This window comes from Solanum tuberosum, unplaced genomic scaffold, assembly GCF_000226075.1.
Source record: "Solanum tuberosum cultivar DM 1-3 516 R44 unplaced genomic scaffold, SolTub_3.0 scf00126, whole genome shotgun sequence".
Taxonomy (NCBI): Eukaryota; Viridiplantae; Streptophyta; class Magnoliopsida; order Solanales; family Solanaceae; genus Solanum; species Solanum tuberosum.
In genome coordinates this window covers 1080186-1138718 of record NW_006239051.1, presented here as the reverse complement: position 1 = coordinate 1138718, position 58533 = coordinate 1080186, and the positions used below count along the sequence as shown (strand labels likewise).

At 32.4% G+C, this 58533-nt stretch overlaps 6 protein-coding genes across 9 annotated transcripts in view; 2 read left to right on the top strand and 4 right to left on the bottom strand.

Annotated features, from left to right (window-relative positions):
• Positions 1-4250: 4250 nt before the first annotated feature.
• LOC102589896 (cytochrome c oxidase assembly protein COX16, mitochondrial) lies at positions 4251-8300 on the top strand. Of its 2 annotated transcripts, XM_006350534.2 has the most exons (5): positions 4251-4582; positions 5398-5510; positions 6296-6505; positions 7693-7819; positions 7904-8300. In XM_006350534.2, exons 3-5 carry the CDS (start codon positions 6309-6311, stop codon positions 7973-7975), a joined length of 396 nt encoding a protein of 131 aa, XP_006350596.1. In that variant the 5' UTR covers positions 4251-4582; positions 5398-5510; positions 6296-6308; the 3' UTR covers positions 7976-8300. The 2 variants fall into 2 exon arrangements, with proteins under 2 accessions (XP_006350596.1, XP_006350593.1); XM_006350531.2 differs by lacking the exon at positions 5398-5510 and having other exon boundaries at positions 4252-4582.
• A 507-nt stretch (positions 8301-8807) lies between these two features.
• On the bottom strand, positions 8808-14191 carry LOC102590890 (plastid division protein PDV1). Its single transcript, XM_006350535.2, has 2 exons — positions 13767-14191; positions 8808-9642 (listed from the first exon to the last, which is right to left on the bottom strand). The coding sequence occupies exons 1-2, from the start codon at positions 14088-14090 to the stop codon at positions 9127-9129; spliced, it is 840 nt and encodes a 279-aa protein (XP_006350597.1). The 5' UTR covers positions 14091-14191; the 3' UTR covers positions 8808-9126.
• Positions 14192-21684: 7493 nt separating this feature from the next.
• LOC102589129 (mitochondrial carrier protein MTM1) lies at positions 21685-29833 on the top strand. Of its 2 annotated transcripts, XM_006350529.2 has the most exons (12): positions 21685-21846; positions 22431-22720; positions 22902-22991; positions 25909-26037; positions 26179-26238; positions 26365-26535; positions 26752-26848; positions 27363-27454; positions 27542-27691; positions 28519-28577; positions 29226-29363; positions 29429-29741. In XM_006350529.2, the coding sequence occupies exons 2-11, from the start codon at positions 22451-22453 to the stop codon at positions 29356-29358; spliced, it is 1251 nt and encodes a 416-aa protein (XP_006350591.1). In that variant the 5' UTR covers positions 21685-21846; positions 22431-22450; the 3' UTR covers positions 29359-29363; positions 29429-29741. The 2 variants fall into 2 exon arrangements, with proteins under 2 accessions (XP_006350591.1, XP_006350590.1); XM_006350528.2 differs by having other exon boundaries at positions 29226-29833.
• Positions 29834-32087: 2254 nt separating this feature from the next.
• LOC102588801 (uncharacterized) lies at positions 32088-37189 on the bottom strand. The gene is made up of 3 exons (XM_006350527.2): positions 36320-37189; positions 34430-35486; positions 32088-32445 (listed from the first exon to the last, which is right to left on the bottom strand). The coding sequence occupies exons 1-3, from the start codon at positions 36942-36944 to the stop codon at positions 32259-32261; spliced, it is 1869 nt and encodes a 622-aa protein (XP_006350589.1). The 5' UTR covers positions 36945-37189; the 3' UTR covers positions 32088-32258.
• Positions 37190-44182: 6993 nt separating this feature from the next.
• On the bottom strand, positions 44183-47056 carry LOC102604858 (transcription factor SPEECHLESS). Its single transcript, XM_006350576.2, has 3 exons — positions 46493-47056; positions 45269-45820; positions 44183-44499 (listed from the first exon to the last, which is right to left on the bottom strand). The coding sequence occupies exons 1-3, from the start codon at positions 46940-46942 to the stop codon at positions 44434-44436; spliced, it is 1068 nt and encodes a 355-aa protein (XP_006350638.1). The 5' UTR covers positions 46943-47056; the 3' UTR covers positions 44183-44433.
• Positions 47057-54181: 7125 nt separating this feature from the next.
• Positions 54182-58533, bottom strand: part of LOC102587608 (pentatricopeptide repeat-containing protein At5g40400) — a 13838-nt gene continuing 9486 nt past the window's right edge. Inside the window, exon 5 of one of the 2 annotated variants that reach the window (XR_001473877.1) lies at positions 54182-54296. The gene's annotated coding sequence lies outside the window, so the exon portion shown is untranslated. Of the gene's footprint in view, positions 54297-54697; positions 55339-58533 lie in introns of those variants that run through there. The other variant, XR_001473878.1, reaches the window with a different exon arrangement.

Below are 58533 nucleotides of genomic sequence, written 5' to 3'. Positions count from 1 at the left end.
TATATATATGTGTACTATTTACATGTAATTGACAATGCATATATGTACGTACATTGATTTTTGGCTGCTTGATCCATCTTTTAATAAAACACATGCTATAATTCATTCTCTGGTTGGTCGATTTCATGGCCGTGCATAACAACTTGTCTTCTGTACCTATAATGCAGCTGTCTAATTAATTAAAGACAAAAATCTTTTACCTTGCGAGTGGTCAATATAACGTAATTTTGATATTTTTCTAAAAGTGTAAGTTATAAACATAGTTAGGTAAATCCTTTATGGTTTCAATTGAACCCGTAGCTATAATGTTACTGACGACTCTATGTTTTAGTAGGTATACTCTTAGTGATTTTTGAAGTTTGTGGGCCTGACTGCGGAGTTGGAGGACACACTAAGAAACTCTAGAGGGTTTTTCACATAAAATTTTATGTTCTTTCAAATGTTTATAATACTTTCATAAATTATTACTTAAAACTCTAGAGGATTTTCCACGTAAAATTGTGTGTTCTTTCAAATGTTCATTATTACTTGTTACTTATTCAAACAACAAATATGTAGTCAGTCATCACGCGTATAAATATTTCATTTAGATAGGTGTATTATAACTGCTTTTTTTGGCACATGAGAAACTTTTAAGTTTATAATGCAACGGAGTAATTAAATTACATGCATCCTCACGATGGAGAAATCTCTAGGGGAAGTTACAAGAAGCTCTTGGAAATTCCACTTGAACTTGTACAACTAGAATCATTGTCGGTATATAATTAACGGCAATAGCTTAATTCCCACTAAATACATATTTTTGATGGCCAGCAATTAACACTCTTTGTAAATGTCTATAAAGCTTATAGCGACATTAGATTTAATGTCGATTAACTTATGTCCGTATATGTTTTAGCGCTTTTTTTTAAGTATATATTTATTGCCACTAAAGTTATTTTTGTTATCGTGAATTTGAAAAGTAACCAACTCTAGTACTCCACCATGTAATTCTAATTTCTAACTACCCTAAATCTTCAACGGTTGTCATTAATAAAGACTACTCTTTGATATGATTTGCCAAGTGTACAGTGTCCTTGCCACAAAAAGGCAATGACGCTTTTTCAAAACATAGAATAATAATTAAAAATTTAACTACTTTTGTACTCCGACCCCATCTGTATAACTTTCATAGCTACGGATATAATTTAGCTCGGGATTTAAATTTAATGAATTCAATATACCGTTATTAATTACCACTAATCTCAATATGTTCCAAAATTTAATACTCACGTATATATTGATACTCTGTCCAAAATATTAGATTCAGAATTCTGATATGAAATACTATATATGTGTGTATAGAGACACATACTTTGAAAATTGTGTTTATGAATGTTTGATTATTATTTTTTCTCTTTGTTTTGTGATGTTGAATATTGTAAAAAACATAATGAAGGAAGGGAACGTGAAATGTTTATGGGTAGTGGGCTCTGTAAAAAACTTTAGTTTATATAATGATGAAGAGTCAATAAAATAGTATTATGAGTCACGTGGTTTGAGTCAGTTTTATTTGTGAAGAGCGTCTGCTCCAAGTGGGTAAAAGCCCTGTACTAAATGGGCCCATTTTACTCAACTATTTACCCACCGACAACACGTTGATGGGCCCGGATTATAGGTTGCACGTTAAATCTGGGTCGGGTCCGGTCATTTTTTCTTCAAACCGACCCCTACTTTTCCCACAAAATGGATCTTGCCAACTTGTCATATGATCAAAATTGAGATTTGTGCAAAAATAGTACCCCCTCTACTCTAATCACATAGTTAAAAGAGAAAGAAGGGTAGATCAAATGTTAAAATGCCGGAAAATCTCAATAGCTCAGTTGGTTGATTATTTCAATTTTGATTTGATATTCCCTAGCTTGTAATTCACTTGTAATAGATCAGTGGTTGACGACGAATTGATTTCCTAGATTGTAATTCATACAAAAGTATCGACATTAAATGATATGTACTTGTGCATGATCATACACAACGTAAGAATCACACTTTGAAAAGATGGATAATTAGTTAGAAAATATTGGGTGCAAATTTTATAATACAATCACATTTATGTTCGAGGATCAATCAAGATAATTCTCATTGCAATAATGTCATTATTTATTGATCAACATTAAAGACATTCGAAATTTCATTTATGATAACTAGATGGAGAGAGTATATTTAGCTTATTAATTTCCATTTTTAATAAAATAAGTGAAATGATGCTACAAATTAGCTCAACCTAAATGGAATATTAGAGTTTGATGACCAACAAGTAATTAAAAGTCATTATAATTAACTTTTAAATAATCATGTAAAACTTGAGCAAGTTATTGAGACCTTTGTCTAACTATTAAAGTCTCAACAACCTTAAAATCACAAACTCAAATTATTGTAACATAAATAAGGTACTTAATACTCTCAAATCGTTAAAATTATATCAATCAAAAGTTGTTTCATGAAAAAGAAATTGAGTACTTTTGTTCACATACTCAACAGACAAGATATCTAATATTCTCAAATAGTTAAAATTACATAATATATTTGTATATCAGGATCTACAATTTGATTTAAAAAAAAATAAAAAATAGAAAGAAAAGTGAACATTTTGAAAAAGACATGAAAAAGAACACTTCATGATTTATTAGTCTAGCTCTAGCAACTTTTGATTGAGATCTTATTAATTTACAATATTAGATGCATGTAATAATATACGATATATGTCTCAACGTACTATAAAGATGAACTCATGATTGTATCATAAATACATCACCCTTTTGGGGTTGACCTATAAATTTAAATACAAAAAAAGAAATATTATTTGAGAGTCTACATAGCCAATTGCCGAAAGCACACAAATATTGCACGCCTAAATTCGTTAATTAAAAGATTACCTTAGAAAAGAAGGAAAAGGTAGACAAAAAAACAGGAGAATGTTTTTCTGTTCTTTTTTGTCTTATAGACATATTGGCCCTTCAAATATGGAATGCTATGTTATAATATGATTCTAGTGAGAACTCAAACAAAAATCTAAAAAAAAAAGTTAGAATATATCGATAACTTATTAGATATACCTGAATTAAGCACTTGAATACGTGATGAAGTGTTTTTCTGACTCAAATTTTGATTTTCTATATAATATATCATTTGATTGTCGATATATATATATATATATATACATATATACATATATATTATTCGTAACCCCTTCCTCTAGGAGTTCCTGCCTTTTTACTCCCTTGATGACTTGAACTCACAACCTTTGGATGAGAGGTGTTTACCATCCGAGCAACTTCTTCTTGTAAAAAAAAAAAAAAAAAAAGATATTTGAATACATGTATAACGTGGAAATGCCACCATCAATCCATTCCCCACTATTATTTTATTAAAGTGTCGCCAGCCAAAAAGATATGTATTAGTAAAAGTAGTAGAGATTTGAAAGGGGCCATTCCAAATCCCATGCAATTACAAAATTCTCCTACTTTATTAAAAAAAGATTACTGACTTTCCAAGTTTTCTTTAGATGGGCCATTTCTTAATAACAACTTTTCTTATAAGTATAGGTAGCATGCTTATCTGATTAATCAGGATTATCCAGGAGGACCATTTCATTTGTAGCTAGGTCCCACTCAAATATCATTTGACCATCTAGTTTACAAAATAATGTATATAGTATATAGATAATACATATTTTATACTAATATACATATACCTATATATAACATATACAATCAAAGTATATACTTCAATAATAATGTTGGTAAACTAAATGGCGAAAGGATATATTTACGTAAGTTTCCCAATAATCTTTATCTTGAGTAAATCGTACGTGTTCACAAATATATATATATGATGAAGAAGATATATCGTGGCTCAGTTTATGGTGGACTTTAGTATGGGACATTTGGGCTTTCATGTGAACCGATCAAAAGACACTTACAATGACTTACATAGCATGAAATAGAAGCCCAATAATTTATATTTATATTTATATTTTTGAGTTAGTTTATAATTAAGCTAATTATTTTATTTCGTTAATATTAATAAGTTCGTTAATTAATTATATTAATTTCAATTCGTTTTATTTAAGTTTTAGCCGTTAAATTCTTAACTCCAATGGGTTATAATTGCAATCCTTGGGCCCTTAAACCTTTTTGGGGTAATTTTCATACACAATTCCAAAAGACCCAATTCTTCAGCCCAGCCAACATTAACCCATCAGCAGCCCACAAAAACGACCCGTATTCGTCTTCCTCTTTGCAACGACGCCCAAACCCAGCAGCTCTTCGTTGTACCAAGAACCTTGTCGAATCAGTACAGGTTGTTGCTTCTGTCTTTTGCTTTGAAATCAAACGGCTCTCATTAGAAATCTGTTGCATTTTGTACCAATTTCTTGCTGGCCAACCAAGGAATTTGAATTCGAATACAAATCTCCTAAATTGGAGAGGCGGCTGGTGGGATACGAAAATAGGTGAAGCTGGAAATTTAATCTAAATATAGTATTGTGGCCACGAAGGTTCGGGAGGAGAATTCCCTTAGGCTTTGCGTTCATTTCAAAAAGGTGACAACTTCATCCTTATCTCCTTTCTTTCTTTTCGAATGATATGCGTCTTGTACTGATTCGATCCTCCCTTAGCATGAACTAGTTGTTGTTTTCTTTGTATGTTTAACTCTTCTGTTTTAGTCCATATAATGGTTGGCTTGATTCTTAACTGCATGAGATGTTTAAATGTTAGGATTTTGATTGACTATTGATTATGAATCGGTGATGTAGCTGATTAATTCATTCAAATAACGCTCTTTGTTTGAAACTTTCTGATTTCTCTCTGTTAAGTGCCCTATATATTTCAAAATGCTACCACTGTTTAGTCTCACTATGTTGTTTCTAGATTGTAGCTCAGTTTTGAGTCTTGATTTGCTATCTTTTCTTATTTGATTCTGCACTAGTGTTTGGGCTTATTTAATGCTAGTTTCAGCATATTAACATGATTTGAATTCATTTTCTCTCAAGCTTAAAGTCGTATTGGAGTCATGGACAAAAGTTCATCGTTTATGAGTCATTTGCTAGTTTGAGATGATGTATTCTGGTGTGTTCTTGCCCTTGACTTGAGTTGGATGTCTAGTTGTTTTAGCTTAAGGCAGTTCTATCAAATATGCTAGCTTCACCTCTTGGTCCATGGAAGATTGCGACTCCAAAGGTCACTCACCGTCTCATTTTGGGTGTCCATAATCTTGCAGAGGCCAAAGTTAGAAGTGTTGCAGCCTTTGGTGGTGGTTTTGCCTTGTTGTTGCATCTCTAGAACCTGCTTTGTTTCAAGTTGTCTACTAGCTTTAAAATTTACTTTAGCATCTTCTGATCTATTCCTGTGGACACAGTTGCAGACAAAAAACTTCTTGTTGAACAAAGAATTAGGTTTATCTATTCGGTAAACTGAACAAGATCAGTCCAAGCCAGTTACCAAATGACTGTCCATCCTTTCCACTCCTAGGTTTTCTTCCATTTTATTGCTAACTATACTATCTTTATCAAATTTTATAAGCAGTTCAAATTCAATTACTAATACCTGATGTCATTTTTTTAGAATTTGTGTTAAGATTTAAATGTTTGCTCCGCCTCTAATTAGTAAGCACAAAAAAATTGTAACATCTCTAAGGTCACAAGTTTCATATCTTATATAACTATGTAAATATTATAACACGTTTAAAATAACTTATTTCAAATTTTTATTTATTTGACAATTATATCAATCCAAATCATAAATCGAGACAGAAGATTTTTTTTCTTGGTACTCCTTCTGCTTTAATTTACTCGTCTTTTTTTAATTTGACATAAAATTCTAAAAAATATATAATAATTTTTAAATTTTGTGATTTTAGGATAAACATATTAAATATATATCGAAATATATAACTTTATCATTTAAACATGTCAGGTTGAATATTAGTATTAAAGAGTTATCAAAGAGTAGAAATTTATAGAGCTCATTATCATTTTTTTAAAATGAAAAAACACATGAAACACTCGTCACAATATGTCTGGAAATAAAAATTAATAATAATATGTTTGAAAATATGTATTTTTCTGTTGAGCTTTAGTAAATAGTTGGACTTTATAAATTCTCAATTATGAGTAGAAAAGGATGTCTTAGAAGATTGGACTTTTAATTTTGTGAATGGAGAAGGTTCATCTTTTGATTAGGAAATAGTGTAATTATTTGATCGACTGCTTATTGTTGTCACCCCACTTCTTGATTAGTTTTAGATTGTGAAGCAGGTGACCTGACTCCATGATAACTACCCAGACTACAATGAGTCAGCCTAATAAAGCTAATGAACGAGCAGCCTCCTCTACTGCCAGCGTTCAAAACCCAGCTTCCTCATTCAAAAGATTGGGCAGGAAATCACCATTTATGAGATATGGACTTCCTATGATCTCACTAACAGTGCTTGGATCTATTGGTCTTAGCCAACTTCTGCAAGGCAGGTTAGTTATACTTAATGTCAAATTACCCAACTGATGGTCGTTTAACACTTACAAACTGACGAATCTATTCCAAATTTTGCATTTCCGGCCTTTTTGTTGGCACAGCTCCCAAAATCCTAGCGCTAATAATTGTTAACCTTTCCCTAGTTTTATCAATTTTATGTAATTGTCCTTGTTTACACTTAGTCCTTATATAACTATCTGGTATTGTGAGCTCGGAACTCGATCTTAGTTTGGTTCTGATTTACTTGTCATTGTGTATATTAGTTAAGTTATTCTTTGATGTTCCTTTTGATGCATTTTTCTGGCTTTTCAAAGCTTTCATAGTTGCTGCTTCCTCAGTTGTAACTAATACGTAGTATTTTCTTTTATTTTGAATAGTTAATAGTAAGTTTTAGACATCTGAGTCCATATGTTGAGGAAGTCAGCGAGGGAAGACATTTACATGCTAATCGATAATGGGTTTTGGATACCTCAGGCTCCTATGTAGCAGTCAAGTCCTTGTAAGAGATGTCAAGATACTGTTTTTTGTTTTTCACTACTGTAAATATGGCACAACCTTTGTTCTGTTGATATTTATAATATTGTTACTTTTTGGCAAAAAAAAAAATGATAAATGCCAAAATAAAGTGTATTCAAGGCAATTCAAGGCTAAAGATATTAATAGCTCAAGAAAAGTAAGAATAAGTCAGGAGGAGATTTTCATTTACCTTCTTGTTACCTAATTGTCATTTATCTCTTCTTGTTTTAGACCATTGTGCTTTTGACTTCTCATACCCTGATGTTATATTGACTCATATCTTTTCGGATCATCATAGGTAAAGTGATACTTATATGTGTATTGGTAATGCTACTAACTATTGGCATCCTGCTAAAGTTGAATTTCGGTAGCTGAAGTGAAAGCCATAAAAATTTTATGGGCTATTTCAGTCGGCCTGAGTCTACTGTCAATATGAGGGCTAGGCATTAAAATATGCCATCTCTTACCCCCTCTGGGTGTATTTATGTGGTTCATGCCCACTCCTAAGCAGTGTAGCTTCTAGATAGACAAAGTTTTGACATTTTTGGTCATCTCCCTGTTTTTTGGGGACAGTTTTCTCCTGCCATAGATTGTGTGCGGTTTTCAGACATTGTCCTTTTTTTCCCCCTTGGCTTAAGACTAAGTGGTGCAAAATTTTGTAGTTCAGCAAGGATATAGCTAAAGTAAAGGATGATCAAGAGTGGGAAATCATCGAAACAAGAAAAGCTCTTTCCCGGTTTGGACCTGTCAATGCATATAACCCCAAAAAAATGAACTTGGAGGAAGAACTAAAGGTACAAATAGTCATCTTTTGTATGTATGCGTGTGTCGAATTCCTTTCTAAAGCTTACTTTGATGCCTATTTAATTCCTTTGCAGGCTTTGCAAGAGAAGGTTGATATTAATGATTATGAATATAAGAAAATCCCTAAGCCCAAGGAAAGCGAATAAAATAATGTTAGTGGGACTCTCTTGTGCAATAATTTTGCAGCTCGTTGGCTTCTCTTTTGGACTGTCATTTCACTGATTTCTCTGCCAGGCAGCTCTTCCATCCACGAGTTACGTGCTACCGTTGGAAGTAGTTTTTACAGAGTTTGTGAATGCTTTTAGCTGTGTATGCAGGCTGAGTATGTAACTCTTAGTCAAGTTTTAAGTTTCTGCATTCCATGTTTGAAATAATGTGGGCTATTCTTCCTTAGATCTTATTAATTAACTTCTATATAAGAAACTGCTACCAGTTCCTTCTGGCTTGCTCGCGTGACTTGTTTCTCTTGAAGTTTGCCCAGTATACTCTATTAATTCCCCCTTCTAGTTTAGATTAGCAAATAATACTTGTCAAAAAAGGCTTCATTTTCTATTTTAATTTTCTTATTTCTTAGTCATGTTCGATTCATTTCTCATTATGAACTTATAATGCAGTTTAGGTAGAACCATGTATTCAACTTCCAATTTTATTATCCTAAAATTAGTTTGCATTTTACATGCGTTATGTATATAAACAACTCGACCCATGGCCTTTGGCGTGCATGAATTGTGCTATGGTTTCTTTTACACACTAGTTTGATTCTTTGGCAAAAAAAAATACACATTATTCTGGTTCTGGACCTGTAAATATAGCACCTTTTTTTAACCACGTCATCCGTTTTCTTCACATTGACAATGAGCATTCGCTTGTCCGTGCATGTTTTATAATCTTCTAAATGCTAATACACAACACTCTGCGTATTACCTTTAGATGAAGAATGACACGGTTATTGGCAACAATTAGTCGAGATTTGTTGAATTTCACGCTGAATCATACATATAGACTATAGTATAAAATTGCTCATATGCTCTAACGAAATGCAGCTGTCACTCTTTACAACATCATAGATAGCAAAAACGCAGTTGGTCGATACGTCCCCTCCTTTAACACTGTTGTCTACCATAGGAAACTTGGTTTTCCCACCTCAGAAAATTTTGACTACAATACGAACCATGCGCAATTGGGGCAAAAATCAAACATTTTGTTAAAACTTTTTCAGAGAGATAAACAAATTTCTACTCCAAAAAGACAGTAACATAATACCCTTTCTCCCCAATTCTCACCATAATTTTACATTTCAGCCCCTGGCTGACAACACATCCAAATTTAGACCGGAAGATGATCCCTCGGGCTGAGAGAGTTTTCTGATATTTCTGTTGTAGTCAACATCTTGTCCTAATGGTAGGTCCAAAAGGTATTTTTCCTTGCTACCAACTTGCTGCAGATGCATCAGTGCAAGCATGCTGATTGCAACCAAGGCTGCATTCCCCAAAATTCCACCCACTTCATCCACTCTAAGAGACTTCCTAAAAAAATTAAAACTAGAAAAGAATACATTGAATAGAGCATTTGATCTCTTCCTTATCTGCGTCGTTAAATTTTCACCTGTGGCGCTTGTAGCAGGACCATACAGATTTTCAGGAGAAACAAACTGACTGGCATTACGAACATCTCCCACCAAAGATTGAGCTTCTTCAATGAATTTATATTTCTTACCCGGATGTTCAGCCAATCGCATTGCAAGTACAATTCGGCTTTGCTCTAAGCGAGCAAGAGCAGCATCCCTTTCTGCACGTTGCTGATTCTGTACGGTCTGGTTCAAGTGCACCCAAAAAGAAGAAAAAAAAGTAAGTAGGAAGTTAATATCTATTGTACATAATATAATATTAAAGTCAATTCAAACTGCGCAGTCATACTTCTTAAATAAAAAACAGACTAAGATATCACTATGTGAATGCTTCTAGTACATATTCAGCAATAAAGAAGAGGATCTCAGAAAGAGTTTAGGATCTATCCATTTACATCTTCATAAATCGAACTTGAAGTTCTTCTACTTTAAACATACTCTAATCAATGTAAACAGCTCAAACCAACTACTTGTCTTCACCAACCACATCTCTGTACCAATTTGTAACTGATTCTGTTACGCATTAGCAGCACCTGCCCAAACACCCCACAACTCCAGAAAGAAGAAAGAAAATGCTCTCACACATCATGAACCACTTCAAGTAATGCAATTGAAGAACAAGATATAGATTGCATTTACTACAATTACTCCAATGCCTTCAAAGTTGACTAGCAAGATACCACGACTCCCCAGATGAACAAGATATAGATTGCATTTACTACAATTACTCCAATGCCTTCAAAGTTGACTAGCAAGATACCACGACTCCCCAGATGAACAAGATATAGATTGCATTTACTACAATTACTCCAAGTCTTCAATGCCTTCAAAGCTGACTAGAAAGAAAAGTTAGTCTTATGCATAGGGTACCACGGCTTCCCAGATGGACCAATGAAATACACTAACCAGCGCAGTTGTCACTGGTAAAACTCCCTAAGTTTACCTGTGTTGAACAGAAATGGCTGAGAGATTCAACCCGAAAATTGGCAGTCTCTAGGTTCAGATGTATATTTAGCACATTGACAGTGGATAAGCGGGATTATTTTCTCATGGTGAAATTTATGAACATTTTGGAGTAGCCAGTTAAAATAAATCTCTGAGTTTATAAATGGTAGAGTTGTCATGAATCATTATTCCATACCAAAAAAATTCGAGACAGCGAAAAACTTGCGCTGAAAGTGAACATACTTCTTAAAGTGACAACTAATACAAGGGTAATATTCTTGATTTTGTTGAAATCCTAGAATTACTCATTGATGATGTATTTAATGTTTTGTTTGGATAAGTTGATTACAGATTTAGTATTAGAATTGGTTGGCTCTTTTCACCATTATACCTTCTTTTTTTATGACTGTGGTGTCCATTACTATACTTTGATCTTTTTCAGTCTTTTTTTGTGGATAATGGTGATGTTCGAACCAGCTTGTGCACACCTCGACTATTCCAGGTACCCACCAGCGCAAGTACCAAGTAACTGTGCTGGAATTTGAACTCTTCTTTCAAAGGTTTGCACCCACTTCATTTGACGTTGGCCACATCCTTAGGTGTTGCACTATGCTCTTTTGTTTCCTCGAAGCCTTCTCAATAGTTTTTGTGTTTTTTTTCCCTTACTTGGGTCGTTAGTCATGTTTGGATTATGCTTGAATAATGAACAAACTTCTAACACTTCGGCATATGTATGTAATTACGGCCAACCGCCAACCAAAATATCAATAAATCCATTTTTTCCTAGTACTTTTCATTTGGATACTTTGGGGTAAAACTTGGTTTGGAACTTCAATTGCTTCAACCTTTCGTTGAGGTCTCAGTAATGCAAGGGTGTGACCTAGCAGTCAAATGAAGTGGGAAGAAAACCATGAGGTGGTTCAAATCAGAGACAAAAGCATCACTGGATGATTTCTGCCTAAACTTTGGCAAGAAAATTTATCCAATATTGATGGGAGTCGGTAGGTATCCGGTGGAATAGTTGAGGTGTGTACAAGCTCGCCCGGACAATCTTCATCCCAAAAAAGAACCAATAACTCTTAAGTACCAAAAAGCTATACTACAGAAATATATGCAAAACATATCCTAAAAGGGTACTTCTTGCAAGTTGTGGAGGCTAAGACACTAGAGCTCTCACATTCTCTTTCTTAGTTCTATCAAATATGCTAGTTTCACCTCTTGGTCCATGGAAGATTGCGACTCCAAAGGTCACTCGCCGTCTCATGTTGGGTGTCCATAAACTTGCAGAGGCCAAAGTTTTTTTGTTTTTTTTTTTAATTGAAATTTTATATCTATCATTGCCACTGAGAAACACAGAGGCCAAAGTTAGAAGTGTTGCAGCCTTTGGTGGTGGTTTTGCCTTATTGTTGTATCTCTAGAACCTGCTTTGTTTCAAGCTGTCTACTAGTGTTAAAATTTACTTTAGCATCTACTGATCTATTCATGTGGACACAGTTGCAGACAAAAAGCTTCTTGTTGAACAAAGAACTAGGTTTGTCTATTCGGTAAACCGAACGAGATCAGTCCAAGCCAGTTACCAAATGATTGTCCATCCTTTCCACTCCTAGTTGTTCTTCCATTTTATTGCTAACTATACTATCTTTATCAAAAAAATTATAAGCAGTTCACACAGCCATTAATGTTGGATACAACTTTTTAATGCACATGTACGCCTTAATATTTTTTTCACTGGACATCAAAAGAATAATTGATACCGGTCTCAAAGAACACAATTGATAGCAACCTCACTGAACGTACGCCATCAGAGATGCATACAGTAAATCCAGAAAAGTCATGAACATCATAGTTCATTTGAATCGAACAACATAGTTCTTGTCATTATTCTTTTCAGAGAAAAGCTATGAACATACAAGCTTGCGCAGAGGAAAAGGAACAAGAGTGATTCGTAATTAAGTAAGAAAAAGAGGTGAAGTAAACTTTAATGTCAAACTCAGATTGTCATTAAAACAGATCTCTTCCTACCTTAACAGCACGCAGATCAATTGGGTTTCGAACACGAGAGACATTGTGTTTTTGAGTCCTCGGTAACTTAACAACTTATCTCATATTACCTTCCTAATTAGATAAAAGTTCAAACATTAGTTGGACTGTTGGGTAGTCAAGAATCTGAAGGTAAGAGTAAATTGTGTGTTTATGGGTTACTGTTTCTAATGCTTGAACTTTGATAATGGTGAGACTTTCAATTTTGAGGAAGATGGAAAACAGGGCAGTGGTATGTGGATGCGTTAATGAGTCCAAATTCTGATATTACAGCGGCCTATTCTTTGAATTTTGGGGTTCTGATAGTAAACAGAAATGGTGATAGCAATAGTTGTGGTCTTGGTGTGATTACTGTGATAAGAAGGAATAACGAGAAAGAAAACAAACCTAAAAAAAATATATCTTAAATGTTAAGTTGAAATAAATATATAATCTCCAATTGGAAACCGACACATGGACTATTTAATTCAATTTTAGCAATCATAGCTTCATTCGTTCAATCCTTACACGCTTACAAGAGGTGTAGTCAACTTCTTGGACAGGTCAACATTTAAGGGTTACAAAATTCCAAAAATAAAAGGTTCAAGGGGGTAATAGAACCCAGTATGGAATAAGTGTATAGTTTAGTAAAATGACAATATGTTGGGAGGGCCTTTTACCATTTTCTCAACAAAAATACTACCTAGTCTTCACCGCAACTTGTATCAAACTTTTCTCTATGAGCACCAAATAAAAACCAAGCTGTCAAAGTCCTGTTTCTATGAAAATTTTGGCAAGTGATAGTGTAGCATACAATCATACCCATGCTAAAATTGCATGTTACAGTATCAAATAACCACAAGGTTTTTGCAGTAATTGCTCTACAGTGGACAAGATGGAATTTCAGCACTAATTTGATAACAGCAATATTAGTATGATAAATACAGTGCTTACAACTCGAAGCATGAAAACAAAACAAATACACAGGTTTAGTGTTTTCTTTCTTTTCACATCCATTCCTCCTCCTCCTCCTCTTGCAATTACTCATTTTTGCGTGAGGGCTGACCCAATATAAGATGTACTAACATATAAGCAATAATATGCTGGAAACATGCTAAGCAGCTACTCGGATAGTCAGATTATATCATGACATTTCATTTTGATCGAACTTCACAAGCCACATTAATTGCAGCATAGCATCACAAAACATCAAATCTAACGCATGACACAACAGTAGACAATTTCAAACAACGCCGGCTAATTCCATTCAGTCAGATAATGAAAAGCGAATAGATTATATCAATAGACGAATAAAACAAAAAAAAAGGATAGAAATGAGAAGTTACATGGAAGAACTCGAGCTGGTCCTCAAGGTGTTCAAGTGCGGTCCGGATAGCATTGAGACTCTTAGCCTCATGAACAGCGGATTCATCATCATCAACACGGAACTCCTTAACGAAAACGTAACCATGCTTTACCTGATCTCCATTGTTATCGTTTCTCTTGTTAAAACGGTGACCGTAAAAGTCATCGGACTTAGAGCGAGACTTGACGGAATTGAGGAATTGAGCTCGAGAAACAGAGTGAATAGCATCGCTAAGCTTATCATGTAAATCCCAAATTTTCTCAAGCACAGCTTCGATTTCATACACCTCCATTTCCCATTTCATGGAGGAAACCACAGTCTGGAGGGAAAGTATATTGAAATTCGGTAAAAGCAAAAAGGGAAAGAGAAAGAGAAAGAGAGTATTCTGGCTAGGGTTTGTAGATTTTATTTATTTATTTTATTTAATTTTGTGTATTTGTATTTCCCTCTTCTTCTTTATTTGGATTTATTTAGCGCTTCTTTCGCACTAACCAACGCATATTTTGGTGGGTGATGACCTGGCAGTCCTCTACCGTTACACCGTGGAAACGTGAGGCTCACTAGTCAGGTGTATTTTCATCATCATTCTCAGTTCTGGGATGGTGGTCCCCCACAATGAACAGGTTCATTTTTAAAAAATCTCTATTTACTCCACAATTTAAGACGTGAAATTGAATGCGTCCCCATATTTTAAAAAAATAATCATATATGCCACAATTTAAGACGCAATGTGGTATCAGACATCGGATGAGAAATTAAAAAGAAATTGAATATACAGTAAAACCTCATTAAATTAATACTCGATAAATTAATAATCTCTCTAAGATAATATTTTCATCTGGTCCCGGCTTGGGCCAATAGAAAAAATTACTTATTTCGATAAGATAATATATTTTCAAAAGACTCCTATATAAATATATGGTCCCATTAATATTATATAAATTAAGAATTCTTTAAAATTGCAAATATATCTATGACAATTTAGTGAAATATGATTCTATTATTTTTGTTTTTCGTTAAAATTTAAATCTAGTTGAAGCTCATATCTAACTTTTCTTATTGCATCCTAAAGTTCTAGTGTTGTCTTTTCAAACTGCACCATAAAATTGCAAAGATTTCAAGACCTGATATGTGTTGCCTTACGCGTAACTGGTTCAAAAGGTATTGTATCATCTTCAACTTCATCTTCAACTTTATTTTTTTCCAGATGAAATTATTTCTTCTAAACTCGGGACCTCTAAACATGAATCTCAAAACATTCTTTTAATTAATAAATATCAATTTATTGATTAAATAATACATCTACAAAATAATAATATTTCAGGATCCCAACTATATTAATTTAGTGAGGTTTTACTGTAAATTCAGATATCATATTAAGATTTAAATATTAATAATTAATTATTTTTTTTGAGCATTTAAATGTATAAAATTTGTTTTTATTAATAAATTTCAATAAAATTCTAAGGTAATATGGTACTATTTATTAATTTCTTTACTCATGAAATTATATTTGATATGTTGTTATTTATATCAACAAAAAAAGTTATAAAGTTATTTGGTGATAGTTATATTGGCTATTGTAGCGATGGTGGTTATGGATATTGATCAAGGATGGTGTTGTGGTGTAGGTAGTAGCTACTAGTAGGTGACTGGTGATTGTTTATAATTTGGTATATAATGCGGTGATTGATGATGGTGATTTGAGGGTAATTGTGGTAATATCGATGGGTGATAACAGTTGTAAATTAAATAGATTGGTGGTTAGTGATAATAGTAACAAATTAATAATGATGGTAATTGTCGATAGTGATAATGGGCGATAGTAGTTGATAACAATGAACAAATATAATGATGATGAACAATGAAGATAGTGGTGAATAAATAGAAATAGAATAGATAAATTTCTATTTTATAAAGATGATATTTCAATAGCATATCTTACATAGCTTAATCATTTAAAACACGGACCCATTAAATGAAAGATGTGAAGAAAAAATGTAATTAGTTGTTAAGATTCAGACTTAAAAATAAATTCACTTAATTATGAGATTTAAATCATTATAATTAAAATTATTATTAAATACATTAAATGAAACCTGAGTTAATTAGGTACATTTTAAAACGTAGAGCTGGAGTTCACCTCAAGGCTCCTCTAGGTATAATATTTCCTCAAGTTTTCTTTTCAGGAATACTATTCTGATCAATAAAGTCACATAGTGCATTAATTTAGTGTATAAGTGTATTATACAAGTCTTTAAATATTGCTTCAACACTTGGTGATTTTTTTTTATATATAACTAACAAAATATTAGGTTCGATTTTTTTTTCTCTAGGGTTTAGATCTAATTTCTAAATGTGTTATTTTATAGAGTATAAGTTTAGTTAGTCGATGGTTTATTCGTCCAATCTATTTTATGTTGATTATTTAACAAAATAAATATTGTTTAGTTATTTTAAACAATATAACCATGAAATTGTTAAACACCTCAAGTTAATAAATAATTTTATTTTGAATATGTGAAGATATTTATTTTTTAATATTGATCTAGGATATCTGCAATTTGCATAAAATGAAAAAGGAATTATATTTATCCTTAATAAATATTTATTTAAATTTTGATCCTATTTTTTTTTTTTTGGAAACCAACAAAATTGTATTAATCACCAAAGTGTATCCATTACATAACCAATAGCAAAGTCATGACCCAACTTGCTATTCTAAAAAAAAACAAAGACAACGAGAACAGTAAAAAACTAACCTAGCAATCTAAAATGCAAATTGATGAATGACTTGCATAGTTTTCTGGCTGGCTTGATCCTAATTTTTAGAAGTTACATTTTTTCAAGTCCAATTTGTTAATGTGATAAGTGTTGAAATTACAGCACTTAAATCCTATTTTTTTAGAAGGTATATTTTTCAAATCTATTTTGTTAGTAGTTTAGGTCTTGAACCTCATTTATTAGAAGGTACATTTTTCTAAGTCTATATACTTTTTTAGTATTTTAGGTCTTAAAATGACGAGCATACACTCTATTATTAAAAGAGACATTTTTGTGTGTCTATTTTGTTAATATGGTAGTTCCTAAAATTACAAGATCTAAATCCTAAATCCTATGTTTTTAGAATTAAGTACATTTTTTTCACAGGTCTATTTTATTACATAGTTTAGGTTTATGTTTTTAGAATTAAGTACATTTTTTCACAAGTTTATTTTATTAATAGTTTAGGTCTTGAAATTACAAGATTTACCCTATTTTCTTAGAAGAGGCATTTTTTCAAGTTTGTTTTGTTAGTGTGGTAAGTCTTAAAATTACAAGGCATACAATATTACTTTTTTAGAAGATAACAATATTTTAAGTCTATTTCATTAGTAGTTTGATCTTGTAAATTACAAGATTTGAACCTTGTTTTTTTTTTTAGAAGATACAATTTTTTTTCAAGTTTATTTTGTTAGTACGATAATTCTTAAAATTACAATACATAAAACATTATTTTTTTTAGAAGGTGCAATATTTCTAGTCTCTTTCATTTGTAGTTTAGATCTCAAAATTACAATATCTAAATTCCAACTTTTTTTAGAAGGTATATATATATATTTTCCAAAGTCTTTTCTGTTAGTAGTTTAGCTCTTGAAATTAAAAGATTTAAATTCTACTATTTTAGAAGGGACTTTCCAAGTCTATTTTATTAGTATAGTATATCTTAAAATTTCAAGACATAAAACCTAATCTTTTTAAAAGGGCATTTCAAGCCTATTTTGTTAATATGGTGTAGGTTAAGTTTATAGTTATGTTTTAGGGACATTGTAATTATATCTTAATTTTGTTAAGTTAGAAATTTATTGTTAGTTAATGATTATCAACCCTTAACTAATAACAATTATTTTTTCATCCTAAAACCTATTATAACAATCTTTTTAACTACGTAATTTTTTAACAAAATTAACATTACGAAAAAAGCTTTAACACATTAACATTATGAAATTAGCAAAATAGCAATTTCATAATTAGATAAATAATAAACTAATAAACAAACAATTAACTTTTAATGAACACTAATTAAGTATCTGAGTGATATTTAAGGATTTATATAGCACACTAAATTAGTGTGTTATGCGACTTCATCAATTAATCAAGGCGTGGTCCGATCATAAAAGTTATTCAGCATACTAATTCAATGTGCTATTGATAAAAAAAAGAAAATTTTATTTTGATATATTCATTTGATCAACTTTTATTTTTCATCTGTTATTCATATTTTGGACTCTCCATAAGATACATGAATTTAATCAATAAAAAGGATGAACTATATTTCTTTAAATGTATCTTCATAACAGATTTGCTTTAGATTCGTATGAAAATTTACATATTTATTTATTTTCTTTCTTCAAATGTGTGTAAAATAGTGGTCCTATTACTTTCAATATTTTTTGTAATTTTCAATGATGACCTTAAAATAGTATACTATATGGGTCCATTAGTATAGCAACTAGCCATTTGTTTTTATTTACAAATCTTGTCTTCCCTTTCTCTAGTTAATATAATGAGAAATTGATTTATACTATTTTGTAAATTTTTATATATATAATAGATTTATACAATTAACAATATTTTTTTCATTTAACAAATATAGCAGAAATTTAGTTTCAAAGCACATGCAGAATTAGGCTTTGAATATCGCTTAATGCTTCAAATTTTACTCACAATTTAATATATATATATATATATACTGGTCAACTTAGATTTACTCAGTACATGATAAAAATAAATTGCAACGTACTTAACTTTCGTAGAAGATTCAAATTGAATTTGAATTGGTATGATTATAACACGATGCTTATAGTGCCCACCTACATGCAATTTATTTTATCTTATACTTGTATGATTAATTTTTTAGAAAGTTAATTATGTGTATCTTTAAGTGTTTATCTTAGAAAGTTGAGACGTTTAATTATGTATATGAGGTGAAAAAATAAATATTTTTGAATAGTAATAAAAATTATTTTCAGAAGTTTAAAGTAATAGTTTTTCCTCATAAGCACTTTTGAAACCATTACCAAGCATAAATTGTTTTGCTATAATAATAACAAAAATGTTTTTCAAATTAATTAGTGAAACCTGAATTACTTATTTGAAAGTGTTTTTTCAAGAAGTGTTTCTAACAAGAAAACACTTTTCAAATTAAGATTTTTTTAAAAAAATTGACCAAATAAGCTATAAACACAAATGCAGTCTTCCTAGATAATGACTATATTATGCTTATTTATATAATTTATTTTGACAAAGATAATATTTAAATAAATTACATTATTTTTTATTGCTTTATAATATTACAAACTTGTAATTTATTATGAAAAATAAACTTGTAATATTCCAAAGAAAAAATTAATATTGAGGGTAGAGTTACTAAAAAATATGGGATGAAGAGTAAAATATATGATTATTATATTAAAAGTAAAAACGAGATGAGAAAAATACGAAGTAACAATGCGAGCATCTCAAATCGATCTTTATATAAAATGGCATTTTTGTCATTATATAACAAATTTAACAATACGACATAATAATATCTGATACACCACCAACGAATGTGGTGCAATGAATGAGGCTGTTCTTTTCTTAATCAGAAGATTCAGGTTCAACCCTAAGCATGAATTCGGATTAACCGGACTCAAATGGGGAAACTAAAAATAAAATATGTACAATTTGTCACCTCTAAAATAAATCCCAATCTGTGCAGTATAGAAAGCCAAAAGCCCTCCAAATTCCAATCACTAGCGGCCAGTGCATTTACACCACGACTTTTGAGCATTTTTCCCGTCCAAGCAATTGGCTAATGTATTTTTTATTTTTGATATCTAAGCTTAGGAAAAGTTTAGTGGATGCAACGAGGCTTTCAAACATGAAAATTTAAAATATCTACGTATTAATTAATGAAAAAAGTGAATATTTTTTGGTATCTTTTAAATTTTTATGGACACATTTTCGGAATTCAACTTTAGAAAAAAAGTACATTAAAAAATTATGATCAAACGCTTTCCCAGAATTTGAAAATTAAAATTACTTTATAAAATACACACAATTTTCATCAATATATAAAAGCAATTCACTATGGCCAGAGGAAAATACGTATATTCTCTAATGAAAAAAATAAATAATAAATGTAGTTGACTTGTTGAAGAAAAGTGTGAAGGTCACTTGAAAGGTGGATATAACTCAATCAAGTTTGAAACAATTTTCATATTAAGGTTAAGTTAATTTTGTATATACCTATACTTTTAGTTTTGCCGCTCATAGATGAGAGAGTTGCTCGAATGACAAGTACCTCTCACTTCCAATTCGAAGATTGTAGTTTGAGTCCCCAACAAAGTAAAATGGGTGGGAGCTCTCAGGGAGAATTTTTTTTAAAAAATATTGCGCATATTCTAACTAAAAAAATGTATTTCTTTGGAACAAAAAAATTCTTGAAAAATACAATTCCCACAGTGGGTAAATAATGATATATGTTTTTCTTTAGAAATTAAACTAGTTTGAAAGTAAACCATGTCAAATTTTACTAATTACTACTGGACAAATGAAGGCTTGCCTCTGAAGTTTTGTCGTGATACGAAGGCACAACAAACTTAAGGGTAAGTTCTAGAAAAGTGATGGTTTGACTAACTAAATTTGTATGACCTTATGAGGCAGAGTGTTGGCTAGTTAAGAACTCTCATATTTAGAATATGAAAGTTGCATAGATCAGAATGTTGAAGTAGATGTATGCACATACGAAGAGAGACAAAATTTAAAATGAAGATATCTGAGACAAGGTATGAGTAGCCTCCGTGCTAGACCAGATGAAGGAAACTAGACTAAGATCGATTGGACATGTGAATAAGAGAAGTGTAGATGCCCAGTAAGAAAGTGTAAGCGGTTGGTAGTGGCAAGCGTCAAGATAGGTTGAGGCAAGTCGAAAAGTATTGAAATGATTAGATAAGACATAACATATCTTAATTTTGCCAAGAACTTGACTTTAGATAGAAATGGTTGGAAGTCACAGATTATGGTAGAAAGTTAGTTGACAGTTGAATCTTGCTTTCCTTCGGGATAGGTTTGATGATCATACTTGGATCTTTCTTCTTACTAAAAGTATTAACATTAATCTCGTAGTTTTTTTATCTTCAATTTTGGTCATCATTGGTATTTTTTATGCTTCAATTATTGCATTATTTTGTTGTCGTTGACATTCTCCGATCCCTCTGTTTATTGTGTAATACTCTCAATTTCGCACTATTTTGTTATTGTTATTGCTCTCATATATGTATCCCCTTTTAAAATTGATTGACAAATTTTTATTCAAGTTGAAAATCTATTGAAAACAACTTCTTTACCTCTATATGACAGAAATACGATACACTACTTACAGTCTATCCCTCTCAAATTCACATGATATACATGGTGAGTTATTGTTGTACATAATTTGACTATTTATTTGAAAAATCATCTCAAACGGCTGAAATTGGAGAACCAATAGACAATAGTCAATATTTTGGACAAATTTATGTGGTATTTGGTTTATATTCTAATTTCCATTTTATTTTTTTGTTCAAAAAATCCATTTTGTGGACTTCAGATTTACAAGTCGCACTTTTAGAAGCCTTTTTTTTTCCTGTTTTTTCTATATTTTAATCAAATTTCCTTCTCCCATATTAAATCAAATTTTCTTTTTCGTATTGGTTCATTGAATATTGCAAATATAAAAAGAAAAAAATATCTATTTAACTATTTTCCCTTTTTAAATCGAATTTCCTTTTCCACATATTTAAATCAAATATTGAAAAAGTAGAAAAAAATTAATTTGTAGTGTATCTATTTTCCTTAGGCGCTAATATTTAGGCGTGCCAAACAAGCCCTAATTTTAGAGAATTCTCTGGCCTTTACTGCCCCGCGAGGCGTGGCAATTTTGGTTTTCCTCTTCTCCAAGGAACTAGGGAACTCCTTTCTCCAAAATAATAATAATAACTATCCTTTTAATTTTTACTCCCTCATCACTGTTGAATCAAAGCTCAGATCAACAGGTATTTTTTGATTCTTTTCTTTAATTTTCTTGTCGAGTTATGACGATTTTCTGGTTAAACCTTCGATTTTTCTGCGTTTTTTGTGTGTATTTTTTCGTTAATTGCTGTTTTCTAAGAATATCTTGAAAACTCAGTTCATGGATTTTGTTTTTCTTCCTCATTTTGTTTTTGGGTTGAGGCGCGGAGGGGATATAAGTTATGTGTTTTGAGTTTTTTTTTTCCTTTCTTTGTCTTAATGGAAGAAATATTGAGTATTCGAATGGAGAAATTGATATTGAGGATTCATATAACCGATTTATCTAATTTGATATTGAGGTGTTGTTGTTGTTGTCAACTTTTTCTTGGATAAATTCTATGGAAGGAACAAATTCTATGCTTTTGATTGTATGCGTTTGGATGTTTTTCATCCTATGTTGACATTCTGGCCCTATTCCAAATTTCAATTTATTTGCTATTAGTTTTGCTTCCTTTTCTTATAGAAGCATATTAAGTGAAACTAGAAAGGTCGGAGATATTCGTTTCGTTTGTAGAATTTCAATGCTTAAATTACTAATGGGGTGGTTTCTGGCAACATTTCATTTCAGGTTGATCCATTGAGAGAAAAATGGTGGACGAATTGAAGCAAGGAGAAAATTCATGGATAGACACGGCTGAGCAGTCGGATAGAGTATTGAATGTTGATAATAATGTTTCCTTGATGTCTCAATCAATAGTTATCACTGATGGGGTAGAACCCTTACATCCTCAGCAGCCTCCACCTCAGGGTACCAGCCCCTCCTCGGATGTCCGATTGGGCTTTCCTGAACGAGCCATCTCAGCAGCTGGTGCAGCATTTCTCTCTGCTGTCCTTGTTAATCCACTTGATGTTGTCAAGGTATTTATGCTAAATACGGACAATTACCCAATTATTTTGTTCACCTTTTACTTATCTTTTGATGTTCATTTCAGTTGTATCCAGAAGTTTTGATACTTTGTTGAATTTCAGATATAGGAATATTATATGCATACAATATATTGATAAGCTGACTAATTTCTGTTTCTGCACTAATTTACAGACTAGATTGCAAGCACAGGCAGCTGGAGTTGCTTATTCACATCCAATGAGTAACATGACTAGCCGCATGGCAGTTTTTGGGCCAAATATGGTATAACATGCTTTGAAGTGTTCTTTTTTATGTGGAAACAACTTTTTGTGTCTTTAATTTGTCTTCCTTGATTCTCGAATATAGATATGTTCATTTCTTCCCGTTGAAGTTCTTTTCCTATTTCATACGTAGAGTACTATGATACTAAGCATAACTCAAAACCTATTGTGGGAAGACAGGCAAAATCAATATGCTTTCTTGTTAATCCTCATGTTAAAATGAGGTAGTTAATAAAAGAGGGTATTGACTTGTGTGTTGGTGTTATCTTTGTTGAGCTTTTTTATAGAAAAAAAGTTGTCTGGTGAACTTGAATGGCTTGCTAAATTTTGAGCATAACCCAAAACTATTGTGGAAAGACATGCAAAATCAATATGCTTTCTTGTTAATCGTAATGTTAAAATGAGGTAGTTAAGAAAAGAGGATATTGACTAGTGTATTGGTGTTGTCTTCATTGAACTTTTGAATAGAAAAAAGTTGTCTGTTCAACTTGAATAGCTTGCTAAGTTTTGGATTTTTCAAGTGAAAGATAGATGAATAAGCTATACAATTACTTAATTGTGTCATAAAACTCTTTGCATTGGCACTGCCACAATAAATGCTGGATGCATTTATCTACTTATTGCCTGTTTAACCTGATTAATTTTTAGTGGTTCTGATTATTGTTGGATGGACGGACTTGCAGAACAAATTACGGCTAATGCTCCACTCTTATTTCCTAATTTTTCTTAGTGGTTTACACCTTGTTTTATTGCAGTTGCATAAAGTGGTTTGTTTAAAGTACTACATGTGCCTGCCTGCTTGATTACATGTGAATAGTGTCCGAGACACCAGACTTGGGAGTGGGAGCGGAATTAGAGCATGTTTTTCATAATCATTACAGTAAAATCAAGTTGACAGTATTATTTATTTAATTTTTGATAAAAATCAACTTGATGCTATTATTAGTTTAAGTGTAAATTCGGAAAAACAGCTGCGACTGCACAAGAAACAAAAATAGCACGTAAACCTTGTATAACGAGAAAGATAAATTGATAGAATGTTTTAAAGATGTGAGTAGTTCATCCTTAGAATTTCTAGATATAGCAGGAGTATGAATAGCCTTCCTTCATAGTGGGCACATTCAGCAAGTTTGAGGTTGATTCCGCAGGTATAAATATTATCTGTTCTTGGCTGATTTCTACCACCTTTTTGGTATAAGAAGAGGTGAAAGCAACTTCCTTTCTTAGTTGGAGACAAAATGTAAAACATGATTTTGTTATGAGCCATAAACTGTATTTTCAAGATGGTAAAGTTATTAGAATAGCTGTTTGGTCATTAATAAAGGGTCTAAAAACTTCCAAGGCTGTGGCATAGTGATGGAAGAGTTGAAGTAATAATCATAGCAATCAAGTTTCAAATCCCATGAGACATTATTAGGTTAATTCTTCCAATTTGCCTACTTAGTGGGAAGTAGTTACTCTGTGCATGTGCTAGTAGGTAGTATATACCCCGCAGATTAGTCGAGATGCACGTAGGTTAGCTCGGACACCAACATAAAATAAAAGTATATAGACCAAGTTATTCTCAGCAAAAAGGAAAGAGGTTTAGGGATTGGGAATTTGAAAATCCAGAATCAAAGCTTACTTATGAAGTGGCTATGGAGATTTGCGTCACAAGAACAAGCTCTCTGGAAGGAAACCATAAAGACTAGGTTTGGAATGGAGAATTTGTGGATCACCAGCTTGCCCACACAACCTTATGGGTCTGGAGTATGGAGATCCATCAGAAATCTATGGGCCAAATTTTTAACAAATGCAAAACCAAGGTAGGGAATGGTGGAAGGACACTGTTCTGGGAAGACAGATGGGTGGATCAGGTGACGTTGAGAAATAGGTTCCCTATTTTGTTCAACCCGAGCCTTCAAAAGATGCTACAATCAGTGAAATGAGAGATAATCAGGGGTGGGATCTCAGGTTTAGAAGACATCTAAATGATTGGGAGGTCAATAGAGTAGTTGAGCTGCTCAACATTCTTGGGCAGTGCAAAGATGAGGACAATCTATTTTAGTATCCAGATAAGGCAGTTTTTCAGCTGGCTCAGCTTATAGAAGCTCCTGTGACTCATATATGTGGATGGCCTCGGAAGATGATTTGGAAAGTCAAGATACCATTCAAGGTAGCATATTTCACTTGGTTGCTAGCCGAACAGACTGCACTCACTCAACACAACTTCATGAAAAGAGGTGTGCAAATTTGTTCCAGGTGTTGGTTTTGTGAATGTGAGGTCAAGACAATAAACCATCTCTTTCTACATTGTAGAGAGACTGTGAAGCTGTGGCAGATTTTCATCAACTTAAGGGGCATCAGTTGGACTATGCCAGGGAACATCAAAGAAGTTCTAGCTTGCTGGAAATTGGAATAGAGATGGGAATCAGTCAGGACACAGGGAGAGATGGAAGATTGTCCCTGCCTGCATTTGGTGGACTATATGGATGGAGAGGAATCAGAAATGTTTTAAAAACAAGAGCTTCTCTATGCAGAATTTGAAGCTGAATTGTCTGGTTCCTTTTTTTTTTTTGTTTTGATCAAAGGTTCCTTTTCTTTTTTTTTTGGTGTAAACATGAATATCCTCAAGATGTAGAGGATATTCCTAGTATTTTAGATTACTAATGACCTACATAGGAGTTTTCTCTCTTTTGCAACTTTTGGATATGAGTATTACTAGAATACTCTGTGTATTCTTTTGTTTGTAATACAAGTTACCTTTTTCAAAAATAAAAAATAAAAAAGGGTCTTAAATACAGTATTTCCTGGGTGAACTGTTTCCCTTGTCTCAAATATATATCTGTATTGATCTCTTGAAGAATGTGGAATTTTATAGATCTTTTCTTCTATTGAAATAAGCAATATGATATTGATTTATTCATTTGTTCACTCAGATGTTTGCAGACCTGAGGTGTTCACCTTCATGTACCCGAGCTGGTGTTCATGGTACAGTATCAATCTGCCCACCTGATTGTTTCCAGTACAAAGGAGCACTTGATGTCTTCTACAAAATTATTCGGCAGGTTGGCAAATTTATTCTCATGTTCTCTCAGATGCTCGAGTGTGTTGATTGCTCAAGTTTTCATGTTTATCTTCTGAATTTTCATCTTGCAGTTTGGATTGTTTTAAACTTTTCCTGACTCTTAACTGGTGTCTTTTCACAGGAGGGTATTTCTAAGCTATGGAGAGGTACAAATGCTGGTCTAGCTCTGGCTGTACCAACAGTATGTGCCTATTGATTTAATCATAATTAGTTTCTTTGAACTCGCCAATGACTCCCTTATAGTGTATTTAAGTAAGTTAAGGCTATATGTTATAATCACAATTTTGTGCTGATGCTTTTTGAACAGGTCGGAATTTACTTGCCTTGCTATGACATTTTTCGCAACAAGTTAGAGGAGTTCACAGCTCAACATACCCCAAGCTTGACACCATATGCCCCTTTATTAGCTGGTTCTCTGGCACGGTCTTTAGCTTGCACAAGTTGCTATCCTATTGAACTTGCCAGAACACGAATGCAGGTATCTCACAACTCCTATTGTCAAGGTTTAATCTATCCACCATATTTAAAGGAGAGAAAAGGGTCTGGGCTGGTATAGAAGTAATTTATTTTGTATATTTTGTTATATATGTGTCATTCTAGGCATTCCAGTTGCTCTTTACTTGCTACAAACATGGGTGATCCACTCCTTCAACTGTTCTGATTCTCTCTTTCACTGAGTTGCTCCTGTTTATAGGCATTTAAGGATATGAACAAGAAGCCTGCTGGAGTCTGGAAGACTTTGTTTGAAGTTATTGCCAATGTCAGGAGCACAACTAGTACCAATTTTGGCTGTAAGTCAATTTTTTCCCTGGCCCTGCTTTCTAGCTATAGGAAAGAGTTTCTAGACATTGTTTGTTAGTGAAAATGAATAGCTGTAGATTCCATATTAGTGTTAAAGGTGTTATTACTTACCAACAAATAAATAAACTAAAGGTGTTTACCTGAATATATTCCTAAAAATCCGTGTCCCAACTTTAGGCTCAACAGTTGTGATCTTTAAATTCTCTTCTCTGTGCTGGTTCATTTGCTCCTCTTCTAATAGCACTATTACAACATGTGGAAATGAATCAAAACTTGACAATGAAGATGCTGTGAGTGATGTTCTAAATTGTGTAAGTGAGGAGAATATTTTCCAAAGTCCTTCAGAAAGTTGAATCTTCACATAGCTTATATAGTTCTTAAAAGTCCATTACTTCTCATTCTAGCTCCTTGTTTCTCTACTTAAAAGCTGTGTCTCACTTTCACTCTTTAAATATGAATGCTCTTGTAATATCTTTAAAGTTGGCATATTATTTTCTGCTTCAGTACAAAGTTATCGTGTACTTTGGTCTGGACTTGGGGCACAGCTTGCTCGCGACGTCCCTTTTTCTGCAATTTGTTGGTCAACTCTTGAACCGGTATGATTCAATTCTATTTTTGTTAGATTCTAATCTGTTCATGAATTTCATTTGATTTAAGCATTATTCTCACAAGTATATTTGCAGGTAAGAAGGCGGCTTCTTAGTCCGCTGGGAGATGAAGCTAATGCTGTCGGTGTCCTAGGTGCAAACTTTTCTGCTGGTTTTGTTGCAGGAAGCATTGCTGCTGCTGCAACATGTCCCCTTGATGTTGCTAAGACTAGAAGACAGATTGAGGTGTTTATTTTTCATCCAAATCCTCATATATGGAATACTGATATTTAGATTTGTCCACTTGGCTCAAGCATCATTCAATCAATTAAAATCAACATTTTTCTTGTCTGTTATATAAATTAGGAAGTGATCCAGGAATCAATAGTCATAGACCCCGTAGTTTGAACGTCTTCTTAGTTATATCAATCACTTCGGCACCCTTAGCCTAGTGCTGTGTTCGTTGTGAGCCTTAAATCAAGGAAGTGAGTGGATGGTAGGATGTATACCGGGTTAGCATTTGGGATGAAAGTCTCATAATTGACGTCTTGAACTTCTGGTGAACCGTCGTTGTAGTTGTCATTTATCTCTTCTTTTTGATCTTTCTTCTGTGATCCAGGAATCAATAGTCATAGACCCCACAGTTAGAATGTCTGTTTAGTTATATCAATCACTTTGGCACCCTTAGCCTAGTGCTGTGTTCATTATGAGCCTCAAATCAAGGAAGTGAGTGGATGGTAGGATGTAATACCAGGTTCGCATTTGGGATGAAAGTCTCATAATTGACGTCTTGAACTTCTGGTGAACTGTCGTTGTAGTTGTCATTTATCTCTTTTTTTTACCTTCTGTTACACTAGAGTATAACCGATATAATTCTTTTTACAACCGTGCACACTATTTTTGCCCTGGGGTGATTGCAATTTGTCTTTAAAATTAAAGGGATTAGTATCCGAAATAAGCTTACGTTTGAGAGTGCTGTTTTTGTTTTGCACCAAGGATCCATAATGATAATTGACTTGTTTCTCCACATCTATTAGATCGTTTGCTTATCTACCTCTTTTTCTTTATTACAGATGGACCCTGCCAGGGCGTTGACAATGACGACAAGGCAAACTCTACTTGAAATTTGGAGGTACAGCTTTGAGAATATGCCCACTGAATTGTTCCCATGTAAAATAACATATAAGCTGCATATATTAAATCCATGATGATATTGCTGAACGTGCTATCAGAAAAGCTATTATGGCAGCAGATCGTTTGTTGTGCAGTAAACAAAACACTAAGGGAGTGTTGGTGTTTGGATTGGCTTCTTTTAAGTGACTTATAAGTTAAAAGTCAAAAGTCATAAGTTGGGTTTTGGCTTTTTTGGGTACTTTTTCAGCTTTTAAAAAAAAAATGCTTCAAGCACTTTTTGTGTTATCCAAACACTTCCAAAACCAAAAATTAGCTTAAAAGCCTAAAGTCACTAAAAATAACAAACTCCGGCTGAATGCTCCAGTCAGAAAGCATTTTGTTTATGCTTTAGTTTTTTTTTCACTGCAAAAATAGCTGATGGACCTTTATCCTTTTTTTTTTTGATGACCCCATGTCCTGATTAATCCATTTACCCCTCCAGTTTGACTTAGTACTTCTCCAGAGATCCACATTCGGTTGTGATGAGTCTTGTGAGTTCATAGGGTTGCACAATTTTTCTTAAATAGAGTGGCATGTGCATGTTTTTTTTCACTATTTTGTCTGGCTATGAAGTAGATTCTGAATGAAATCATGCTGACTGTTACAGGGATGGAGGGCTCAAGGGACTGTTTACTGGAGTAGGTCCTCGTGTTGGTCGTGCTGGCCCTTCAGTTGGAATTGTAGTTTCGTTTTATGAAGTTGTCAAATATATGTTACACCAACAATATGCTTCTTCATAGGGAGCATAGTGTCATGTCCCGCCACTATCCGAGCCAAATTTTGCAGCCAAGTAACTCTAAGTCCGTGACAATAGTCAGGTTAATTAGGTTTTTTCTTTCCAACCTCTTGGATCGGGCAATGGTCGCTGACATAACTGATTCGGGCCATGATTCTGACGCTGGAGCTCTAATGTGGATATGGTAGCACGCAAAGGAGCAGTTTTGACCATGGTAGATTACCCACACAGGTTAGCTTGTAGAAAATAATCCACTCTTCTTTTGCTTTCCAGCCAATTTTGGTTGGTTTTTCGGCAGAATTGTCTTTGGACTAAGAAGAGATTTTGATATACTTTGGTTGCATCAATGAGCAGTTTTTCCTGAGATGTTCTCAGTTATCATAAAAATGTTCAAGTTCTTTATTTCTTTTATTATTTGTCTGGGGATATCAAGCTAAAATATTGATGCTGAAAGATTTTTATTTTTCATTACCATAAAATATTGTCTTGATCTTCTTATGTTACATTGGTACATTTTATCAACTGGTGATGACTTAATTGGAAAGGAAAGAAAAAGAATTAATGTCAGGACAGAAACCAGAGCAGCAAGGAAATAGAAGTGTTATTTTTCTAGTTTATGTTGTTTGAGTGGAAAAGAAATAAAAACAAAGATTGTTCTACTATTTATACTCAATAAATTGAATTTTGTGGATGTACGAATATAATAAAATGAATTTTCCAAACAGTGGTTGGAACAAACATGCAAAACTTAACCACTTCGCCCAAACCATTTATCATACCTCTATTGAAACAAATTGTGTTCGTGTTCGTGTTCGTGTTCTTTCATCAAATGACAATCCTCTTCATTTGTTTCTCTTTTCAAATTCGATTTTAATTAATTCACAAAATTGTGTGAGAGCGGCAAATCAAAAGGTTCTATTAGAAAAGGGTGCATGGCAGATGATTTTAAAGCGGACTTTCCATTCATTAGGTAGAAAAGATCATCAAAATTTTTGTTTCATTGAATTTATTTCAATTCCAAAAGCTTGTTGTAGCATAATACTTAAATGTGCATGATGTTGTAGCATCCTCTTGTAGGTGGTAGACATACTGTTTGTCCCTATCCTACATGTTTTTACACCTACTAAGTTGAGGTCCCTGCCAAACTTCTCACCATACTGGTGACATAATTAATTCTTTTAAAAAATAATAATAAATGCATAAATAAATATACTCAAGAAGTAAAGGCATTAAAAGTAGGAAGAATGCAAAAATAAAACAAAAATGTATGTATATCTCTATACCAATTTTTTCTTTTTTATATATATACAAGAAAGGAAGGAAGGACAAGGGAAAATAAACCAGGCCGAAGGGTTTATCCGAACCCTCTTCTGCAGAAAATTACATTGTTTATACATAAATAATATTAATTTTGTATATATAATAGACGTTGAACTCTCTTCGATTTCTTCGTGTGTTTATTTCTTCATGAGCTTTTAATGAAATTTTTAGCTCAACCACCAATATTAATGAATGAAGTATGTTAGCACCAATGCCACCAGCATTAGGCCGTATGCAACTCCTTGGTCTATTTTTGTCCCTGCAACCATGAATGAAACCCAAACCAATATATATGAGATAAATAGATTATCTATCTGGATAGTCTCTTTTTAATTGCATCATTTTTATTGTTGTGATTCAAGAGAAAATAGTTTTTCTAACCAAACACCAAGGCATAGAAGTTTTCCATTTTTTTTTTTTGAAAAGACATTAGAATGCAAAATGACAACGTAACTTTGACTATAGAACAATGTTGGCATTTTGATTATGAATCTCGAGTCATCAAAGCCTTTCTGACTTGTTAACCTATTAAAATTTCATGTGATTAACACTTTAAAAGGCGAAACACTTGTCTCATAGGCTTTAAAAATCTTTTCCCCCTAGATGTTTGATTTCCTTGGTATTTGGTTAAAAACAATTCTTATGAAAAAACCTCCTCTTTTTTTTTCTCGAAAAACTATTTATCCAAAATTTTAAGCAATAATAGAAAGGAAATTAAATAAAAGTGTACCGTCATTGGTGGGAACAGGAGCTAGGCTAGGAGAAACATTATCATAGGCCATTGTAGAAGGGGAAATTGTTGCCTTTTTTACCTCCATTTTTTTATTCCTTGATTCTGCTCTCCGCTTTATGAAAAAATTATTTTCTCACTCCGATGTCTCGAAGAGAGGAATCGTGAGAGAGAACAAATTAAAACAAGGAGTAAACAACGATTTTTTTTCATGAGTTATATCGAGTTCAATCGAAAGGATGTTATAAAATAAATAATATGCATGGGAAGATCACAAAGTTCTACAAAGGCTACGTGCCTCCGCAACTATCGAAGCAATCTCCATTTAATTTTAGCCATTGCTTTCTCCACTAATGTATTCATTTTTATTTATCCAAAAATAAAAGTATTATTTTACTTTTCCACTTGACAAAAATCAAGATTCAATTATTTATTTCTTGTAATGTTAGGCTATGCATTATAAGACTAAACATTCTAATCAGAATTCAACCACCAAGAATCACATATCCATATCTTCCAAGTTACCTTCATGATCTAATAATGCTAGCAAGCATGCTCCTCTCCAAAGAACATCCAACAGCTGCTATATTTCAGCACATCTTTCATTGGTCGAGGCAAGCTTAAACCGGTGACATGGTCAGTGAGGATCCAAGTAACCCACCCAACTTTCTCGGGATTAAGGCTCAAAAGTTGTAATAGTTAATTCTTGATAGCAAAAGCACCTACAATTTAGGTTGTATATACAGAGGGACTGACTATACACATACTAAGATGTAATGTATATCAAGGTTAGGAAGAGTGATTTTGGACCATCATTTTGGGCAAAAGGAAACAAACCATACATACTATATATGTCAAGGAGCTGAGAAAAAAGGATCCTCTTTGTTTTTGTAAATAGAAAACAGCTGCTTAGAGTATCTTGTCGCCAAAGTTGTGCACAGTTCAATACCCTTGGGATCATAAGCTTGCAATTCCTTCACCGACTTCATCATATCACCTTGCGGATCTCCATCAGTAAGAAATTCAGCCAAGGTGCTTCCCCTGTAATGTGGCAGTAAATTAATGAAATCAGCACCCAAACATACACAAATTTCAGATTCAGCATTGTTTTGATGCAAGTGAAAGACTCGGATCAATGCTCAAATGCCTTTCTGGTTAAAAGAATAACTTTTAGATGTTTCAAACGAATGCTTAGCATTAAATACTTCCATATTTTACAGATTTGCTGCCTTTGTTGCAGTCATCCTTTTCGCAGAGAAAACATCAATCCCACGTTTCCCTGGCACTAACGTATATAATTTGTCCCAGCAATAATTTCCTTCTCTTATACACTATGAACTCTATTGGAAGAAGCCGAGCAAACCCTCTGAATTTACATGATTCTTTTCTATGTCTTACAGAAATGTCAAACCAAGTGATAAATACATAATGAAACATCAACCATTAAAGAATGATCTCTACATGACATTTAACAAATTACATCAGAAATAACCATCACATCTTAGACAAGCCTGTATCAGTCTTGGAATCCCAATCATAGGTAATAGATTGTTTTGATCTTATGTGAGACTCACTGGAGTATTTAGTCAAGGTCATAGGTGGTCCTCGAGTACTCAAATTTATCTGTAAATTGACTTCACAAGCCTATCCTACACTTACGTTACAGAGTCCAAATATGTCATTCAAGCGATTACCTACAGCTTGAAATTATGCGAATAACCAGCATCAAATTTTTGAACAAGATAAACCTCATGATCAAACTCGACTTCCTTTTGAGAATGCAAAGATCAAGACCTTTCTCTTGGATTATCTTCAGATCTTAAAATTTTCTACTTAACAAGTGGTTGGAAAGCCAAGGATCACGACCTTAATGCCTTCAATAGTGCAGAAGTGCTCTTCTTCTTGGGACTTAATTCACTTGTTCCCCATAGTTCAAGGACCTACACTTGGGATTTCTGAATTGCTTGCAGATTTCAAATAGTGTAAAATCTACTACAACAACAACTCTACTACGCCTCAATCCCAACCAAGTTAGAGTTGGCTAAATGAATTCTCTCTCTCTATCTCAGTTTAGGCTAAACCCATTTCATCATCACTCCAAATAAAGTAAAAGTGAAAATAAGTTAACTATATGTAAACAAACAACAACAACATACCTAGTGTAATTCCACAAGTGGGGTCTGGGAAGGGTAAATTTAATAATGATAATATTGGAAGTCCTCTAACAAGACTAAAACCTAATCCCAACTAGTAGATCACATTCATATGGATCTTTTTCCTCCTTTGTCCCATGTCTTTAGCTAAGTTTGCATTGATTCCAAGAAATTGTAGGTCTTTCGAGACAACTTTCTTCCATAGTAAGTTCACGCTCTATCACTCTTTCCCCGAATTTCAAAATCAAATAAAAATGGGAGTTCGACAGATGAGGCCTTCTGTCATACAGTCATACGATGAAATGTGTCTATATCACAGATTCACGGGTCACCCAAAATGCAGTCCAGCACCAAAGGTATCAAGGAATTACGACCAAAGTGTATCATGCTTAACAACTCAATTTACGAGAGGAGGAGATTATTCATCCTTAAATTCAATAATAAGTCAATGTTCTTTTTAAACTAAAGTATTCCAGATATATAAGACATCCAAATTGTACCCGACTACCCGGTACCTGTGATGGTAGATGGTAGGAGGTAACATATACATTGTGGAATTAGTCGAGGCACACAAGCTGGCCCAAACATCATGGTTATAATTTTTTTTGTAAGAGATGGAAAATTACTAACATTGACAAAAAAGTTTATGCCAACACATTTTTAATCATGCGTTTTTTATCTCATGTAGGCTATGAGCTTGGAGAAGTTACAACAAACAAAGAGTTAACGCCATAGTGGAGATAGTAGAACTAGCCATGTAGAGCTAAAATAAGTTTCCGTTCATCCAGACCAACACCACTTAAGGACTGTAATGTGCATGATTTTTGCAATATACAGATTATGTAGTATTCACATCTCATTCAAGCACATACCTGAAGGCATCACAGTGGCTAAAACCTCTTTGATTGTGAACTATTGTTCCTTTACTACATTGCTCCTCAGATGTTTGCTGCCTATACAAAACACAAACGGCCTTCATACATAATTCAGGATCCTTACCAAAGGCAGCAAGCATGTCCCCCTCAAACTCCCACTCTAATTTATCACCTTTGTTCCTTCGAATTCTCGATATTATCTCACCATAATCTGAATCACTCTCTGATACATACTCTGAATCAGTTATCGAATCTTCAGCTACAGAAGAATTACTTTGCAATGCACCATCAGAGTTAGAGATGTCAGAGCTGCTAACTATAAATCCACCTAAGCTTTCTCCTTCACTGTCTGACACTTCTTCTATGTCATTGCCACCACCACTTTTCCCTGCACATTGACTTAGCTTCACTAGGCGCCGTCTACGGGACAAATTCCTGACTTCATCCTCGGAATCACCGGTTTGAGTTGAGTTGCCTCTGGGATGATCATCAGAGTTCTTTTCACGAAAATGCCTAGTTTTGAGCATGGAGATTGGAACTTTATCATCATCATCACTGTCACTATCACTAGCAATTATGTTTGAAGCTCTTCTTCTTTTTGGAGTTGGAACATATAAAGCCTCCTCATCATGGCAAACCATGTCACTGTCTTCACCTTGCTCAATGACTGTCATCTTTGAATCATTCTTTGAAGGCAATTCAGCATTGGACAAGGTGCTCCCTGATCCATAGAAAGGTACACTACAAACAATTCCTGGCACGGGAGGTGTACCGAGGGGCACAGAAGTTTCATAGTCACTTCCCATTATTGATGTATAAGGAGGACCAGTAGTTCTTTCATCATCACTTTCAGTTATGTCAATAACAACAACTTTTGCAGGACTTTCACCAGCTGGTGTAGAAGGAGCCATCCTCTTGTTAGACCCCCTTTCTTCTTCAAATGTCAATCGCTTCCTCACTTTGTTAACACAGTTATTGCCACTTTCAGATAGTAAAGCTTTGTTTTCTCTCACAAACTTGGCTTGTAAGATTGGAGTTTTTGCTAAAGACTTTCCTGTCCATCAAAAGCAATAAGTAAAAGAATTCTTTCTAAAGCAAAATATCTATATTACTATGAAGGTCCTAAAAGATGTTGATTGATAAAATTTTGCTAAAGACAGAGTCTTCCGTAAACAAAATCATCTTTTTACTATTTTTCTCAAATTATTATTTCATCATCTTTATAATATTGAATATTGACTATATAATAAATATATGAAAAGGTTGTATATGTGAAGGAATCCTAAAATAGTTGGGAAGACTCCTAAGTATATGGAAAGTTTTGCTTGTGTACGTGGGAAGACTCGTAACTACGTATATGGAAAAAAAAAATGAAGGTTTTCTAATGGCCTCCTAAAATATATGGGAAAAGAACTATTAAAATATATACTTTGAAATTTATTAAAGCTATAACTATTACATTTTACTTATTTGTAATAGGTAAGAACTCCCCATACTCATTAGTCATTACTTTAAAATTGACTCAAATTTTGTTCTTTAAATCTTTTCTTATTTGAACTATATTAAAAGTCCTAACCGTTAACTTTAAAATCAATATTTTAACCTTATACCTAATATTTAATTATGATAAACAAAATAAATAAATAAAATAATACAAATATTAAAATTTAAAGAAAGAGGTTCACATCATTTTAAATATATTTTTTAGTAACTAGTATTAGGTGAGATATACATGTGTATACTATAACTAGTATCCAAAACTTCAAACGAATGCCATCGTACCAACACTAACACAACTTTTATATATAAAAAAAATCCGAAACTTCAAACTCCTAACATGATTTCTACAACTTGTCAACAATAATTGGTTAGAAAAAATGATAGTACCTGAATCTTGAGATAGTAGAGATCCAATTTCTCCATGAGAGGAAAAAGGATTTGCATCTAAACCATCCTTGTTTTGCATTTCATCAACTACTTGCAGATGGATTTTCTGGGTTAAATTATCACATTCATCTTGCAGCCCCTTTACTTGATGTAGTCTAGTTGAAGTTGTATCTCCTTCTTTTGCATCCAACTTTTTTCCCAATTCAGCCACTGTCAACTGTAGCTCGTTACACTTGGATTTCCAATACTCAACATCACTTTCAGCCTTCTTTTTCTCGCATTCCAATACACTGTTCTCGATCATCAATTGCAAAACCCTCTCTTCCTCCTCATTACTGCCGTTACTCTCTATTCGACGAATCTGCTCTTCCAACTCTTGATTCCTTCTCTTCAACACCTCAATCTTACCTTCAAGCAATTTAAACTCATTTCTCTCCTGTTCAATCCCCTGCCGCAAATCGGAACAATTACATTCGATTGTCTTGATCTTTTCTTCCAGATTTAAACACTGATTGCAATTATAACCCGATTCACTTTTCAAACCACTCATACAACTTGTAGTATCTCCACTTCCTCCTACTATTACCCCCATGTCAACCCTCAAAGATTCATTACTACAGTCCATGTTTCATATTCTCCCAACATAAGCAACTATTTCAATATACAATTGTTTCAAAGAGAAACTGAAAACTCCACAGTTGTTTAAACCCTAATATTAAAGAAAGCGAAATCTATCGATACTTCGAGACAACCTTCAATGGCGTTTTTGAAAGAAAAAAAAAAAACTTACGAAATCTGAAGCATTTTCGAGCAACTCTCAAAAGGGTCGCGGGAACAAATTTTCGCCCTTGGCATCCGTTATGTTATTCGGGTTTATTCATTGTCGGTTCAATTTTTGTAAATAGAAAACGATTTCAATTTATACGGGCCCATATTGATTTCTGCATGTATTAGCTAAGACCCAAGCCCAAGTAGATCCAGATAACAGGCCCAATTATGTATTCCTCTTAGATACTTCATAGACTTGGCCTGTTTGGCACTTCTGCTGGATTTCATTGGATACAAGCAATTCCCAAAATAAAGAAATTTCATAAGTTTAGGAGCGAATTACTTAAGTATACTTTAGTTTACAATATTATGAATTTTATTAGATTTTGGTGTGTTCAGATACGTCTAGATACATGTATTTTGGGATATATGTGGTCAAAATTAGTTGTGATTTATTGTATCAAAGTGGATTTACATGTATCTGCGATACATACACAAATCTTCCTCCCATCTCGCTCACCACTCTCCTATGTAGATGATATCCTAAATACATGCGAACTGTAACGTGTATCTAGTGTGACTCGCATGTATCTGGGATAAATGACTATCTCCCTCGCCTCTTTCCCTATTTTAGTGTATCTGGTAGCAAAACTACATATATCTAAATGTATTTTCCTCAATATATGATAGAAAACTCTTAATTAATGGTAAAATACATAATTATTTGAAAGTATATATAGAGTTAATAGATATGGTAAGAACGTATGTCTAATAAGATAGTTTTTCCTTTTTTTTTTAAACTACGTAATCAAACAAACATTTTCTTCTTATCTATTAAATTTCAAATTCGATTTATTTTTGATGAAAAAAAGAATCAAAATTGGTCCTAAGTTGTATCATTTTTCAACCGTCCGTGTATAAATCGGGTCTAGCACTTTTATGTCTTCATCGTGCGACACTATTAAAGAGAAAAAGAATTCTACCTCGCTAGTCTTTTCAATTTCACCTCTTCTCTTTTGTTGATCTTATACTGATCTATTAGACTAGATCGAAATGGTGCCAAGAAAAATAATTTAATCTATATTGTAGTACAAACAAAATAAAGATTAAGCTATTAACTATTCGTTTTGTTGCAATTTCCACTTCGTATCCCTTATGGGAAAATTAGCTAACTAGTCAAAATTATTAACATAATTATTAAAAACAGCTATACTTTAAAATAATTATTAAAAATGTCAAAATGTCAATATTTTAACAAATAAAGTGTATCCTAATATAGTTCATTTATCTTCCTTTTATTTCTCAAATTGGGCCCATGAAGACTCCATTACCCACTTTTCAGTCTCTAAATTTTTTACCCAAATTCTATCATTTCTCTTTCTTAAGATTTCTTTCATTATTCTATATCCTCAAGTAACTTAAACCTTGCCTTTTTAAAATCAAAATCCTCCATTTTTTTAAGAAATCTTAGAAATTATTCAAAAGATTTTCAACCTTTGTCGAAGTATTGAGATACAAAAATATTTTGTATGCTTTGTATGTTGGATCTGGATCTGGAAGAATTACCAGGTGAAGAAGTGCCATTTTTTAAGTGCCAATATTAGGATAAATCGTTCAAACGTATTGAATTGGATCTGAAAGAAGTGTCGGGTGAAGAAGTGTCATTTTCGAATGTCAATATTTGGGAAGTTTATGAAATTGTTGAATATTAAAGTGATGAAAAATAACTTTATGGCATGTTGCATTTTGTATCTAAACTATCAAATTGTATTCTTTACTGTTTTTATTGTCTGTTGCATTTTGTATTCATTACAAAATTCATGTGGTATCTTGCTAAAAATTTGAGTTTTTTAGGTGTAACTTGTATTTATTTTGTAGGTGGTATTCATTTCAAATTATGTATATGTTTAATTTTGTATTATATTTATAGGACAATAGATAAATAGTTTTACAGAATTTTGTATGCTATTCTAAATTAGGCTTCCTACAATTTTGTATTATTTTTTTTGTATTCATTCTAACTATATGCCAACAAGTTTGGTATTTTTTTTGTGCTCACTTTGTATTTCAATATCATTTTGTATTTCAATCTCACTTTGTATGCCAACAAATTTTGTATTTCTTTTTTATTTTGTATTAATTCTAAATGTATGCTAACAAGTTTTAAATTTTTTGTGCTCACTTTGTATTTCAATATCATTTTGTATTTCAATCTCACTTTGTATGGCAAGTTTTGTATTTCTTTTTTATTTTGTATTAATTCTAAATGTATGCTAACAAGTTTTAAATTTTTTGTGCTCACTTTGTATTTCAATCTCACTTTGTATGCCAACAAATTTTGTATTTCTTTTTTTATTATTATTTTGTATTCATTCTAAAATTTTCTTCACTGCCAGCAAAAATCTTAAATCAATCGACTTCAATTCGACATGAATTGAGTATTTTTAATGGAGTGTTAAAAAAATAATATTGAAAATTTGTGAAATAAGGAAGAGAGAAGCCATGTCGATTGTGGAACCAAACACGTATAATAGGAAAGAGATTTTTCAAAATTTAATCCCAAAAGTAAAATATGAAAAGAGCGTAAGAGTAGTGAAAAAAAAACTAGGCCTACTTAAAGTTAAACCAAAATTATGATTAGTAATTATGGTAACTTTGTTGGTTTAAATTTAAAAATTGCCTTATTTGAAATCCTTTTGATATCTTTCATCCTAAATAGCAGTAGATTCCTTAATATTTGTTTAAGGTTTGGCCGAGTTTGGAACGATCAATGGCATATACATAATTAAGTTATTGTAAAACAGTAAATTCTCTATAAAGGATAAATTCCTTTTTAAAAATGTTCTCTCCCCTAAATTTCTCCATTCTGTTTTTAAACAATTGTATTTTTTTAATAAAAATAAATAATAAAAACATAAATCAGATACATAACAAACTAAAATTTTGACATTTTTAATAAATATTGAAAGTGTGGCTAAGAGATTCTTTTAAATACTAAAATATTGACATTTTGAAAATTTTCCCTTAATTTATTCTGAGCCATTCGGTATTGAATATTGTTTTATTTTATATTTTATCAAATAAAAAGGAGACCAGCTGCTTTCGTTTTTGTTTTTTCCAAGCAAATCCATAACTTTCAAAAATTGTGTTAGGGGTATTGTAATTGATATAATTTTGTTTTTTTCTGTTGAATATTGTATATTATTATTATATAGCAAAATACGTGATAACACCAACCAATTATTTGAAATGTCTTTGGGATTGATTTTTTGAACAGATAAATTAAATGATATAACTGTATTATTGTTTCATGCATATATAGTGTAAGTTTGGCTTATCTAGCCACCAGACATACAATTGAGTAGTATATATCTGTCATAAAAATTAAATTTCATGCAAAATAATAAACGTCTACTCACGTCACGTAACACTCAATTGGTTTCCCATATCCCTGCACAAAACAATAAGAGATTAATGCCATTTCCTACTCTCTATTTTTTTTTTCTTTTCTATAATTTATAAATTTGAATAAAAGTAAGATTCTGAGAGAAATAAAATCATTAATTTGCTAATATTAGTAGCAGGGAGAAGTCACAATCAAATGTGGTCCGTCACAGCCTACTTTGATGACATTAGAGAATTCATGCATCTTTTTTTGGGACCATATAGTAATATATATATTTGAAACACTTAAATAACGCAATACACAAAATTTCTAATTTATTCAAACTTGGAAAAAAAAGAGTGTAAAGTTGTTATATATATATATTGGACCACATGCATTGCTTTATATGTATGTATGTAATTGGATTGTCATACAATTACAAATAAGTTTAGGGATAAGGGTCTGAAAAATATCCCAACTTTGGTCGGATTTGCTGTTGCGATAATACTAAACTTTCATAAGAATCCATTACCTCCCTAAACTATTTAATATCGTATTTTTTACCCCCTAAACTATTTAATAGTGTATTTTAAAGGTATATATGTTCCCACAGACACATTACTATTAATAATTTTGCATTTCAAATAACCATTTCTGAGCTTTCATGCACGATGTGGATATATATAATATATGTCTGCACTTCTACTTGATAAATCTTTAGTAGTAATATAAAATAATCAACTCATTTTATCATTGACCACTTCTTGGATTTTTCGTCTAATAAAAAGATGCATCGAGTGCCAAATTGTAATCATCTTCTCTTATATGTCAAAATTAATCTGTAAAAATATTATCTGTCCAAATTCAACGTCTCAAATGTAACCAACTATTTTAACCCTTACCTATATCTACCTTGTCCTTGCTTCATATAATTATATTATAATTCAACTTTCTCTCTCCGGTGACTAAGTTAAGAATTTTGTTATGAATGTTAAAACTACAGTATATATTTCTAAAAAAAATGTTTTGATATATATACACAATATTATATTTTTATACACACAATTGTTCGATTGAGTGACCACCGTTGGGTCAATGTAGTCTCTCTCTCGTTTGATGAGGAGGGCCTCAACCAACTTAGTCTTCACATCTCTTTTACTAGTGTATACATGGATGTGTACCTTTTAGCAGTTTTTTCAAAAATATACGTACTATTATAGACTATAGTATTATATACTGATCTTAACGTCTATATATATATTGAGATAAGTTTCAAAAACACACCTAAACTATGCCCTTTTTTTGAGTTTCATACCTAAACTATTGAGAGTGTGAGTTTCATATCTAAACTATCACTTCTTATTTTGAGAAACACACCTCTCTCTTTTATACTACTCTCATCATGGTGTGTGTAATACTCTCTCTCTTTTATTTTAAAAAATTGTTGCATCACACTCCACATGGACAAAACATTCAACTTTGACAAAAATTAAATAAATTATTACTATTAATTAAAATTTAAAATTTAAAAATTATTATCCAAAAAAATAATATTTCTTTTATAAAATAAAATGTAAAATATTTTTCTTACCCCACTCCATCACTTCTTCTCACCCCCCACCTAACCTAATTCGTCGTTTGTTACATCCCATATTTTAGTCCTTTAATTGTGGAATTAAGTTACAGCATTCAATTCAAATTAATTAAATAATGTATCTCTTCCCTGTAATTGTGGTAGATACATGTATCTAACCACTTTTGATTCATGTATCCGACCTGAAAAAAAGTGGTATAGCAAGTAATTTAAATATCTACTAGGATTCTAAGTAATTATAGTATAAAATAGTGGGATTTATGTAGTTTGCTCTAATTAATATTGCATTATTAGTTACCACTACTAAAAAATCATTGTTTTCCCACCAAAAAATGTCCATTGGCTAGCTATTTCCATAGAAACTTTGATTGAATCGATGGGAAAAAATATAGTAATGTTTTCAATAAAATTAGGTAAGCTTACCATGCACACTATCTGTTTCTCACCATGCATTTTCTCGGTAAGATAGTTCAGTGAAAAAATTATGTTCTATAGCACATATTTCTAACTAATTGATGGTGAGAAAAACCCTTATTCATAATAGTGTACCAAAGACTTATCTTACAATATTTGGAAGTAGTCAATCAATTGTAAGGCTAAGGGTTGTTGAAGGATCACTTATAGCTAGTTTTCTGGCTTTAAAACCTATTTAGAACTGATCAGTACTATATATAGGTTCAGGTCTTACCATTAATACAAATTCTAAAGTTGTTAGGCTAGAGACTAGCTTAGGACTATGCTAGTAAGATCATAAGATAATCATGTCATCGTCATTTGAATCCCTATCTGAAACTAAATTTAATTGCTAGTGGTAGATATCTATCTATCTATATATATACTTTTCGTAAAATTTGTAATCTTAAAAATAAAGATATACACGCACTACATAAAAAATGATCTTTAGCGGCATTAATTAACGGTAATAGCTCAATTGCCGCTAAATATATATGTATTTTTAGCGGCAGTTAGCACTCATTGTATATGTCCCTAAAGCCTTTAGCGACATTGGATCTAATTATGACACTTAACTAATGCCGGTAAAGACTTTAAGACTCTTTACTAATGTGTCTATTTATTGCCGCTAAAAATTGTTTTTGTTGTAGTGACGTCGTCTAGCTTGTTACAACCAGGAACGGAGGCAGAAGGGTGCAACCGTGCAAGGAGTTCAATTGATTCAAACTAGAAAAAAATGTTATAAGTATACATTATACGAAAATGATTTTTATTATCTTGCATATATGGAGTATAATTTATTGAATTTTCTTACCATATTTTTTTTTTTGAATTCTTGATTCCACGATTGACTATAACAAGTAAATATGACATGATAATGTAAAAATTCTTTACACTGGCAAAAATAAATAATACTCATGCAGTGCATGACTCTACATTCATTGTAAGGAAGGGAAAATAAAAGCTGGAGAATTTAAGTTTTTATGTGGCTATGTACAGGAATTTAAAGGTGGCTAAATAAGACGATCGTACAAACTGTCATTTCTGATCACTTCAAAATTGTAATTAAAATACCAAAAGTAAATTCAGTATCTTACATTAAATCAATGTGTGAAGAGTACTAACTATACTATCATATTGTATTCAACTACTTATTAAGTTTTTCTGGTGAGTTCTGATTTAAATATTTATACAAGATACAAGGCCAAAAAAACAAAGGATGCGATCGTGATCACGTTATTTGTCAGAATGACCTTCTATGGTCTTGAAGTTTCGACCTTACTTATCGAACTTTTTTAAAAAATAACCAATCGCTTAATTAAAATAATTTGCTAGACAAATTTTGGTTGTTCATATATAGAGCATAATAATATGCTTCGAGATTCATATGCTTCAACTTGATGGGGTGGGGGTGGGGAGAGATAGGGTAATAGATGTAAATATATATTGTAGTTATGTATTTCCTCTTTATGAAGAGTCATTCTTATAATCCACAAAATAATATTTTAAACCTTTTATCTGAAAATGTATTTTTAGTAAATTATTGTTGAAAAAGTACCATGGAATTTGATCATATAAGAAATTTTGAATGTGACAATAAAACAGATACTACTAGAAATCGAGTGTACATAAATGAAAATACAATGACTGGACATAAATAAAGCAATACAAAGATCGAGGAGGTCATATATAATTAATTAATTGATCGATCGATCGACTACTAGTAATTAAATAAAAGTCATTACAATCTATACGGAGATCAACTACGTACCCACATTCTCTTATTATTGTTATAGCTCCCTAGTCAGATCTCTACTAGAATGAGACACTTCTAATTTTCCCAAATTGCAAAAAAAAAAAAAAAAAAGTACTAAAATTACGACTAGTATTACTAAAGAGTAATGAGTACTGTTCTTAGCAGAATGTCTGCTGAATCTGATGAGCCAGTTCTTCAGCACTAAGTTGGCATTCAATTCCAATCTGCCAAAAAGAGGAAGAAATTACCAATCATTAGCTTTGAAATCTTCACTAATTTAATGATACCACACATTCTCTAATTAAATTTTACTTCAAGTTATATAATATGTACATCGATCGTCAGTCAAGTTTAAGAGTAATTAAGACTACTGAGGAATCTGAATAAACAAAATAGAGGGCTTTTGAGAGAAGTGTGTTGTCAAAAAGGGTGGCAATATTATGTATGTAGAAAAGTTACCTAGTAAGTACAAGTTTGTGTTCCCCACACATGTCTGTTTCACAAAGAGGAATCAAATGATTACTAGGAACTTCTGGAATCACAACTAGTATTATACTACTAGCTTTTTGTTGCTAGTAAAAGTGTTTCCTCAATTGTTCAAACTTGTCATGTCTATCTAGCTCTATTTCAAAACTTTTAAACTATATATGATATTGTCCATGTTGATATATATATATTTGGAGCAAGCTTAGGTTAATTATACCAAAATGATCATGTATGTGTATAAGTTACCACAAGTCAAAGAAAAAAAAAGGTACTCACTCACAAATAAGAGAAAATGATATCTCTTGTCTTCTTACCATTCAAATAGAAGAAAATGACCTTTTCAGATCTTTCCATTATAGGGTAAAACTAATTTTCATAATAGTAAGTATGTAACTTGGGAGTTATTGAGTAAGCCTTATGAATTTAAGTTATATAGTCGTGATACTACATACTTTCTCCGTTTTAATGTTACACAGAGTTTAGGAAAGTAAAGTAAAGTTACAGTACCTTAATGGTGAAGGAGTTGAGCATGGTACCATCAATAGTACTGATGCTAACATGGAGTATTTCAAGTGCGAGTTGTTCTAAAGCAGCAATGATCTTCACAGCCTGGCCAGGAATACGTGGAGACACGGTCTTCAATATGACATTCGCGCCGGAGAATTTCACTTCCACGTCAGCAATGGCTGACTTTGAATTAGCAGCCAGCTCATTATTGACATGACTATCAATGGAAGAATTTGATGAAGTAGTAGGAGATGGTTCAAGTGGCTTGTTAGCTTTATTATTAATATTATTAGGCTTATATGGACTTGTGGGTTGTGGGGTTCTTGGGCTAATTGGTAAGTTCATTCTGGGACTAAGTGGTGGTTTTCTTGGACTTAATGGTGAAGGTGTTATTAGTCTTGGACTAATTGGGACTAGTTGTGGTGGTAGTACTCTTGGACTTAAAACTTCACTATAAACTTTGCGTTGCTTCTTGGCTTCTAAGGATTGGAGAACTTGTTGTAGCTCGTTTATGTAATCAACAACCCCACCAATTATTGATGCTTGATCACCCTATTTATTACACAACCACAAAAATAAAACATTAGAAGAAAAAAAAAACAACTTTTATATCTTCAACATGCATGTTTCCACCCAATTATCAACTATCACTTTGAGTCGGGTCAAGTGGGGTGAGTCATTAAATGATTTGAATAAATATATATTTGGTTGAATGACTTAATTTCTATGCAAAAAACTCTTAGTTAAGTGACTTTCTGTGAGAACAGTTGATAGTTGAATGACCATATATTAACTCTGACAAAATCAGAATTTTCACTAAAGTGATTTAAAATATAAAAAAAGTAAACATATACTTATCAAATTAAAGAAGTCAATATTTACTATTTATTTAAAAAGTAACCTTGCCCCTAGCTCCAACCCCCTTACCCTCCAAATCAAAACTCCTTTTACTTTTATTATGTCTTATATATGTGTTAATTAATTAGTATTTGTGGGGAAAAAAAATTAAAAATGACAGAGAGATTAGTGGCAAATAGCGAAGTATCCATAAATTAAATTTGTGGTTTTAGATGTCATGTATGTCTAAAACAACTCAATCACAACAACCTAACAACAATAAGCTTAGTATAATTCCAAAAGTGATATCTAAAAAGGATAATATTAAATATTTCCGATAGATCGATGGACCGAAAGAAAAATGAAAAGAGAAAGAAGTGTGCGTACTCGCTTAGCATAAAAACAAGGCATCAAAGTGCGTAGCACAGATAGATGGTCATTCATTTGTTTGCGGCGGTTCCTTTCAACTGTTATATGAGAAATCTTATTTTCTATCCCACCACTTATAACCGCTGCTAAATTTTGCCTCTTGCTACTTGGTGTATCTGCTTCATGAGTTTCCTCTTCTTGTAAAGTTGCACTCGAACCCGTAGATTTTTGAGAAACTAACTTCCTCTTCCTCCCTTCTTCAGACACCAAACCCGTAATTTCATCAGAGGTTGTGGTCGTGGTTGTGGTTGTAGTCTGGTTGTTGGTATTATTATAAAATTCCGAATTAATACTACTACTACCTCCACCTCCACCTCCACCTCCACCGCCTTCTAAAGCCTCTAAAATACTGAAGATATCACATTCAGAATCTTCAAATAAATCAGATAAACTTTGGTCACCATCCATTTTCAACGGTACGTTCAAAAAAAAGGTAATAATACACTATGAAGGAAATTTTTAGTAGATAGAGAGAAACAAAAAGAAGAAGAGGAGATTTAGAAAAGGCAATAAGAGAGACGTTAAGAGAGCAATGGATGGATATTTATTGCTGAATAAATAAAGCTAAGGGTGTTATATAAGTAAATATTTAAAAGAGAATAATAATGGAATATGTACTAAATGTAATATATGAGTTTTAAGTATATAGTGACGTCGAAAGAGTACGAACAAGCTTTATAATAATAGGTTAATGATGTAAAGAAAAAAGTTTGGTGAAATTCTAAAACACCAACTTTACCTTTCACGTCTATCTGCACTTTACTTTTATTTGGACTGTACTAAGAAATTTTGATTTTAAATTTGTGAATTTATGATTTGGAATTAGGATTTCAAACTTTTAAACTTCTCAGGAAAATATGATTTGGAATTTCAATTTTTTTAAAAAATTTAAAATTTGATCTAAAATTTTATATTTTATATTTTAAAAAAGACCCATCATTTATTTTGCAAAAAAAAAAAGAAAATTCACGCTCGGCTTGAAAAGATTGTTCGTACCATATGTGAAAAGATTATATTAAAGAATAACTAGATACTATTATTGACTATTGTTCACTCACATTTGAAAGTTTGTAATCACAAACATTTATTTATATAAGAAATATGGAGATACATATGCAATTTATCAACGTGGAGCCTTAGGATATTCTAATATTTTGTTTATGAATTGTGTGTTCATTTGGTAAGATTGTCTAAGAATTGGAGAATTTGATAGTTCATAACTTATGGAATTTTTAAGTTTATGAAAGAAAATTGAATTCAAATTACATGTCCAAATAAAATTTCAACTTCTAATCAATTTAATTTTAAAAAATAATTTTATGTTGCATGTCCAAACGGGTTCATCATTTAAAGGGTTTCAACCCCATAAGTTAGCTCATGAGGAGAAGTTTGTCCAAGTCCATATAAAGAGACTAGTTTCCCATCTCTCTACCTACATGAGACTTCTTAACATGTAAAATAAGAATTTATCGATCAATAATAATATATTTAATACAGTTTTATGAGTAGATTAAGATAGATATCTTGACTCAAAAAGTAAAGTTATTTGGAAAAGGATCCTAGGAAAAAAGAAAAGATCACAACTATCAAGCTACAAAACAAAATGGAGCAACAAATAGCAAAAAACATTGAAAGAACTACGCAATTACTAAATACTACTACTGAATAAAGATAAGAGGATGTGAGGCTAGCCCCCTATTCATTCCACGTGATTACACTTAGCTACCTATTAACCTTTTACCTTAATCTTCCACTTCCATACCTTTCTATTTGGAGTCATGTGATATGAATTTATCCAAACTCAATAAATAAGCACTTTTGCAAAGTTCACCTTCCCACCGTGGCTCAAACTTTCTACACATGTTGTAAATTTATTACAAATAATTAATTTCAAATCCAGTAAATCAACTAGCTGGAGTAGAATACCAAACCATCTTAGCGAAAAATTACAGAGATATATGATTAAAATTATATTTCTGTAACAAGTGTTATAATCCTTTTGATTTCTTTATATTTTTAATCTTTTTTTTTTTTTAATTCCATCACTATATGTACTATAACATTTACCTAGCTGCTTTTACATATATAGCCTGTAAGTTGAACCTAATAGAAAGACACTGCAAACTCTTTTCTTGTTTGAAACCATGTCAATGTCTACATAAATATTGTATATGTTTTTACTAGTACCTCGAGAATGTCAAAAGAAAAAGAAACCGTGTTAATGTCTAGATCATAGTTAATTTTCCTTGTCCTTGATTGTGACATTAGTTTATTTTCAATAAACACTCCAAATTAGAATTGAGTTTTTGTATTTAGTGACAACTAAATTAATGTTGTTATATCCAGAATCGCTAAAGTCTTTAAATAATTATGTCATATAATTATTGTTCAATATAATATAGTGACAATTATATTATTATCCTTAAATTCTTTATTTGTTGTAGTGTGACAATCCTTTAATTTACTCTCATTAGTAACTTCCCTTTTTTACCACAAAAAAATGTGGTGTAGTGGATGAGGTTGCTCCTTCCTTAACCAAAGGTCTTGAGTTCGAGTCCTGGATATAAAAAGCTTCTTGGTAGGGAGTGTTTCCCTCGAATGGGACCCTATGCGGCGTGAATTCGGAATATTCAGACACCAAGTGGAAAACAGAAAAAATTTCCCTTTTTGAGCAAATATATGCTTCATAGTTAGCCAAGTCTGTATTGTTTTTTAGACTTAGGTTCTAGGTTTTACAGTAGTGATTGCAAAGCACCAAAAAGGCCTCTTGCATGATCTTCACTAGTACTTTCCTTTTTCATCAAAACTTTGTTAAATTTAGCAGTCTTTCAAACAGGGTTTGTCTTGCTCTTTCTTAGTTTTTTTTTTTTTTTTTGGTTTTTCATCCGGTGTTCGATATCCACATTGGAGTCCAATTAAATTTGAGACGTCTAGTTAAAGATAAATGAGTATTTATCACTCCGCCACAATTCTTGTTGGCATTTCTATGGTTTTCTGCTTTGTTAGTAATTACAAAATAAAATAAATTATTATTATTATTATTATTTGGTTAGTATAATATGAGAACCATTGTCAAATTGAATGTTGTGTAAAGTTTTGTCAGTTAATTGGCCTCTTCAACGACAGTGGCTTTATTGTAGCCGTAGCTACCTCCATATATCAAATTTATTGGACCCACAAATTAAACTTCAATTCATAAGACACCTTTTCCATGTTAATATGCATCAAAATATTGCCATACTACTCCACAAGTTTACGTTTATTATACCTAAAATTTATACAAAAAAGAAAAAAAACATTCAATTTTTCAAATTTTTAATGTCGATAAAAAACCATACATATACATATATGATATATGCATGTATGTATATAACAAGCATATTAATGATAAATCCTCAAATGCCCCTCCCTTGGATTTCCCAACGATGCGTATGTCTTTCTGACCCTTCCTCCATCATGAGTGTCATATATATGTACACCTTCTCTAAGGGACACAACATCCCCGTGGAGATTCGCCCCACCACCTCAAGTTGTGATGCCATATTTGTTCGTGGATCACATGTTATATTTGTCCTCTTAGCGTCATATTAACTCGTGAATCGTGATCAAGGATTCTTTAGCATGCGTTAGGATCCGATTCTTCCACGATTACATTTCTTTTTTGTTGCAAACATTAACATGAATAAAGTTTCTTAATCTTATTTAATGAAAAGAAAGAAAATTAAATGACATACATTAATTCTATTTGTGAAACATTCTCTTAATCCATTTATTTAGATCCTGCTCCAGGAATCAAACATACAGTGTCTTGAATGACCAGATCAGATTTAATTAATTTATTCTTATTAAAATCCAAAAAGATATTTTGTCTTGTCAAAACATCATTGATAGTTCAAAATAGAATATATAACTAGAAAAAGAAGTTTTTGCTTTCAATTTATCTCTGCAATAGTTTTAAGTGTTTTTTTTTTCTCTCTATAAAGGCAAACAATATAGTAATAAAAACAATAATTCTTTTCTCTGAATGAGAGTTATCACTGCTCAATAACAAAGTTACTATAAGTATTAATTTATTTATCTCCTAAATATAGAGTGGACCAAACTTGTTGCAGGCCTAATGCATGCAAAATTGACACCAAACTTTAATTTGTTATATATACTGTATATTGTCTTAATTTTTATATCTATATATTATGACAATATTAATGTATGTACTTTAGTGATTCAATTTTGGTATATAAATTTCTTTTCTTTTTGGCTTAATACATTGATAATTCCTTAATTTTGTAACTATATTTTACTTAGTTTGCTTGAATTAAGACATGTTGTAATGGAGCACTTGAACAGATAATAAAGTAGTTAGTTCTATTAGACAATTTCAGCTCAACTTTTAGAAAAAAACTTATATCTATTCTCAACCATCCATTACGTAGATAAATTAATTACATATAATATGTTACAACTTGCACACATCAACATCAATTGAAATATGTCTTGAGAGTTGAGGATTTATAGTTTATTAATGCTAATGCATATAATTAAAAAAAATGATATATTCAGATACTCAATCATAAGTCATAACAAATCATGGTCAAAGTATAATTTACCACCAAATTGTAAAAAATGTGAATTGAGATAAAAAGTTAGTGATGTTTTTTTTGTTTCCCACTCGGTGTTCGGAGCCCACAATGGAGCTCTGATTAAATTCAAATTGCGTTTTGCAGGGTCCATTCTGGGGTGGCGCTCCCAACAGGATTTTCTTCATACCCAAGGCTCAAACCTGAGACCCTTAGTTAAGAGTGAAACAGAACCCACTGCACCACAACCCATGGTAAAAAGTTAGTGATGTTATGACTCTTGTACTCTGAATTTCCTTAGCAGAGCACTCTAATATTTTTCTTTCGACAAGCTTTAATGGTCTAAACCTACCCTTTCATATTTGATTCTTTTTTTTGTGCTGCATGCAGGCATTACCCCATTTAAGCCAATACACAGTCTTTCATCCTTAGGGAATTTACTTGAAAAATTACATTTTTGTCCTTCAAATGGTCGGTCTTTAATTTTTGCCCTTAACAATCAAACTTATACACTCTTGGGGACGCGAACATAACTTCTTAAATATTATGAGCGGAAAAAGTTATTTGCTTGAGGAGCAAAAATTAAAGATCAATACATACTACATTAAAAAAAATCTTTAGCGGCAATTAATTAATGACAATAGCTTAATTGCCACTAAATATGTACTTTTAGCGGCAATTAGCACTGTTTGTATATGTGCCTGAAGCCTTTAGCGGCATTGGATCCAATGACAATTAACAAATGCCAGTAAAAGCTTTAACACTTTTTTTAATGTACATATGTACTATTGCCGCTAAAAGGTGTTTTGTTGTAGTGACTAGGGGTAAAAGTTAATGACCCGAATTACTCAGACAAAGGCTTCTAAGCTCTAAATTATTTTGAAATTATAGTCTTGAAATTATAATCTATGGACTAATTTATCCCACCTGAAAAATAGGATAAAATAATTTCAAGCTGAATATGATAAGGTGAGATATCTCAAAATTGTGTCTGAAATTAGATTAAATTAAATTTATGTTGCATTTAGTAGACGGTATAAATTTATCTATCAAAAGCAATATAAATTTTATCCAAGCTAAATCTTATGTTCCACCTTATCCTGCCTATCAAACATACCTTATTATTGTATACATAATAAATATAATACTGAGGGGGACAGTGAAAAAAGAATTTATAATTATCGTCAATTAATATCAAATTCATTTTAAAAAAAAGGTAAATAAATTATGTTGGACAATTTTGAACACTGAATTTTTTGGTATGCAAAGCTGAACACGATGAGTTGAAGTATTCGCGGATTTATGCGAGTTTGTCCTGTACGGGTCACTTGTCATCTCTACCTCAAAATGTCGATAGGCACTTGTCAAAATGTTATCTATAAAATATAAATCATTTCCAAGATTCAAAAATTCAAACTTGAGAACAGTTCGAAATTTAAATTTAGATGTCACAACAGGTTACCTAGTCTGTTTCTTGAGCTATCATATCAAATTTGTTAGTATGAATAGTTGTTATTTTGTACCTTCAAAGGCCAATAAGACTTGGTATACAAATTATTAAAAAATATATATATTTTAAGACAAATACAAATTTGTGCTAAAGTAATTCATTTAATTGTGTAGTTTTCAGTTTTCACTTCAAATAGATTGATCTTTAATTGTATAGCGATAAAGGAAATTTTTGGTATGCAAAGCTGAGCACGACGAGTTGAAGTATTCACGGATTTATGCGAGTTAGCCACTTGTGATCCCTAGCTCAGAATGTCGATAAGCACTTGTCAAAATGTCATCTGTAAATCATTCCCAAGATTCAGAAATTCAAAGATGAAAACATTTTGAAATTTAAACTTAAAAACTACTATCATAGTACTGAATAATGTCCTCTCCCTTTTTAAATTTGTTTTCTCTAATTAAATTAACTTCAGTGACTTTATGACGTAGTATAGTAGTATTATTTTTTTTTTTGTAGAAGAATCTCAAACGCAAATTCCGGGATTATTCCCCCGCAACAAAATACAAAACATGTTCCTGGAGAATTTAAATGTCACAACAAGTTACCTAATCTATTATTTGAGCTATCATATCAAATTTGTTAGTATGAATAGTTGTTATTTTGTACCTGCAAATGCAAATAAGTCTTGCAATAGTAGTTTTAAAAAAAAATTACAAGGGAAAATGTTAATATGTGAGGGGACGTTAAGGAGGATAGAGCCAGGATATGAAGCTTATGAGTTCAAAATAAAGAATTTGATTTTTGATTTTTGTCCTTCAAATAGACTGATCTTTAATTTTTGCCCTTAATAATTGAACTTGTACCTAACAAGTAGTGACGAGTTTAAAGATGAAATATCAGGCTCATGAACCCCTGATCCCACCATAAAACTAGGTATTTTATATATGAATTTTCTCAAACATGAATGCTAAATGGTGCATGAATATTTAGTCATTCACCTGAAGGACTAGGGATCAATTGTTAGTTAATACACTTTTTTTTTAAAGGATGCACTCATTCTAGAAACGGGGAACAAGTTCTTTAACGCATGACATAACTTGAGTATTATAATGTGAAAATATCTACTTACACCCCGCGAAAAAGAATGTGAGGGAGGGAGGGATGAAGGCAGAGCCAGAGCCAAAATGTGAAGCTTATGAGTATTATATAAAAGGTAATATTCATTAATAAGACAAATTACGATTTGTGCAAAAGTAAGAAAGTACCCGACACTCTAGGTCCGCCCCTATTGATCGAGGATAGGTATAGGTATAGAGGAGTTATGAGATAGAGAAGGAAGAAAAGCAGAAAGTGAGTAGTAGTTTGTGAGATATGCAGTTAAATGCAAAGCGACAAAATTTTGTAGTGTAAATAAGGTAGGAAGTAAATTAAATGTTGGAGATGGAAGAAGATGAGGGAAGAATAGTGTGATAGGGCCCCAACAAGGAAAGATCTGCAACTTGTCTCTTCAGACATTGCTTAAATTTTGCTTTCAATGCCCACACACGGCATTTCCGTGCCCTTTTATCATGCATTTTTTTTAATTCAATACCAACTTGAAATTTTTATGTTTCACCATAGACAACGACACCAACCTGGGTTGTGGTGCAGTGATGAGACTGTTTCATCCTTAATCAAAAGTATGTCTCGATTTCGAACCCTAAATATGGAGAGTATCTCCCACAAATGGATCCTGCAATGCACAATTCGAATTTAGTCGGACTTCGAATATTGGGTAGCCTGAAAGGCAGAGGAGGAGTAAATGCACTGATGGGTGAACGCATGGGAGTGCGTTCTATGACAAAATGCGGAACAAGAGAACGACACTTTACTTCTTCAATGCCAGTAAAATCAAATCACCAAAGAGATAACTACTACAGGTAAGTTCAACGGTAGAAAAGATTTGACTGCTAAGACTGATGTACTATGTAGTGTAGAAGAACTTTTACCCATTAATACTGTAGTCTAACCTGTTGTAGGAGGTAATGTGACATCCTAGTTTAGGAAAAGAGTCCTATGTCTGAAAAATACAGAAAAGATGATGGGTATATAGCCTTACACTTTAGTGACACATTTTAAAGTCGTGTGGTGCAAGTCTAGAGCAAACAATATCACTAGTCATATGGACATTGCAAATGATATCAAAATCATTCATATGTCAGTCTTGTCGATGGTCGGTCAAAGCTCAACTAAGTTTAGGCAAATCGGTAAAACCTCAGTACTAATAGTATGCGACACCCAGTGGCGAAGTCATCAAAGTTACGACTAAGGAGTGTCAAAATAAATCATGTGGAAACCAAGGAGTGTCTATATATTATATATGTATGTATACATAAAAAAATATTCTTACCTAGCTACACGGTATAATTTTTCGATAAAGGAGTGTTGAGTATATGTCACTTTGCTGCCACTGATGACACCCTAGCTTAGAATAAGAGTTCCACATTGCCAAAACACAAAAGAGATGCTCGGTATATAAGTAAGCACGCTTTTCACCCTAACAACACGTTTCAAAGAGAGCGGACAATATTACTAGGCCTCTCAATTTTCGCGTTACCAATTCATATTTTTCTAGTATCAGAAATCACCTTTCACATTAACTATCCTCGCCAACCCTTTCCAGCTCTCTCTTTCACTGTGCACGCAGTATACTTGTCTGCATGCATGCACCACTCATTAGAGCAACAACAAGAATGAAGAAGCTAGAAGGTACTTGCCAGTTGCCACAACAAACACTGAAATAACAAATAACCAAAAAATTATTTAACTGGAGTTCATTATAGAGTCATTACATATATATATATATATATATCGTTGTCATACAGAATTGATTCAGCAAACTACTCAAGTTGCTTTAGCAGACAACAAAAATGATACATCACCTAATATTATAACCTTATTTGACCTATAACCTAACATTTTTATGTTTATTGTTTGTGACAAATTGTGTCAAAACCCTTCCGCGATTTTCCAGTATCTTTTCAGTTTCCATAATTCTAAGTTTTCATAGCTAACCTAGATCTTCTGGTGCTAATCTTTCTTTGTTCCTTCGGTTCTATGTATTTCACTTAGAGGTGTATTCTATCTATCCAAATACATATGATTTAAAATGTACGATAAAGTGGACACAAAGATATAATGAAGATTTCCAACCACCACAGGTTTGCATCTGGGATGTCCCTTGAATCCATGCCAGGGCCATCTTAACCCCTAGGCCACTAAAGCAATCACTTGGGCCCCATATTTTTGGGGGCTCCCATTTTTTAAAAAAAAAATATACTTATGAATGTTATTTTAAAAAATATATATATATATGTACTATAGTGCTATGATTTCTATTTAGAAAATTGCATATGAAGTGAATATAGAACCTGAATTTCGTAAAAAATAATTTGATGAAAATATTGATAACGAAATCACAAAGTCCCTTGAAACTAGAGTTGATTACTTAAGATATATATATATAGTAGATCATGCTATCTTTTTCACTTCAAAATAGATTTGAACCAATTGAAGCATATGAAAATATTTTATGTTTCTTCTTTAGTGGTAAATTGAGATCACTAGATGATGAGAATTTAAAAACATTGTCTTAACCTTGAACTTCTTTTTTTATGACAAGGGAAACCCGCAGCCGCTACCCTTTGGGTGTGCACAGGGTAAAACCCTCGCTCCTATGCAATAGCTCGCAAATCACATATGAGAGGTAACCCACACTAGGCAAGCTTGATGCGACGAGCTCGACCCAGAAGGCAAACCCCTTGCTTTCGCTGGCAAGGGGTTTCGAACTTGAGGCCTCCAACATGAAAGTCCCAAGCCCAAACCACTGGGCCATCCCGAAAGGTTGTCTTAACCTTGAACATTAACACATAATAGTTATTCTGCTATTGATGATTTAGATTTATTTTTTGAATTGAAAGTGTTAAGAGAAATAGTACATGTAGAAGATAGTGATCTAATGAAAATGCACAATCAAATCAAAGACTTGATTCTTTTCTAAATACACATTTTGCTTATAGAATTATGTTAACAGTTTCTCTAACCGTTGCCTCAGCCAAAAGAAGTTTTTCGAAACTAAAATTTATTAAATTTTATTTAAGATCAACAATGTCTCAAGAGAGATTGAATGAATTAAGCTATATTATCAAATGAAATGGAAATAATAAAACAAATCGATTATAAAACAATAACTAATGATTTTGCAACTAAAAAATCTAGAAAGTAGATTTTAAATAAAAGTACATATGATAAAAAAAAAAAAATATTAGGGCCCCTCCCTTAAATTTCGCTTTAGGCCTCCAATCTTGTTGAGTCAGCCCTGATCCATGCTTTACCCTAGTTGGAGGGGCGAACTACAAGTATATACTATTGGATGAGGTACATGATGCATGTTAATTGCATACGATATTAAGATAGTTAGTGAATTAGCAAAGCAACAAACCATAGATGATAATTATGAGGAAGCGCCCTGGAGAGTAAGGTTTTAGGTTAAACTGAAATAAAACAAGAAATGCACGTTTCAAGTTTAATCCTCATAACGTGGGACTAAAAGGGATTCCGGTGCCTAAATGCACCCAATTCATATGTGTGAATGGCATGATAGACGATTTACTTAATTAACACACACCAAAAATAAGACGGTAAAACTGGTGAAGTATTGTGGAGTACTGTTATACAATAAGATGAATATATCAATCAAACTTGAAATGTTTAGTAGACCGGTTGTAAAACCAATAATGTTATACAGAATTCAATATTGAACCTCTAAGGCCCAACACATCTACAAGATCAGAGTCAAAAAATCCAGATATTGAGATGGATATATGAAAATACAATATCGAAGAAATATAATGACCGCATTAGACAAAGGTAATGCCTGTTATGATCTATCATTTCTAACGGACCTCACAATAAATCGGTCCATAAGTACGATATGATGATAAGTAAGTGTGACAAAAAAAAAAGTAAATCTAAAATCACATAGAAAAAATGTCTCATAAGTGTTAAAATCCTTCAAAATCAACCTAAAAGTATAACATTAGAAGTAAAAGGATCCACATGGGCGACACTAACTAATTGGAATTATCGTTTGGATTCTTCTCAGTCATGTTGAGATTGTATCTCACTCTAAGAATAATTGTTATTATATTAAGAAACATCAAACTAATCTTAAAATACATTAATTTATCATTTTTAGATCAAAATGGATGCAAATAGAACCCAATGGATATAAGTGATTCATATAAACAACCCCAATAAATTTGAAACTCAATTAATTGATTGTTACTCTTAAAATAGACTAATTTGACATCTAAAACTCAAACGGATGGAGTCAAAATTAAATGTCAGTAATCCTAACTTTACACATTAAGCATATCCCCAAATTTGAGTTTTCATACTTTTTTTAAAAAATATTTCAAAAGTTGGCGGCCGACAAGAAAAGAAGTGGTTACTACCCTTTACTCTTTTTTTAAAATTTTTTTATGAATTATGTCCAAGTGGAAGTAAAACTTAGTAGGGAAATGAAATGTTATTATATTATTAAAGGGCATATGGAGAGATGCATTAGATGGCATATACTGCAACCTGCACACAAACATAAATGAGAATGCAGGACAAATTTTAAAAACAAAGACAGTAAATATGCGGGGTCCTCCTAACTTCATTCATTTCACAATCTGCAAACTCATTTAAGATCACCACGAAATGTATGAGCTATACATTACTCCCAATTTATTCATTTTTGAATCAATAACCAATCAGCTTTAGCAAATCCAAAATGTATGTACATAAATCCACGCAGGCAAACATATTTTATATTTGGAGCTGAAATTTCGGGAGTTTTAGGGGATTGTGATACCCAATAATAAGAAGGGGGGGGGGGGGGGGGGGGGGCCTGAAAACTACTACAGTATGCCAGCCTAAAAAAC

What these genes read in the sequence shown, in the direction of transcription:
- LOC102589129 (XM_006350528.2), top strand. Translation starts at nt 22,451, where the DNA reads ATGGTGGACGAATTGAAGCAAGGAGAAAATTCATGGATAGACACGGCT. An exon ending in AACTAGTACCAATTTTGGCT is followed by an intron (nt 26,849 to 27,362) that starts GTAAGTCAATTT and finishes TTTCTGCTTCAG; the next exon opens with TACAAAGTTATCGTGTACTT. An exon ending in AGACTAGAAGACAGATTGAG is followed by an intron (nt 27,692 to 28,518) that starts GTGTTTATTTTT and finishes TCTTTATTACAG; the next exon opens with ATGGACCCTGCCAGGGCGTT.
- LOC102590890 (XM_006350535.2), bottom strand. Translation starts at nt 14,090, where the DNA reads ATGAAATGGGAAATGGAGGTGTATGAAATCGAAGCTGTGCTTGAGAAA. An exon ending in ACCAGCTCGAGTTCTTCCAT is followed by an intron (nt 9,643 to 13,766) that starts GTAACTTCTCAT and finishes CACTTGAACCAG; the next exon opens with ACCGTACAGAATCAGCAACG.
- LOC102589896 (XM_006350534.2), top strand. Translation starts at nt 6,309, where the DNA reads ATGATAACTACCCAGACTACAATGAGTCAGCCTAATAAAGCTAATGAA. An exon ending in AGCCAACTTCTGCAAGGCAG is followed by an intron (nt 6,506 to 7,692) that starts GTTAGTTATACT and finishes TTTGTAGTTCAG; the next exon opens with CAAGGATATAGCTAAAGTAA. An exon ending in ACTTGGAGGAAGAACTAAAG is followed by an intron (nt 7,820 to 7,903) that starts GTACAAATAGTC and finishes ATTCCTTTGCAG; the next exon opens with GCTTTGCAAGAGAAGGTTGA.
- LOC102604858 (XM_006350576.2), bottom strand. Translation starts at nt 46,942, where the DNA reads ATGGATGGTGACCAAAGTTTATCTGATTTATTTGAAGATTCTGAATGT. An exon ending in CTTGTTTTTATGCTAAGCGA is followed by an intron (nt 45,821 to 46,492) that starts GTACGCACACTT and finishes TGTAATAAATAG; the next exon opens with GGTGATCAAGCATCAATAAT. An exon ending in TCAACTCCTTCACCATTAAG is followed by an intron (nt 44,500 to 45,268) that starts GTACTGTAACTT and finishes TCTTTTTGGCAG; the next exon opens with ATTGGAATTGAATGCCAACT.
- LOC102588801 (XM_006350527.2), bottom strand. Translation starts at nt 36,944, where the DNA reads ATGGACTGTAGTAATGAATCTTTGAGGGTTGACATGGGGGTAATAGTA. An exon ending in TCTACTATCTCAAGATTCAG is followed by an intron (nt 35,487 to 36,319) that starts GTACTATCATTT and finishes TTTGATGGACAG; the next exon opens with GAAAGTCTTTAGCAAAAACT. An exon ending in AGCCACTGTGATGCCTTCAG is followed by an intron (nt 32,446 to 34,429) that starts GTATGTGCTTGA and finishes GCCACATTACAG; the next exon opens with GGGAAGCACCTTGGCTGAAT.